At 33.4% G+C, this 72,089-nt stretch overlaps 3 protein-coding genes, 1 long non-coding RNA gene and 1 pseudogene across 5 annotated transcripts; 4 read left to right on the plus strand and 1 right to left on the minus strand.

Moving 5' to 3' along the window:
• The first annotated feature begins 1,063 nt into the window (after positions 1–1,063).
• LOC126706681 (abscisic acid 8'-hydroxylase 4) lies at positions 1,064–4,100 on the plus strand. Its single transcript, XM_050406214.1, has 9 exons — positions 1,064–1,376; positions 1,473–1,794; positions 2,099–2,248; positions 2,346–2,594; positions 2,814–2,903; positions 2,999–3,077; positions 3,178–3,284; positions 3,394–3,512; positions 3,774–4,100. The coding sequence occupies exons 1-9, from the start codon at positions 1,177–1,179 to the stop codon at positions 3,877–3,879; spliced, it is 1,422 nt and encodes a 473-aa protein (XP_050262171.1). The 5' UTR covers positions 1,064–1,176; the 3' UTR covers positions 3,880–4,100.
• A 1,683-nt stretch (positions 4,101–5,783) lies between these two features.
• LOC126706642 (uncharacterized) lies at positions 5,784–15,728 on the minus strand. 2 transcript variants are annotated; one of them, XR_007648676.1, is made up of 3 exons: positions 15,593–15,728; positions 8,244–8,299; positions 5,784–6,558 (listed from the first exon to the last, which is right to left on the minus strand). It is a non-coding gene; the product is annotated as an uncharacterized LOC126706642 (long non-coding RNA). The 2 variants fall into 2 exon arrangements; XR_007648675.1 differs by having other exon boundaries at positions 5,784–6,358; positions 6,447–8,299; positions 15,437–15,715.
• Positions 15,729–27,021: 11,293 nt separating this feature from the next.
• Positions 27,022–38,203, plus strand: LOC126705578 (ceramide synthase LOH2). Its single transcript, XM_050404651.1, has 6 exons — positions 27,022–27,495; positions 31,485–31,696; positions 32,609–32,764; positions 36,908–37,093; positions 37,183–37,361; positions 37,830–38,203. The coding sequence occupies exons 1-6, from the start codon at positions 27,382–27,384 to the stop codon at positions 37,847–37,849; spliced, it is 867 nt and encodes a 288-aa protein (XP_050260608.1). The 5' UTR covers positions 27,022–27,381; the 3' UTR covers positions 37,850–38,203.
• A 2,233-nt stretch (positions 38,204–40,436) lies between these two features.
• On the plus strand, positions 40,437–44,433 carry LOC126706068 (alpha-amylase-like). Its single transcript, XM_050405328.1, has 4 exons — positions 40,437–40,942; positions 41,063–41,192; positions 42,367–43,181; positions 43,930–44,433. The coding sequence occupies exons 1-4, from the start codon at positions 40,859–40,861 to the stop codon at positions 44,200–44,202; spliced, it is 1,302 nt and encodes a 433-aa protein (XP_050261285.1). The 5' UTR covers positions 40,437–40,858; the 3' UTR covers positions 44,203–44,433.
• A 12,979-nt stretch (positions 44,434–57,412) lies between these two features.
• LOC126705011 (alpha-amylase-like) lies at positions 57,413–61,945 on the plus strand (annotated as a pseudogene).
• The last annotated feature ends 10,144 nt before the right edge of the window (positions 61,946–72,089 follow it).

Below are 72,089 nucleotides of genomic sequence, written 5' to 3' on the forward strand. Positions count from 1 at the left end.
GTCTTATGCATGGTAAAGGATGTGATTGATGTCACATCAATAATATAATAATAAATTTAAAAAAAATTATTATTCTTTTGTTGTATATTTAAAAATTGTCATATCATTTTGAAGACTTTATGGTAAAATTCATAATATTTATAGCATCTCATGTTCACATTATTCATTTTATTTTGTTTTATAAGTCATGTTTTGACCGTTATGAATCAGCTAAGCAAAAAATGACAATCTTTCAATCATCAAATCAATTTTTCAAGCTAATTATTAGCTGATACACTTTCTCTTAATTCTATGAGAACCATCAATACATCACTAAATTCTAAACTGCAAGGCAGTAAAATGAAATATCTACATCACATATATACAAAATACCACAAAATATTTGTATGTTCTCATTGCTCATCGAATTTGATAATGTTAAATAATTGCAGTAACTTGAATTTGAGAATCATAAAATAAGTAGATGACCTAAGATTTCATAGGTAAATGAAGTATGTTGTATGGTATCTCATGGAGCTGCTCCATGAGAGCCCCCTCTCATAGCACATGGAACCCACAAACATATGTAAGTCTCAAATAATGTGAAAGAGTGGCTTCATAAAGCCCTGCTATAAGATAATTTTCACCATAGATGGAGAGTCCAAATTCTTTCCTCCATGCTATTGCTCTATGTTCACACTATATTTTTCTTTTTAGAGACCCTAAAAGTTTGTGTTAGAGAAAATATACACATTTACAATCGTAAATTCTGTTGTGTAAAAAAGTATTCCAAGTTGTGAAAAATGTGTGGTTTGTTTTAGCCAAAATAGTTTATGTTAACATCTCGTAACACTCTTTCTATTTTACTTTCTCATCTAAAATGTGCGGCGTGCCATAAAGTTGATAACCCAAACAATCGCACTCACATGCACATCTAATATCTAATGCTGATTTAAGCTATAACCCATCATAAAACTTGGCGTAACTTCCAGTAAAATCTGATTTTACTACTTCCACATTTCCCTCCCACTCTATAAAAGCTCTAACAGACCCCCTTCCCTCTCATTGATTTCATTCCAGTTAGTAATACTCTCTCAAAACTCTTTCATTCAAAAAGCAATACTACTGCAAGACCAAGCCAGAAATTTAAACACCCCCCCCCCCCTCCCCCAAAACACACACAAGTGCTACATTTGTATGGAGACTATTTCTATTGTAATATACATATGTATCTTTCTCTCTACTCTTTTCTCTTATCCTCTCATAAAGAAACAAAAAAGGAAGCATGAACGACTAGTTAAGCTTCCTCCAGGCTCAATGGGGTGGCCTTTAATAGGAGAAACCCTCCAACTCTACTCTCAAGACCCTAAAGTCTTCTTTACTGCTAAGCAGAAAAGGTCCTTAAAAGTCTCTAAAATCTTATACATATTCTTCAGTTCCCTTGCATGGACTTAATTCAACTTAATGTTGCTCTCCCTTTTTTGGTTGTTTAGATATGGAGAAATATTCAAGAGCCACATACTTGGCTGCCCTTGTGTGATGCTGGCTAGTCCTGAGGCTGCTCGGTTTGTGTTAGTGTCTCATGCTCATTTGTTCAGGCCTACGTACCCCAAAAGCAAAGAGAAAATGATTGGCCCTTCAGCACTCTTTTTTCACCAAGGAAGCTATCACAGTCACCTTAGGAAGCTAGTTCAAAGTTCATTATCCCCCGAGACAATCCGGAAACTGGCTCCTGATATCGAAGCCATTGCCATTTCTGCTTTGGATTCATGGGCAAGTGGACAAGTCGTTAATTCCTTTCATGAGATGAAAAAGGTTCGTGTAGTGATCATGTTGATTAGACTGCTTTTAAAATTTTTAAGACATGTTTCTAATGTGAACCTTAAGATGTTTTATTTTGGCTTATCTGCAATTGTGCATGTATATATATAATTTTAATCAGCTTGAAGTATTGATTTTTTTTATTGTCTTAATCCTAAACTTTTTATTGGATGGGATTTCTATAGTATCTTGCTTTTACTGATGAGCTCCTCATAATTTCCTTATCAATGGGTCCTCCACTTCTTTTTGGATCATGTTTTTCTAATGTTATATGGATCTTCTTGATCTTCTTTCACAGTTCTCTTTTGATGTGGGCATTCTTTCCATTTTTGGTCGTTTGGATGATAAATATAGAGAAAAGCTGAAGGAGAACTATTGCATAGTGGATAAGGGATATAATTCTTTTCCAACAAACATTCCGGGTACTCCATATGCCAAAGCACTCGAGGTAAGCAACATTCTAAACTTATTTATTCCTAATAGTCTTATAGAGGTTTCTTAATCTAACTCTTTTTGCCCCTACTGCTTTACTTTATGTATTCAAGGCAAGGAAAAGGCTTAGTGAGATAGTGAGTGAGATAATTTGTGAAAGAGAAGAGAAAAAATTACTGGACAAGGATCTCTTGGGTTATTTGATGAACTTCAAAGATGAAAGGGGCCAAGTTTTAACTAAGGATCAAATTGCTGATAACATTATTGGAGTACTATTTGCAGCTCAGGACACAACAGCTAGTCTCCTAACATGGATTCTCAAATACCTTCATGATGACCGGATACTTCTTGAAGCTGTAAAGGTATGAATTCCATAAAAAATTCTTCACACTAATTGCAAATCTTAACATCTTAAAATTGGAAAAGACGAGAAAGTATTTTATGTGCCCACTTGACGAAACGGACCTCTCAAAAACTACCTATAGGACCTACATACTAATGAGAGGCCCATCACCCACTGAGGGGGCCTATGATATAATTTTTGGGAAAGGACAGTAACTTAAAATAATTTGTAACTGCAGGCAGAGCAAAAGACTATATATGAAGTGAATGATGGAGGGAAGAGGCCCTTGACATGGTCTCAGACCAGGAATATGCCACTTACATACAGGGTATATGTTGCTTTCACTTCTACGTATAGCCTCTTAGAAAACAATTTTAAGAGAAAATGACTTATGTGAGCAACTGGGTATGGTTGAACTTTCAGGTTATACTAGAGTCCTTCAGGATGGCAAGCATCATATCGTTTACCTTTAGGGAAGCAGTGGTTGATGTAGAGTACAAAGGTTAGAATTCAAACTAGTAAAATTTAATTTCTATCTTTAATTAGAGTCAATTTTCAAGGCTTTCTTTCTTACAGGCTTACTTCAATATTTCCTTGTACAGGATATCTCATACCAAAGGGTTGGAAGGTGATGCCATTGTTCAGGAACATTCATCACAATCCAGAATTTTTCCCGGATCCTCAAAATTTCGATCCATCTAGATTTAAGGTAGGTAGTGTAGCAAAGAAGGGACTCAGTATTAGTCAAATACAGTATTTTTTTTTTTTTTTTTTTATGATTTTAGTTTCTAACTGTATCTGTTTTTGGATGGATGAAGGTTGCCCCAAAACCCAATACTTTCATGCCATTTGGCAAAGGAGAGCACTCTTGTCCCGGCAATGAGCTTGCCAAGCTAGAGACACTCATTCTGATCCACCATTTACTCACCAAGTTCAAGTATGATATGCAAAAGATGATTGAATTTTAACACAAGATAATTCATAATCAAACACTCCTACATTTGTAGCATGAAATTTTTACTCAAATACATACTCTACAAACAACATACACAAGTAAAAAATATATAGTACATGTGTATGTATTTGAAGTAAATGAAGTAGCAGTATGTACTTGAGCCTAGAGTGGTGCATGTTTTTTGAGTGCCAAATAATTTGAAAACCCTCTTTTGTTGGTTTTTGATTGAATTTTTGTTTGCAGGTGGGAAGTGGTAGGATCTCAAAATGGGATTCAGTATGGCCCATTCCCAGTTCCTCAGCATGGACTCCCAGCCAAATTTTGGAAAGAATCCAAACATGATGTGTGATAAATGTGTTGCCTTCTATAGCTTCCATTTTTCACCCACCTAATCCAACCCAAACCTCCTGTTTTTTAATGGGGTTTCTTTCTTATATGTAATCCATATGAGATATCTTATCCCTTTTATTTATTGTAGCACATCTGATAATTGGTTGCTTGATATTTGACTATATATGTAATAAAATAGAGAAATTGAATGGGGAGCTTACTCCCCAGTGATTTATGTTCTCTAATGTTTCTTTATTATTTGTAATTTTAGAACATGTTCAACTCAAGATTTGGCATTGTTAAATACAGAATATTTCAAAAAAAGCAATTACAGACTAATGTGACAATTAATATAATTAATGTTAATTTGTTAGGGTGATTTATTCTGCAAAAATCTTTATGTTAGACTCACAGATGTGGTCACGAAAAATCCACGTGTTATCAATTTGATTGGCTGACTAAAAACAGAGTTGCCCTGGGCTGGAAGGCACTCAAACTCACAAGGGCACAAAACTAGTTAATGTTGGCTGAGTGAGGGACCCTCTGGGGTGTGGGTTTCTGAAGCCACTGAGTTTTTGGCGGTGGCGGCTAACTTGTTGTGAGGCTAGCTTGACATAATGGCAATGTGTGAGTAATAAATAATAACTAACCCGAGTATACTAACTCAACGCTTTTGTCTGGATGATTCCAACCAATATGCTCAAAGTGTTTGAATCCTTTTGGGAGACCAAAAAAGGAGATAGAAAAATGGAATCCAGAAATATGGAAATTTGCTGGCATTAATGAAGAGCAAATATTTGCAAAAGAGTGAAAAAATTAGTTGAATTCAACAAGATTCTGTGAAACTTATTATGAAACAATGTTGGAATGTTTAGTAAGAGGAAATAAAGAAAGCACATAAATAAGTATTATAAGTTTATGGTTTCATAATATGTGGCTTGAAAATGCTAGATAAAATATTACAAAGTTTTCTTGTGATCATTTAAAAATCTGGGTTCAAGTCTCTTTAGGAGCTTCTACATTGTCTTCAGCATTTTCTCTTACTCAGTTTACTATTAAGTTGTGTAATCAAACCAAGTTAAGCCATGTCAAAAACTGCTCAAGCTAGGCTTGATAAACTTGAATAAATAACTAGTCTTGAACTTAAATAGAAATTTAAGTAGTTAGGTCAAAATTGAATAAATGTTAGTTTTGTGATGGCTTTTGATTATTATGATAATCTAGTTGAGAGAAGGAGAGATTTGAAATACACTAAAAATAAATTTGAAGTCTAGAAAGTTCGATTGTACAACATATATAAATATATATGTATATAGCCCGCTATAACGTAAGTTGGAAGAATATAACTCATTTAAAAAAGAACAAATTAACTAAACAATGCAAATAAAGAGTAATTGAGATAAAAAGAGTAAATAGAAATATACTTTTGTAAAAATTGAGAGAGATAGAGAAATAACTAAAGTTATTGATTATATGAAATCTGGAAAGAATAAATAAATAAAAAGGGGCAACAACTTAAGAGAAAAATGTTAGGTGTCAAAAACTCAAAATATCTTTTTGGCTAACAAGTATACTACTTCTAAGAAGAGAATCAATCAATAGTAGTTTCAGACAAAACATAAACAATCCACTATTCCCTCGTAAGCAATTAAGTCAATCTTGAGGTGTCAAACCAACTTCCTATACCCATTCCCATTTGTTCAAATATAATATGGAATCATCTGGAAAATATTTACAGCAATAGTCAAGGTTGGTATTTCTCGTAGGTTCCACATGAATGGAGAAAACAATATATATTATATATGAATAAAACTAAAAAATTAGGAACTAAAACTAACACACATAGTTTTGAAAAGTGACAATTTTCAATATCTTCAAGCACATAGATATATACAGATAAAGTGGAAAATTGCATGAGACTGTTATATATAGGGAAATGATAATCAAATTAACAGAAAAATGTATAAGACTACAATATCAATTGTGCCCTTGTGGCACAAGGTACTAAGCAATTAAGAGACACTCTGTTTTGGAAAAATCAAAGGGGAATTGACACCAGATAGTATTACATAGCAATGAAAAATAAGTAAAAACTGAATACGTTCATGAGAAGCTAACAGTAGCACCCATCAGGGAAAATGAATGCACCAATAAATAACTGATTTGATTGCAATACAAAAGTGCCAAAAGGACAACCATTAAAAGGCCAGGCAGGTCGAAAAGGACTTGATTATCAGGAATGGTTGTAAGAGATACAGCAGCACATATAGGAATAGCAAAAACGAATTCAAGCATCCTATACCAGAAATTGAAATTCAAAATTCATTGTCACTATGATACGTATTTGGCATCATCTCAATATTATTAGAAAATACAAATCACAAATAGCACCACCACTGTACATTCACATGGCACGATGAACATCATGGCTATAAGTCTATGATATCATCACTCAACTCCCACCCTTATATGTGGATATGGTTTCTTCTGGGTTGATCCTAATTAACCCCACCATTATGATCAGAAACCACCCTAAAACATCACCATTTTCATCCAAAGAAAAGACAAAGGAAAAATAGAAGTTACCAGTATAACTTGCACTTGGAGCAATATCTATAAACTGGTATAAACTTTTGCGCTTGCATTTTAATAAAAATCATTGATGTGTATGAAATCCTATGGCATGATGTCATTAGTCCTGATACAGAATAATCAAGAATCAGAGTAATAAATGATAGTGATGTTAAAAGATAACCACTGAATGATGCTGACAATATGACTAACTCCCCTGCTAATCACGTACCTACAGAGCAGCCACACATTACATATCTTGCTATCCCATTTTTAGGGATTAATTGAATCATTTAAGCTCAAAACAACTTACACATTTTATGTCATTATCATGTATTAAAAGGAAATATCATCTTTCTAAAAATATGGTATGACCATATAGATTTTTATAGACAAATAAAACAATATATCATGACACAGGCTTGTCATTGATCTATAACAAATCACTGCATCCCTGTTTATCATGATGTTATGTCCATTCTAAACTCATCTCAGACATCACCTCGAAAAGGGGTTTGCATTTTCAAGAAAGACAAACCATAATCGATATTTAACCTCAATAATTATATGTGATCTCAAAGCTTTGAGCACCAAAACACAATTTAGAAAAAAATTTGAGTAACAAATGTTTCCATCTATAGAACAATGCTTGTCATTGGTCTGTACCTTTATCACCACACCCATGATCCTCATGAGATCATGTCCTTTCCCTACCACAGTCAGATATTATCTTCTAGACAATATGCTCTTCATACAGCTTTAGGATGAGTTTTTTATTAGTCTCTGAAACGTTATTGTCTTAATATTGCAAAACTATGTGTCATTATATCCATGCGGAGAACATCATCAAGCTTAAGTTGTAGGGTAGGACTATGGCAGACGTGTATAGAATATATGGTTCATATACGTGTATTGAAATATATGGTGCATGTAAAAGATGTATCCAATATCTGGTCATATAAAAGATGACAGACACAATAGCAGACTTCTTGGTAAAGACCACAAGTAAAATTCTTTAACAAGTTCAAAATTTTTACATTGAAAATGAAATCATGAAGTCAATGCTTGGAATTGGGACCAAGGATACATGTTATTACTGTAAAGCATGTTCAGAATGATGCATTTACAGAAATAGAGGTTCACTTCAGGGTGACCACTTCCCTATGCTTCCAATAAAATCATGCCAGTCTTTACCTAAAAGTGACAGACGGCCACCCTGCACTAATTCAAATTCATCAGAGGCCCCAGGGTGTGGGGTAGGGCTGGTTTAATTTTAAACTGCTCAACTCCAAGACCATCTAGCCCTCTCTGTCATCCACCATTATCACAAAAGCAGCCCTAGTGCAATGTTTCAGATGATGTGCTTGACATCGTGACCAGGTGCAACATTTCTGAAATAGAGGTTGTTTTTTCATTTTTTTAATTTATCTTTCTAGCATGTAATTATGTAACTGCAATTAAGCAGTAATGGTGTTCTTTCATAAGGTGTTTGTATACGCACGCAAATAATTTCTCACCAGACAGTATCTGAACCACAATTAGTACAAATGGCTATAGTTTCTGTTGTGGACAGCATTTATATAATGGGAAGGCAGATATACCCTAAGTAACCTACTCAGGGATAAGATATTTATTCTCATATTCATGTAAGCACAGTTTTACTCCAATGAAGTGATAAGAGTTTAAGTGAGAATTGTAGCTCTTGTGGGATAAATGAACTGTATCACCCTAATCAAAGACCTTGACCTAGTTGTGAAACAGCCAACAATTTTTTGAACTGCAATATTTCAATGGTGATTTGAAATCCCTTACCAATGTTTGTTTTTCATTACCATCCCCTGCAGTTGCAGCCACAATCGCTGTCATGACTGCAACAATGAGCATACTCATCGTTAGTGAAGATAATCATCTATTTAGAACACATTTGGGATAATAAGACATGGAAAACAAGTGTCCAGCAAAGAGGGAAAAAAAGGGGGGGGGGGACACGGAAAACAAGCTTGTATACTTGTGCATGTGCTGAAAGAGGAGAATCCACGCAAGAAATGGAAGAGAAAATACTGAAACAAGTAGCTCTCAATGGTGGAGTCAGGTTTTTCCTTAAGAAGGAATGATCATTTTATTCTTTGTTACAAATAGAAAGTTTTGAACCCAGAGCATCAATTAATTAAAAATACTCAAGCAAAATTATACAATGCAGAAAATCCACCAACCGTACACAAATAAACATCCAAATTTCAATAACTCAAATTTTGATTCTTTGCTAAAAGATTCATAATAATACGAGAACTTTCAAAGGCGTAATACTACCAAAATATCATAATACACATGAACAGACTATATCATACAGTCCATTTTTCTAAGGTTTCCCCAGTAAAAACCAAGAAGAAGAAAATTAAGTCAGAGAGATTTTAGCAATGGGTACATTAACCTCTCCAAATATATATATGAGGTTCTATACTCTAGTATAATTCCATGAAGTACTGAGAAGCAAGTAGAAAGGTTTGCACTCTCAACTTGATTTTTCACTCTCAGAGAATGCCTCATCATCAACTGCTAACACTTGCTCTAATGCATCAATGTCTCTCTCACAACAAGCACCACTTCTCTTACTCTCAAATATGTCATATTTAATGCCAGCTAGGCTTGATAACATGAATTACATTCTCTGGAAGCATCAAATTACTACAATTTTATGAGCGTATTCCTTACTTGGTTATGTTGATGGATCACTCTACTGTCCAAATTAGTTAAGCAAAGATGGCAGAGGGCACAAAACAAGTGAAAAAGGTCCTTCTTGTAGTCGATGGATAGCTTGAGGTCAGGCATTACTAGAGAGAAGATTTACTTCAATTTCAAGAACTAACATCTTGAACCTTAAAATTGATTTTCACAATATAAAGAAGGATGATGATTAAATTGCCTCATATCTCAAATGCATAAAAGAGGCAGGAGGCAAGCTTGCAACTGTGTCAATTCAAATCGATGATGAGGAACACTTACATATAGTGCTAAAAGGTCTACCAAAGGAACTATTATTATTATTATTATTGTTAAGCTCCCACTTCGAGAAAGTGGTCATAGTTTGTGTTGGCAGTTTATTGTTCTTGATTGGTGTTACATGTGTAAGAGGTGTGGGCAGTCGGTGGATCATCTTCTTCTTCATTGCCCTATAGCTTTTGAGATGTGGTCCTTGGGTTGTGTTTGTTTGGACTTCAGTGGGTTATGCCTCTTAAGGTAATTGAGTTGTTTGAGTCTTGGTAAATTCAGGCAACATCGTAATATATATTTTTGGAGACTTGTGCTACATTGTTTGATGTGGTGTATTTGGAGCGAAATGAATGCTAGATGCTTTGAGGGATGCGAACAGTCATTGCTAGAGATTAAGTCCTTTTTCTTACATACTTTCCTTGATTGGAGTATAGCTTTTTCGCATTTTTCGTGTTTTTCCCTTCCTGTTTTGCTTGATCATTGTAATTTTGGTTCTTGATTTTCGCCCCCATAGTATATCCCCAATGTACTCAGGTTGGCTATATTTTTTTTAATTAATAAAATTTTTCGTTATCTATCCAAAAAAAAAAAAAAAGGAATGGAGAGTTTGATGTCCATTCATTCTATGATAACCTAAGGAGCTCCTGCGCCAAACCCTTTTTGTGGAAGATTATTTGATGTGTGAAGGCCCTACGGGCCACAATAGGTCTCTTTCTCTGTATGGAACTTCGGCATGGGGGACAATTCTCACTCTCACGTGTGATAACCTAATAAAACAAGGTTACATGCTAGTTGGGTGGTGTTGTATGTGTCACTGGGGCAAAGAGATGGTGGATCATCTTTTGTTACATTGTACTACTGCATCGATTTGTGAAGCTTTGTCCTTAGATCTTTTGGGATTCAACGAGTTCTACAGGAAATGGTTATTAATCTATTGTTTGAATGGAAAAATTGGTTTGGCAAGCTCTCATCAAATATCTGGAATCTAGTTTTGTTATGCTTGATGTGGACAATCTTGAAGGAACAAAACTGTCGTACATTTGGGGCTGCAGAAAGTACAGGGAATCAATTTTTAGCTACGTTTACTAGTTCCTTATTTAATTAGTATCATGTTTGGGGCCTTACTTCTAGTAACTCCATTCTGGAATTTATAGAGTCGGTGTGTTTCTGTACATAGATTTGTTTTTCTGTAATTCTTCAGACTTATTTATGTCTTTTGTACTTGAAATTGTCTTTTGTAATAAAAATTATACCTGCCTATAAAAAATAAAAAATAAAAGTTTGTGAAGGGAAATACTTGCCTTTTTGCTCAGCCATGAGAATCATAAACGAGACCATAACACTAAAAGATCTACACATTTTGCTGCTTTCAGAAGAGCAATCAATCAAGAACATCAAAGATTATAGCAAAAGATCAACATATAATGGCTATGAATGTCATATGACCATATCTGGAAACAAAGGCACACAAAGCTCCTTTACTCTTAAGCATTCAAGATCCAATTATAACAGGGGATGTGGAAGAAACAACAGCAACACAGTCAACCAATTTTTATTAAGGAGACAAGTTCACTCTGATCAACAGAGGCCAATATGCCAGATCTATGGTGAGGCAAGGCATGTAACATTGGATTGCTACCATTGTATGGACTATTCCAACCAAGGGAAGCAGCCACAAGGAAAGTTAGCTGCTAGAGCACGCTGGACACAACCTGCACAACAGAGAGCTTCCTGAATTTCTGATACTGGTGCCACAGATCACCTGACATCAGACCTTGCAAACCTTTCTTTTCCAAAAAAATTTAGAGGCGTTGAAAAGGTATCAGTAAGTAATGGCTAAGATTAACCAATAACCCATGTAGGTAATGCCCAACTTAAGACACACTATCATTGTTTCAAGCTGATAAACATATTGAGAGTCCCCAAGATTACTTCCAATTTAGTCAGTGCATCATTTGTGTAAAGATAATAATTTCTCTTGTTATTTCAGTGGTATTAAGCTTCTGATTCAAGACCTACCTACAGGGGGGCTTCTCTACAAAGGCAAAAGTGAAAATGGTCTTTATCCAATTCGCACTGCTCTCTCTAGTTTAGTTTCCACATATAAGCCCCTGATGTCTACTTCAGTTAAGACTAAAGTTTCACACCCTTATTCATCAAAAAGAAGAAAAGTTCCACACTCTGTGACATGTTCAAGCAGGACACCCACATGATGTTGTTCGAAATCAAATTTTCTCAACACCTTTGTTTATCTACCACAAAAAAATATCTCTCTTTGTAGATACTGTATTCATGGCAAAATGACACAATTTCCTTTTGATAAATCTAGCTTCAAATCTACTTTTCCCATAAAACTTATCCACATTGATGTTTGGGGTCAAGGTCGCATCAATAAATGGATATAGATACTATGTTTTGTTTGTGAATGATTACACTCGATTTTCTTGGTTTCTTTTTCTCAAACACAAGTATGCAGTACTGTCGACCTTTATAAATATTTTTATTTATCAAAAAAAAAAAAAAAAAACACAATGGAAAGCCAGTTATCAACCAAAATTCAATACCTCATAGCAGATTGGGGAGTAGAATATACCAATAATGAGTTCCAAAACTTCGTTCCTCTAATGATATCATACATCAACTGTATGTCCTCACACAACCCAACAAAGCAGGGTTGCTAAGAGAAAAGATAGGCACATAGTCAAGACTGCACTTACACTCATCTCAAAAGCTTCTATCCCATTGTGTTACCGGTCTTATGTCTTTTCTCATCTGTCTTTCTCATTAAGAAATTGCCCACATGAACTTTGAACCATTTTTCTCCAGGGGAAAATTTATTCCATACTAAACCAAATGACTTCTCCCATAAGACTCTTGCCTATGCAACTTATCCATAACTTCAACCTCACAACAAATATAAACTTCAGCCTCACACAACATATTATGTCTTTCTTGGCTATGCACTTCACTCAAAGGGTTACATATGTCTTAATCCTTCTGTCAACCGTGTCTATATTTCAAGGCATGTTATCTTTGATGAGTCACTTACTCTTTTCCTTTTGCTCAAAAATCCCTCTCTCCTTCTCCGCAAACAACTTCCTGGCCTCCAGGCATTTCCAACAGTTATCCACATTATTTCTCCATCCCTGCACTTTACCCTCACTTCTTGGTCCAGCTCCTACCACTGCTACCTCTGCAAATCAATTTGCAGCTCAGTGTGCACCTTTTCTTTTTTTTTTCTGCCTATAATTTCCAGCTTAAATTAACCTTTTTCCACCTTCAACTCTTTCTCACAAGCCTTATCATCCCAGCCATCTGCCTCAGTTCTCTCTGATATATCAAATTCAAGCAATTCTCATCCAATGCAAACATGGTCAGGGATTTCCAAATGCAAACTTTGCTACAAGACTGTCTGCACTAATTAACTCACTACAGAACCCCCTACCTTTGCAATGGTGTCAAAGATTCCTCAATGAAAACAGGCAATGAAAAATGAGTTCAATGCTCGTCAATGACAGCTAACTTGGACTCTGGTCCTTTGACCTATTAATAAAAAAAATGTTGGATCCCAGGTTTACAAACTCAAATGTAATCCTGATGGAAGAATAGCTTGTTACAAGGCCATGTTAGTGGCCAAAAGTTTTCATCAATAATAGGAACTTGATTCTGAAGAGATTTTCCATCCCATAGTAAAACTTGCCATGGTTCAACTCATACTTTCCCTTGCAGTCCAGTTTAAGTGGTCTTCTTGCCAATTAGATCTCAGCAATGTCTTCTTACATGGCATTCTGAAAGAAGAGGTATATATAGCACAACCTCCTGGCTTTCTTGATGCTACACACCCAAATCATGTTTGTCAATTGCACAAGTCTATCTATGGTCTTAAACAGGCTCCCAAGCTTGGTTTGAATGCTTTACCTCCCATCTTTTACAATTGGGGGCTTCATGCCTCTAGTGCAATTCCTTCTCTCTTCATTTATCATCATCACTCTTCCATTGCCTTACTCCTCCTTTATGTTGATGATATTATCCTTACAAGCAATAGTTCTTCTTTCCCTCACAATTTTATTCATAATTTGGGGTCTGTCTTTGAGCTTAAAGACCTCGGTCCTCTTCACTATTTCCTTGGTCTTCAAATCCAATACACTGCCTTCAGGTTGTTCATTCATTAGACCAAATATGACACTGACCTTCTTTGACATTACATATTTGACTCTAAAGCTTGTAAAGCCCCTTGCATTATCTGATCCTACCTTATATATTCTCCCATTGGTGCTCTGCAAATATCTAACATTCACCCAAGCTGATATTACCTTAGTGGTCAACCAAGTTTGTCAATGTATGCAGTCACAAACTGACCTTCATCTCATTGCTACTAAATGTATGCTTTGATACATGAGAGTTTCTCTTGGCTTTGGTGTGAAGTTCACTCCTAGTCCCCTTCATCTTTCTGCTTTTACTAATGCAGATTGGGCTGGTGATCCCAATGATTACATTCTACCTATGGTTTCATTGAATTTTTGGGCTCCAACCTCATTTCTTGTTCCTCAATGAAAAAGGCTATATTCACCCCGCTCATTAACTGAGGCTGAATATTGATCATTGGCCTTCTCTGTAACTGAACTATGCTCATGCTTCTTAAGGATTTGGGTGTCGTTCTCCCTCATGTGTCATGCATCTAGTGTGACAATGTCACAGCACTTGCTTTAGCTTCTAACCCCGTCTTTCATGCTAAACAAAGCACATAGAAGTTGATTACCATTTTGTTCAATAGAGAGTTTGTGAAGACCGAGAAGTGAGATTTGTCTCTAGTTCATACCAACTTGCTGATAATCATACTATAGGCCTCCCTACTTCTCAATTTCTCCATCTCCATGCCAAACTCCAAGCCCATTAGTTTGAGGGCGGATGATAGCAGACATAATTGGCAGGCTAGCTCACCACATCAGTTATTTCCAACTCGACACAGTATTCCAGCTCAGCTCAGCTCAAACAGATTAGCATCCATTTTGGTTCACTTTTTTTTTTTTTCTTTCTTTCCCTGTAATGAGGTTCGCTCTCTGCAGAAACAGCAACACTTCAAACTCTTATTTTTTCATAGTTGCATAATTAATTGTTTTCAAGCTTTTCTTCCAACCCCCACTCTCAATTAGAGAGAGGTAAAGAAAGAACCCTACAAGACATTGTATACATTCCTGGGAAGCTTGAGAGAATTTGTATTAACTGAGTACCATACATTCGCAACACATCAAATTCTAGGAACCATGAATTATGACTGGACCGCCTCATAAGAATAGTAGATTTCTTTGAACCTTATCACAAACAAGAATAACTGAAAAGGCTCTTATTTTATTGAAAATTTTGCTCAATATGCTAGGCAAACTATCGCCTCTATAAGAGTTACCAAAAACTATGATTTGATTTTATGTAATTCGCTACTTTCTACCCAAAAAAAAAAATATATATATATATATGTAAGCACCCAGTCAAAGATGAGAAAAAGGCATCTATCACTGCTCAAGTTTTGACAATCAATCAACAGTTTGGCACACATCTTTTTGGCATGGGTTTGCAGAACATACCTAACTTATGAATTCTATTTGCTCCTTGCCTCTTAACCAAGAAGCATAGCAGCATTCTCAACAAGATGGTTTCCTACACTTCTTTAGCAAACAAAAGCTCAACATGGCAAGTCATTGTACAAAATGTGGATAAAACCGAAAATACTCACCATTTTTTTTTTTTTTTGAAATTCTTAAGACTAATTCACTTAATTAAAGAAACCATTCATACCAATTGGACACCTAAAATTGATATATATATTATATAACCTCTCTTTTTTCCCTTTATAAACATAGAATTTTATTTTATATAACTACAACTACAATTCCCTTATTTTCAAAAATAAAAAATAAAAAAATTTACTAAGTTCTTTATACTCAATTTTGTTCATTCTATTAACTAATGATTTTCAAACACACGAGCATTCTTGCACAACGAACTAGAAGACTCACCTTTTTTATGATAAATTGGTTAAACGGCACGAACTGTAATCACGATCAAGAAAATTGTGGTCCATTTGTAACAGTTCAAAGATTCTTATTGAATTCCAGAAATTCAAACCAGTTAGCGTGTATTAGTGAATAGGTAAAGCACGTTTAGCCACTTACAGTTCTGGAGCTTTATTCGCTGACCATCGGAACCGTATACGCCAAGCTTTGCGCACACACAGATTCCTCATTGCCTCAACGGCATCGTCAACGCATTGTTTGATCCCGTTTTTTCAAACATATCCCGACGTCTACGGTACGTCGTTTACGAACAAATAAACAAAAATTGCCCTAAACAACTGGAAACACATGTTTTATTTATTAAAAAAAAAAAAAAAAAAAGCTTCTGACTTTAGTTGCTCTCCTAATTTTATTATTAAATTTCATATTTAGCCAAAAAAATGAAAAGAGAGAAAAAATTATATAATACTAAACTTATAGGGAATATTGTGTCCTCAATATTTTTGATAACAAATCTTATTCTTAAATGACAAGTTGTTACTAATAGATAAAAAATGTAATGTCAATAGTGAGCCCAGGTTAAAACTAGTAACAAACTTGTCATCGAGAATTTGTTATAAAATATTTTGGACGTATGATCACTCTAAACCTGTATTCTTTTTTCTTTTTCTTTTTCTTTTTAGAAACACTCTAAACTCATTTATGTATTGCTCCGGTTAACAACTAGTTACTCTTGTTATCCATTGACTTATGACAAATATTGATGAAGGAAAAAGTTTGGCCATTTTACTTTGACTTATTATATGGTAATTAAAGAGATTATCTATGTGAAGTTTTAGTCACAATATATATATATATATATATATATTTGTGAGTCATGTAACTTATTTAAATACTACACATTAATAGTCTTACAATTTGTCGTGTAAATTATTGGAAAAAATAGTTTTAAACAAGTTTGGAGCTAAACTTTGTCCGTTGATGAAAGGAAGAATGTGAGACTTTGATTTTTGTTATGCTTGAGATATGTACACAAATTAATGAAACATGTTCAAATTTGCGGCAAAATGTTGCTAGTATAACATTCAGTTGGGTAATTATAATAGAAATTAAATTCTATAAAGATGTGATGTAAAATTCGAGTTTTACATCCTCTAATCCAAATTTGTCATATCATCATTTCACATACTAAAGAATAGGCACAGCTACACCCAATCAATTTTAATACTCATTTGAAAATCTAACCCAACTGAGAATTTATTGAGATGTTATTAGACATGGTACGATATATTGAATTTTAAGTAAAAAATTGATATCACAATTTCTTATTAGATGGTGTAAAACATGAGTTTTACACCTCTATTTTTACCAAATTCGAACTCATTATAAAATATCATAAATACATACTGTAGGGACACGTTTTGCAGCTCAAGTCCAAAATGCATGGGATCTTGGCCCAGTGAGCCTAGTACAATAAATTTGTAGAGAGTGGGTCGAAAAACTAGGTATTAATGAATTGAACAACGGCTAGAATGGATTTAGATAACGATCAAGCAAAAACAAGAAACACTGATCTTAATCAATTCTCTGTCCGAGGAGGTAAGTCTTCATATAAATCAATTAAACGAGTTACAAATATAACTTTGATGGCTACAGTGTTCTCTCTCTATTTTTCTGATCCTCTCTTTATGGAAGGTCTCTTACATTATATAGCTCCCTTTGGACCATCTTAATCCTACACTTGTTGGTCATTTGAGCCCTTATTTGAGTATATGTCCCATCAAACACCCTCTTTAGCATTCTGTGAGTTGTGGTAGCCAATGGAACACTGTTTAGAGGTCTTCTCCACATAATTAAATGTAGCCAAAAAAGTAGCTGCAATGCATTTAATGCTGTGGTAGCAGCTTTCCCTTAGATATTTTTGGATTCCCCTCCTCGTATGTTCATGATGCACATCCTTATCACTAGAGCTTCTTGGAAGGTCCCCTTGACTATCGGGACATGCATTTGAGCTGTATCTAGCATATGCGATGAGTTATTCCTCCTCGGACCGCCCCTCCCATTTGTATCTCACTCATTAGATTCTAAGACCCATCCAACACCATTCGTTTGTTCTCGGATTACAATGCTCTCGGCCAAGGCCCAAAACCTAATATACAATTTGGGCCCTTAACCCTACACATACTCTTTTCAAGTCACATAATAACAAATTCCACTAATTAAATTAATGATATAAACCATTATTTATGTGAGAAAATAGTACACATTTATATTACTTCCAAAATATTCTATAATTTTCTCATGACTGTTTCCGGTTAAAAGTAATTCATGAATTATATTCCCTCTTCAAGATCTCTGGAGAATCAGGTTATAATTCTCCTATACTATACTGGTTTCCTCTAGATCTAACAAGGTTTTCTTATTGTTTTCATGCAGTAGCATTCTTATTGTTTTCATGCAGTAGCATTACTAACAATTTCCCTTTGTCACTTATTTCCATTTTTTTATAAGTATTTCCACATTTTTGCTTTTACCACAGCAGCTTTTTAAAAAGAAATTCTCAAAGAAACTATTTTTTTATTATCAAAATGTCATAGCCTCATAGGCTCACAGCTTTGCAAGAGCCTTCATTCTTTTTTTGAATTAAAAAAAAAAAAAGTTTTTGATATGGGGCTCATCGATCTCACGCCCTATGGCAGACTGGCAGTAACGTATGATATAACACGTATACTGTACAAGCCATGTTAGAACCATCAGCTAAACTGCTCATATCTAGGTATTGAGACAAAAAACCTTACCATCAAATGCCGCCTCCATTCCTAAATGAGATAAGATTCATTGATTCAAGATTGCTTTTTAGGCTCACATACGTAAGACTTGAGATTTTTAAATGCCAGACGTCCTGATCATTATTATGGCAAGATACGAAATTGGCCAGAATGAATGACGTAACTCCTCTATGTAACTCTGGACTCTAGTCTCTATTGCGATTTGAGACACACTCAGGGACCACCTACAAAACAAAATCTCATTTGTTTTTTAATTTCTTCTCTCTCTCTCTCTCTCTCTCTCTCTCTCTCTCTCTCCATCTCTCTCTCTCTCTCTCTCTCTCTCTCTCGTATCAACTAAACCACTCATTGTTTGTTTGGTTGAAAATTTTGTGCAAACATAATTTTTTCATATTTTTTGGTATTTGGTAACATTAAAAAAAAAAAATCATTTATAATCAACATAAAAGTATGACTTATTTTTAGAGGTTGTTTTTCACTATTTTTTTTTTAAAAACAATTATATCTCACAATAGGCTAAATGAGAAAAATTAAAAGATTTTTTTTCAACTCATTTAATGTTACTACCAAACATAAGAAAATAAGATAATTTTATAGAAAAAAAAAAGTTAAAAAATGACTCATTTTCTAAAAAATATTATCATTAAAATAAATAGAACTACTGTCAAAGTTTTTTCCTTTTTTTCCTCTCTCAAGCTATCCAAACAAATGTCCGAGCGAGGATAATAAATGAAGATTTAGGGTGAAGTATAGGGCGCCAATTCTGAAAAATGGAGAAATATATTTTCATGTAGTAACATATTATGAGTTCATTTGATTAGGCATTTTGGGAGTTTAAAAGAGTGTTTTTAAATATATTTCTCATAACTTTTTTACAAATGCTCATTTTAAACTCAAAACACAGTTTTCCAACGGTTTATACGAATACACCTTATAAGAAAAATGATATGGCTTTTACGCCCAAAAATCCATTCTTTTCCATTTTGGACCTATTGAGCTTACCATACTAATTAAGGTGCTAAACTCATGTTGGACCAAGAATGAAATTCAATTCCAGCCTCGGACATGTCAATATCAATATCTATATTCTATATATATAAATATATATATATATATATATATATAACATTATAAAAGTTGATTTTGTTGTTAATTTCCTTTCAATGTCCTAATATATTGTCACGTAAAATTTTGAAAATCCGTACTTTTCGCATAATTAATTTGAGTATTTCCAATGATTCCACGACACAACCTTGGAATTAATGTTATGACAAATATGAGGAGCATGAGCTTATGAAAACTTGTATGGATAATATGATACATGACCTATCGTACACATTTGAAGAATCTCAATATATAACACACATGCAAAAGGCAATTCAATGAAGCCACTAGCTGTTGAGAATTCCATCTATAATAATGAGAGAACACCACAAGCCCTACTGTCTCCAACAGTGATCCAACGAGTACTGGAAACTGGAAAGCAAAAAAGAGCAAATGACATAGAGATGGAGCTAGAAAAATATCCCATGTTTCATGCACCGCTAAAGAAATAAAATGCAATCAGTGACAAGTGAGTAGATGACAGCATTCTTGGGCTACCCCAAGCCAAACAAAAAAAGAAGACAAGTGGAACCCTCAAAACTGTCCCTTTCACCAATATGTGGATCATGCTAAAAAGATTGTCCCGTGCCCTCCAAAGGATTTTTCATAGAAGAATATAATTAAAGATGTGATCCTCGATCGAACGCAAGGTTAGCCTAGGAGGTCTAAACGTTCACGATTTCAGTTAAAAACAAGTGAGTGTGAATACGGTTTGTGTTAGACTGTTATCATGGTGGAGAAATTATACAGTACTTATGGTAGACCACGTCATTTGTCCACAATTTTAAACACGTTGGAGTTTTTTACTGGAATGTTAGACCACATCACTTATCTACCATGAAAACCTTATAATTTCTCGTATGGTAGACTGTTAGTGTGTATAATAAGCATTGCTTATTAACAAAATCACACTGTCCTACCGATTAAGCAATATGCCAGCCATGCCTTTTTGGACACTACCAATGCTGTCACATTCACTAATCAACAAGGCTATATTAAGTACTGCGCACAAATCATCATATACAGCATACTGGCCCATTTTATCCAGCAGCTATGTTGAATGGCATTCATATCCGAAGAGCACTAGTTGACTGATGCATGAGTATAATGCATAACAGGGATGATGATGAAATGGTACGAGAGAGTGACATTAAACAATGCCAACCAAGCCTAAGGGTAGAATTTACATGTCATATGATTATTATAGCTAACTCCATATTTGGCAAGTTTGTTATAGTATTTGAAAATTGGAGAGAAAATTAGTAAGTGGCACATGCACGTGCTAAATTTTAATTATGCAAAAAGATTGCTACTTTCATTTTCTAGAAAGAGAAAGATTCCAAAGAAAGAGAATGAATTCACATCTCAATCTACACTCAAATATAAAATTCTTAAATTATATTAACAAGCTATCTATTTACAATGCATGCAGAGAAAAGCAGGAACCTATTGATTAAATTTTGCATTTCACCTAGAACTTGTTCATAAACCAATTTGATAACAATTGGTCATAGATGGTAGAAATATATAAAAAGCTTCATATATAGTGCGAAAGTGATTGCGAAACATCAAAGCTTGCTATCTAATGGTCCGTTTAGATTGAGGGAGAGGGAGGGGGAGTAGAGTAGAGTAGAGCAAATTTAACATAAAATTTGCTTATTTTTAGCTAACTCTACTCTATTCCCCCTCCTTCCCCCTTCCATCTAAACAAGCCATAAATGAAACACAAAGTTTTATCAATAGTTTCACATTTTTCTATGCTTCACTAATGCCTAGTGCCCATAATAATAATAAAATAAATAAATAAATAAGAAGGAGATGGACATGAGTTTCAAATTGAAACAATTTAATAAGTTTTGGACAATAATTGACAATATTAAAATCCCATGACCTAATATGAAGCATCAAACATGGTCTAAATCATTGGCCTTTTTATTTGATTTCCCATGTACCTTAATAGGCCTTAATTTATGACTTACAGAGTCTAATAATTATCCTTTTGATAGTGATACATTTTATGTGTTTAATATGTGTGATATCTCTCTCTCTCGAAAATAATTTAATAGACCTTAAGAGTAATGCTTTCTCCTTTACATGAATGGTAAATCTTATCAAGAATTTAATTAATGAAACCTTCTATCATGTGAGAGAATAGGGTATTATTCTCATAAACAATTACTCATATCTTAATGTGAGCACACAACTGAGTAAAACCTTTATATTATGAAAGAGATTTTATGTATGTTCCGAATGTAAGAGATACCTTCTAAAATTATAATCCTTATCCAATAAGACATTAAACTAAGTGACCCCAATTAACTATATGATTAATAATTAATTATTATTTGTAACGGTTACATGCGACAGCATTCTCACGTGAGGTAGACCTCACAAAGCATAAAAGAAATGTTGCATGCAAGGTGAACCTTATACCCAGGGGTGGAGGGAGGGGGGGCGGGGGGCGAGAGGGGGCCGGTGTCCCCTCTGAACTTTCAAATTTTTTTACTTATAATATTATAATGACAAAATGCCTTATTTCCCCCCCCCCCCCCCTTCCCCTTGACACAAAAGAAAAAAAAAATCAATTCATGATACCTTTTCTCAGTAAACTTTTCCTCCTACTACAATTCTAATATATAAAACCAATGTGTCCCATTTAATAATGATTAAAAAAAAAAAAATCTCTACATTGAATAGGATGAGAGTCTGAACACACTACACAGTAGCTTGATGGACTTTTAAAAACAAAAATGTACAACTATAATATAATACAATGGGTCCCACTTGGTAATCATATACTATATAATAAAAGTTGGGTATAGAAACTGTAGTTGCGCTAAGTGGCTGTACTAAATTGCAGAAATTTTTTTAGAATTTTAAAAAAATTAATTTTTTTTGTACTTATCTTCTTCTCCTATAATTTCTAAATTGATAAAAATCTTAATTTGTTTACAATCCAAACTCTTCATCTAATCCTTTTATTATTATAATTTATAAGTTGATAAGAAATTTTTATTTGATTACAATTCAAACTCTTCATCTAATCCTTTTTTTTTTATTTAAATTACATTAATACATGAAAAAAAAAAAAAAACACTCTCAAAGTGATAGAGAAAACAAACAAGTTTATTCTTTATTGTTTTTCTAAATTTATATCCTAATTTATAATTTGTGTTAATTTCATAATTTTAAAATATGAATAATTTTGATTATATTCTTTATATTTAATGTAAATTATCGTTTATAGGTTTTTGGTTGTGTTATATTCTTCCAAAAAAAAGAAATAAAATAAAATAAAAGAGTTTATATAAATTTGGCAACAGAGCGAAATAGATAAGGCTAAGAAATGTTTACTAATAATAATTTTATTAGTAACTTTTTTTAAAATGATTTAAAAAAAATGAATAGAGAGATAATTTATTAACATGATTTAAACTCTTCTAAAACTTTTTTAAGGGTTGGTTTAAAAAAATTGCAAAGTAATTTTCTAATTATTAACTACTATGCGCTAACTTCTAACTACCAAAACCCACAATTGAAATACTAATCCGTATGAGTCTATGAGATACCATTTCCAAAAATTAATATCTTAGCTATTAATTATTAACCTCTTTTCTATAATATATGTTAAATTCAACTACACCACCTCTTTTCTATAATATATGTTAAATTCAAATCATTTTTCATGCATATTCACACGCTACACAAAGGAATTATAATAAGAATTAACTAGACAGGGGTAAGACTACACCACCTCTTTTTTACAATAAATATTAAATTTAGATCATTTTTCATGCATATACACACACATGTAGCATGCAACACACAAGACTTAAACTTTAAGTTTAAACTTAAACTTGGTATGGTGAAGGTCACTTGAGTTTCAGTGCCTTCTTCCATGCTTTCAAGGACAAAAAATAAATTCTCATGTGAGTCTCTCTCTACTTCAAATTTTTAAATGTCTAATAATTTAGATTGTTCTTAATTATTGAATTGAAGTTTCACTTAAACATTATTTCAATTATTGTTTCGAATAGTTTTTAATTATTAAATTCAAGGGTTTTCGATTTAAATATATATGATTAATTGAGCCTTAAAGTTCAATGTATTATTGAAAATCATTATATATATATATATATATATTTTAGGTATCTCTACCATCTTCCATTCAATTATATATATATGCATATTATGATACCTTAGTATCACACAACATGCATTCATTATATAACTTAAAAGTAAAATATTCATTTATTTTTATTATTTATTTTAAGTAAATTAATAAAAATAATAATTTTTCTAGATAGGGAAAAGACTACACCACCTTTTTTCTACAATATATGTTAAATTCAGATCATTTTTCATGCATATTCACAACCTACACGAAGGAATTATAATAAGAATTAGTTAGATAGAAGCAAGATTACACCCCCTCTTTTCTACAATATATGTTAAATTCAGATCATTTTTCATACATATTCACACGCTACACAAAGGAATTATAATAAGAATTAATTAGACAGGGGTAAGACTACACCACCTCTTTTCTACAATAAATATAAAATTTAGATCATTTTTCATGCATATACACACATGTAGCATGCAATGCACCATGCAATGCATAAGACTTAAACTTTAAGTTTAAACTTAAACTTGGTAGGGTGAAACTCACTCGAATTTCAATGCCTTCTTCCATGCTTTCAAGGACAAAAATTAAATTCTCATGTGAGTCTCTCTCTACTTCAAATTTTTAAATGTTTAATAATTTAGATTGTTCTTAATTATTGAATTGAGGTTTCACTTAAACATTATTTAAATTATTGTTTCAAATAGTTTTTAATTATTAAATTCAAGGGTTTTCCATTTAAATATATGTGATTAATTGAGCCTTAAAGTTCAATGTTTTATTGAAAATCATTATATATATATATATATATATTAGGTACCTCTACCATCTTCCATTCAATTATATATATATATATATATATGCGTGTGTGCATATTATGATACCTTAGTTTTACACAACATGCATTCATTATGTAACTTAAAAGTAAAATATTCATTTATTTTTATTATTTATTTTAAGTAAATTAATAAAAAAATAATTTTTCTAGACAAGGATAAGACTACACCACATCTTTTCTACAATATATGTTAAATTCAAATCATTTTTCATGCATATTCACACGCTGCACGAAGGAATTATAATAAGAATTAGCTAGATAGAGATAAGACTACACTATCTCTTTTCTATAATATATGTTAAATTCAAATCATTTTTCATGCATATTCACACGCTACACAAAGGAATTATAATAAGAATTAACTAGACAGGGGTAAGACTACACCACCTCTTTTCTACAATAAATATTAAATTTAGATCATTTTTCATGCATATATACACACATGTAGCATGCAACGCACAAGACTTAAACTTGGTAGGTTGAAACTCACTCGAGTTTCGGTGCCTTCTTCCATGCTTTTAAGGACAAAAATTAAATTCTCGTGTGAGTCTCTCTACACTTTGAATTTTTAAATGTTTAATACTCCCTCCGTCCCACTTTGTTTGTCCTGTTTGGAAAGTCAAACTTTTTAAGGGAATATCATTTATTGTTTTTTCTACTTTTTAAAAATGTATAAGTTTCCAAAACTACCCTTAAATAAATTTATCAAAAAATTGAATTATTAATAAAATAGGGGTATAATAGGAACATTAGTAAATTAATGACTTTTATTTTTAGAAACAGGACAATATTTTGGGACATCTCAAAATGGAATACAGGACAAACAAAGTGGGACGGAGGGAGTAATTTAGATTGTTCTTAATTATTGAATTGAGGTTTCACTTAAATATTATTTCAATTATTGTTTCGGATAGTTTTTAATTATTAAATTCAAGAGTTTTCCATTTAAATATATGTGATTAATTGAACCTTAAAGTTAAATGTATTATTCAAAATCATATTTTTTTTTATATATATTTTTAGGTACCTCTACCATCTTCCATTCTGTGGGGGTAAAATTCGCCAGTCAACGTTGGGCCATAGTACTTGTACTAAGTCCAACCACAATAAGAAGCAAAGACACGGGCAGAGGACCCCCCAGCCCAATCACGTTGGGCCGGGCTTGCTTAGGGGCGTCCGAGGAGGAGTACCTCCTCGGACGCACCAAATGGGAGTCCAATTCACACCCTTTACATGGAGAAAGGTCATCCAAAATCATGGAAGAAAGCAGAACGTTCCCGGGGGGGGGGGGGGCAACCACAACTGCCGCATTAAATGCAAGGAAGCTACTTTTCCAGCCGCATTAATGTGGAAAGGACAGGAGAACAAAATTATCTTGGCCAATGCAACTCACAGAAAAGAAGGAGGATGTCCTATGGGACAGACACTCAAGTAGAGACCCAGATGATTAACAAGTGTAGGGTCATTATCGTAGGAAGGATGCTATATAAGAGAAGAAAATCCCCATGGCCAGGGGATCGCAAGAGGGAGAAAAGAAAAGGAGAGAAAAAGAGAAAAGGAGTTGGAGGAACAAAGCATAAGATACAGCCCCACGGACTGTTATCCCAAGAAGCTTAGAGGAATATTCCCACGTCCAAATGGTTGCATGGCTTGTTCATAACTATGTGCACTCTGTCAAGACCTAGTTCTATAACCTACTCTCTACAAATTCATTGTTGAGGGACTTTTGGACCAGAATCGCTTGCCTGTTGTGCCTGAGCCCCAAAAACAGCCCCTACACATTCAATTATATATATATATATATATATAAATGCATATTATAATACCTTAATTTCACATAACATGCATTCATTATGTAACTTAAAAGTAAAATATTCATTTATTTTTATTATTTATTTTAAGTAAATTAATAAAAAAATTATTTACATATAAATTTTGATTAAACCGTGCATCGCACGGGTATAATGCTAGTGATTAAAAAAAAATGTTTCATATTCATTAGTTTACTCATTAGTGACTTTGGCATTGATCTTACTAGTTGCAACAGCTACTGTTGAAATAGCTTTTTCGGCAATGAACATAATTAAAAATCTATTACGTAATCAAATAGGAGATTAATAGATGAATGATTGCTTATTCACATATATTGAGAAAAATATATTCAAGATTATTGAGTGTAAAGAAATCATGCAGCGGTTTCAAAATATGAAAAAATATCAAGGGCAATTGAGTAAAATAAGTTAGGTGTAAAAAAATAAATTAAAGTTTACATTTTATGTTAGATTCTGTATGACAATTACATTATAATATAGTAGTTTATTTATTTTGTTATTAATATTGATTAATTTTTTTAGATTAATTTTTTTCTTTCAATCTTATCTTTTAATCTTGCCTCCCCGACCTAAATTCCTGGTCCCGCCACTGCTCATACCCGAAAAAAAAATTGCATACAACTATTACACATAGAATCAAGATTGTGATTAATAAATTAGACATGGTAAAATATAGACACATCTCCTTATTTGAACGTGTCTAGTGCTCTTATACATAATACCACGCCAAACCCGCATTTCATGACTAACCCTCACTAAAGCACTGAACTCATCACAATGGTGTGACACATTCTGCTAAATTCATACTACAAATTACACGTAATTTTTAACACGGATTCAGTGCCCTGGAATATTAGCCGCAAGCTTTACCCCCTTGACCAAAAAAGGAAAAAACAAGAGTGCGCATTACGCAGAGCTCTTATTATTGTCCGCTAACTAATTGATCAGAACATATATAATAAATAAAGCAAGATCTCATCCTCGACCTCCCTAATTTCCCTTGCCACCCTTTCTCTTCTCTCTCTCTTCTCTCTCTCTCTCTCTCTCTCTCTAACTGAGCGAGCAAAAAAATATCTTCATAATCTTTCTCTGTGAAAAATTAGGGCCAAGCTTTAGATCTCGGAGACTATAGAAATGGCGGTCAATCGCATCCGATTCTTGCATTGCGGTCGCTGATTTTCGGTTGCCGGAATCGGAGTTGGCAGCGATTGATTTCGCCGGTTGATGCTTCTCTGTGACATTCTTGTTCGGACTCTCACATGGACTCGATCTGGAGCAATGGCGTCGAGCCTGTTTCTTCTTTCCTCGTCGCTATCTACTTTGCTATCGGCTTCCTCGCCGCCAGGTTCTTCCTCGACAAATTCGTCTTCCGCGTAAGCTTCTTGCTCTGTGTTTCGGCTCTAGAGCAATTATTCTTTGTAGCTTTTCGTTTTACTTTGCAATTCTTCGAATTCTTGATTCTTGTTTGTTATGGTTTACTTTTAGAAATGAGCTTGTTTGCTGAGAAAATTGTGGAGGAAAAGTAGCATTTGGACTTTATTTGTAGTGTGATTCTTTTGTACATTTCTTTTTAGGTTACAGCTATTTTAGATGTATGATCTTTAATATTAGAATTGTTTCTTGGATTCAATCAGCAAAGAATGAGAGCATTTAGTTGCTAAATCTTATTTGAATGCATGATTATAAGGATGTAAGTGCTGCTCAAGGATTTTCAGAATTTGTGAATAAAGAATGTTGTAAGGACTAAGGAATAGAGGGGAAAAGATTCTAATGCTCCGTTTGTTTCAATGGAAAACCTTGTGTTTAGTGTTTTCCACTAATTTTTTTTTGGGAAAACAACTCTATCTCACAGCAAGCTAAATAAGGGAAATTAGGAGATTTTTTTCAACTCAATTAAGGTTGCTACCAATCATAGGAAAATGAGGTAGTTTTATAGAAAATACTTTTTGGAAAATGACTCATTTTTTAGAAAACATTATTTCCGAAACAAACAAAGCGTAAATTATAACTGCAAATAGTTGAAGTGAGAGGGATTGATGATAGGGTGGTATTTTGTATATTTATTCTAATGATGAAAATACTGTGTTGTCAGTTACAGCTTAATTTTCTCTATTATCATCGATTAGGATTGAGCTTGACACGGCCTTTGTCATTCGATTAGGAGACAAGTATGCACTTAGGAGTTCCAATCATTGCTTAATTTTGTTTATTTTTCATTATATTTGTAGGTTTGAATTATGTGGTGAATGGTTTATTTAGCTTGATTGATGATGTGCTGGGCAAGAGTCTCGCTGTGGAAGGTTTTTTTTCCTGAACAACTGGGGGGGAAGGGGATTCAGCCATTGAGCTACAAGGCTCTTGGCCTAACTGTGGAAATTTTAGCTGCCATTCATTTAAAGGAATGGCTCTTTACTTTAGTCATTAGGTAGGCCAGCTCTTACGCTAGGCCACTTAGGCAATTTAATAAGGCCCTATGATTTTGGTTCTATAGTATATTATTATACTTAGAGGTCAAGCCTTGGTGCCACCCAAAGCAACAAGTCGTGGGTTTAGGACTGGGAATCAACCTCTCCAAAGTAAAAACATGGGGGGTAAGGCTGCTAGTTACCTACTAAAAGTGGGAGTTTTGTGCATTGGTATGACCTTTTTACTGCATTTTTATGCTTATTACAACCTAAATGGGTTCTAGTTAGCTCAACTAATAAAGTCTATTGTCATCGAATAAGACTTGGGTTTGAATCATGAGCGATCATCATGGATCGGATATCATCATGGATCGGATATTATAGGTTTCAAATCATACCGTGTCTATATTTATATAACCCTAAAGTAAAGTAGATCTCATATTTAGCTAAAAATGAAGAAATCAATATACCGTTTTTTGCTCTCAGTCTCTCTGTCATTTTAAAGAAGACTATATCATTTACCAATAAAAATGTCTTTCCGTCTTTTTCTATTTCGTAAAAAAGTATAATTTGTAGTAAAATACATATAATTTATAGAAAGAAGCAATTTGATAATAATGTTGATTATGAGACAACACAATCTGCAAAAAAAAAATATATATATATATATATATATTTTTTTCTTATATATAATAGATTAAGCTATTTCTTCATTTCAGAGCAGAACCAGTAGGTTTCAAATATATGATTAATTTCAAGATTTTTTCATTGACAACTCAATAGTTAAGGGAGGGGATTTATACCCTAGATGTTATTATTGGAAATACTAGGAAATGTCAACTAGTTGAGCTATAAGGCTCTTGGCGTTTAATTTCAAGAAATTTAAATTATTAAACGATGATAGTTTATAAAAATATTGCCTGTCTTAAATGTTTTCTCAAACTTGATATTTGTTTTCATATTTATGGTGCAGATTTATTTTTAGAACGGTAGAACTATTGGTTTAAAAAGTAGTTATATAAATAGAACTAAATACTCTAATTGACGTATTGAATTATGTAAAATGACTAGTTTCTTTTCTAAATGCATGCATTGCTATAAAAAATCTATAGATGTATGTTATAGTTACTTTTGCAAAAAGAAAGTTTTTATATTTAAAATGATGAAATCTACAGATGTATGTTATGATTTGTTTTTTTTTACCTATCCAAAAAAAAAAAAAAAAATCATAGCATTCTATAGAATTTTCTTATACATAACTGTAATACCTATGGTCAAAATGAAGTGTATGCGTATATGGTTCAATCAAAATATATCCAAAATACAAAGACCAAAAAGCACAAGAATGGTAAATTAGCCTTGTTTATGTCTTTAATATGTCAAATAAAAAATTGTTTGTGTAGGAAGAATGTTATATGTATAATAAATCAATGGTCCATACCATTTCCTTCAAGATCCAGTGGTTAATATTAATGGTATATTTTCTAGGAAAAAAAAAAAAACAACTCTCCTAGGCATGCTTTTTGCTTCTTCAAAAAAGTACCAAAAATAATATCTTCATCAAATGAGTTTTGCTTCAGCCAAGCAAAATGCTTAGAATTGGGGGTTTCGAGTTTTGAGCTTTATGCACGCATAGGTACACTTTTAATATTGCTTTTTTTTTTTTTCCTTTTTTTTTTCTTTTTTTTAATAACAACATTGCTGTTGTTGATTAAACTGGGAGGTATTGAAGACTTGAAATTGTTATTACAGCTAATCAGGAAAGGAAAAAAGAAAAAGAATTTTCTCTGCTATGTGTTTGCTTGATTTGCATATGAATGATTGTCAAAGAAATAGAACAATAGTAAATAAATAGAATGAAAGGAGCGTAGTAACTTGTGGAGAGAATGGTCTACTGTGCTCAATTTAAAGAATGGAAAACCGACATGCAAAAAAAAAAAAAAAAAAGAATTGACCATGATTGAAGTACAAAAGGAATGCAATGTCAATAAAAAATGGATACTTGGGATTGAGCAAGCATGTCAAGAAGGAAAATTTGCCCAGCTATGGAAAGAAATATTATCACATTAACTAAAGGAGAAATTTTGTTGCTATGGCGATTATACACATCAAAGAAAGAGTTGACTTTCCTTCCCCTTGAACTTTGGGGGTTATATGCGCTGTAACGATAGAGTAGTAGAGCTACCAGTATTACATGCTCCCTTTATTGGCAAAATTTTTGCATTATGATGTAATTCAGTGCTTCAGTTGTTGCATTGGAAATCTTCTGAGAGTTCAGCTTGCAACATGAGTGTTCTGTTGCTGAAATTTTGCATTACATGCCCTGTAATGTATTATTTGAATGTTTCAAGTTCTTTTATGTTTGAATACCTTGCCAAGTCACCTTCTGTAAAGTGTTAATATGTGTTCTCAAACCAATGTGTTTTTGAATTTTCACAAAATACAAACCACATACTTTCTCTCTCTGGCTGTTTTCCCATGTTTTCCACATATACTATGTTAAAAGATATCTTTGTTCATGTGCATGCATGGATCTGTTGATGTGATACAAATTATTTTGTGTCATGTTTCTTCATTTCACTTTTCTTAAATGGCAGTGACGAATTTCATCAGAACTTTCTTTTTTATCTTTCTGATAAAACAATAGCTCTGCTGTCAACAATTTGGGGTATATTTGGATTAAAACACAGTATTCATTTAAGCTTTCCACTCTTGTGAGAAATGATGTTACTCAATGAAGCTCATGCTCATAGTAAACTTCTGTGCTTATTACTATACCTAAAAGCAAAACTCATGCTGAGATAGTTAATCGTTATTGGAAATATCTGATGCTCTTTCTAAGTATCAATCTTGCATGCTTTGTTGTTACAAGAAAAAGAAAATGAATAGGACAAGACATTTTAAACACTATGTTTCATTAGTATTATTTGAATAATTCTTTATATATTTTCTTCCAGAAATTGTCCATCTGGTTGTTGAGGTATAATGGAGCTGTTCCACTAAAGATTGATGATGCAACACGGTCAAAGATTGTAAAATGCTCAGAGTCAATGTGGAAGCTAGCATACTATGCTACTGTTGAAGCATGTGTTCTCAAAATAACACACAGCGAACCATGGTTCAGGGATACTAAAGAATACTTTAGAGGCTGGCCAAATCAAGAGTTTACGTGAGTAATTCACATGCTTGGCTTCATTTTCTTACTAGGTTTCTTGTAAGTTTCTTCATAATTTGTTTAAATGTGTAAAATGAAAGAAAAACATTGGCTACTAGCATGCTGGTATATACCCTTATCTCCAAAACTATACTATGGCATTGCACAAGAGGCTTCCCTTTCGCCTTTTATTGTATAATCACAAGAAAATAGAGCCAAGCAGGTCCTCCAGAGAGACGTAAATAATTAAAAAAAACCTAAATATTCTTGCTACTTTTTTAGAATGGCTAGAGGCAGCTAGAGGCATATATGTCATAGCATTGAATGGATGATGACCAAGCTGTGGATATGATATAAGAAACCACTTTTTTTCTGTCTTTTTGCTCTGAAATATTTTTCTGTGGTACCATACACAGACTAGACAAGATGGAAGATTTTTCCATTCTTTTCTTGCAGAGCAGAATGTCTAATTATTTTTTTATTTTTTTGGGGCATAGCCATCTGCTTATTAATTACTGCATGGTTTTTGTTAGCTTTCGTTTCTATTCTGAATGCATATGATTGGTAATGATATTGCTCTCTTTAGACAGCATGCCAGTTTTACTTTTTGACATACATAATTATGGAGAGATGTCTTTCTCTCTCTCTCTCTCTCTCTCTTTATTTATTTATTTATTTATTTATTTATTTATTTTTTTTTGGGGGGGGGGGGGGGGGGGGGGGTGGGGCCTGGGGGGCTGGGGGGGTAGGGGATTTGGATTGGCTCTGGTTATTTGGTTGGTTTGCAATGGATATGGGCTTTCAACAACTTGAATATTTATTTATTTTTTTTCTCTAGGATAGGATAGTTCTAAACTTATTTGAGTTATACCATCAAAATGAATTGGTATAAATTGTCTAAAATGACCATTTTATTTATCATTTCAGGCTTCCCCTAAAGCTTTACTATATGTGCCAATGTGGATTCTACACCTACAGCATTGCTGCGCTCCTTACATGGGAGACTCGAAGGAAGGATTTCTCTGTGATGATGTCCCATCATGTAATTACTGTTGCCCTGATTGGATGCTCATATATTACAAGGTATTATTTCTGTTTTGTCTCTAAGTACAATCATTCAGCAAGTCACATTAAATAGTTTTTTTGTGTTTTTTTTTTTTTTAAAGTAATACTTTTTTTTTTTGAAATGAGGAAAGCTGATGTACACAGGATGAATACTCGTGTGTGGATCTCTTGTAGTGTTCTGCCCCTTTGTTGGCATAGAGCTGTCTTGATTTCTAGTAATTTTTCTGTGGCACAAGTCTAGCCAGCTGTGCCTGTAAATGTGTTCTGGATTATTTTTCTTACACATTTAGTTTTTAATTATTTCGTGACAAATTACTTCTCAAAAGGTTCAAAGGAGGAAAGTCCTTAAGAATTGATATTTTAAACAATTAAGTTTTGGTTCATTTTGAGATGGGAGTTTAATTATAATTTTTTTATATATAAAAAAAAAAAAAAAAAAATTAGAGTTTAATGTGAAACCACTCAAACAATAGGAGAAATTATGTAATTTACCAAAGTTTTTTAATAAAGTGTAACCACTTCGTGCTAGAAGAGTGTAGCCACTTGGGGTAGAGAGAAGTGAAGACAATCACTTGGCGTAACCATAGATTCTAGGACCCAATTTTTTTTTTAAGCATATGATATGAGTGCTTGAATTAAGGAATGATAGCAATGGCATACAATTATTGAGATGTTTTAAAGTCAGAGGTTTTTTGCGGATCAGCTTTATTGTTCTCAACTCCAAACATATAAATAATATTCGTAGTTTGCATATGTTAGTTAACCTTTAAATTTCTTCATTCATCAATTGTGGACATTTGGCAAGTAAAAATGAAGAGAACTCCGACCGTTTAGCAATCAAAAACATTTTCCTGCCCATTACAAAGATAAAACTAAAAATTGGCTGCCATGATTAGATATATGATATTGATAAGAGTTGCAGCCTTCTGATTTAACTTGGATACATTTTCATAACTGGTGTGGGGATTTATTTTGTCAGTTTTGACCGCTTATTCACTAGGAAAAAGTAGCGCCCTCAGGGAAGAGAAAGACCTGAATCTATTACTATATTCCTGACCTTAGCAAGTCAAGAGGCAGTCCTACTAGAGGTCAGATTGAAGACTTCGTTCAGTTAGCTACTTACCTCAGGTTTATCTATCAATTAGTTAGGGTCTTATCAAATTCTGTGCATGGCATGGGTTGACTGCTAGTCTCCCAAGAAACTTAACGCTCAATGTACAAGCTTCAAGCACATTATCCTATCACTTCTAGCATGTTCATGTTTACACGGAGAGTGCATTTCAATTTCTACTTTCAAACCCTCAAAAAACTTCGGCTTGTAGCCCAGGTGATGTGGAAATATTAGTTTTTTTGAAAATTTTCAGCTAATCAATTTTTATATTAAAAAAATCAAATATTTAAATTTAGTGTTTTAAAATGGTTTCAAATAATGTAATGTAAGTAAAAAGATGCCATTTTGATTTTTTTATGAAAAAAAAATCCTTTTTTATGTTGCAACACATGGCAAGTAAAATGACTTTCTTTTCATAATCTTATAAAAGAACTTTAATTTTGCGATATTTGGCAGGCAGAACCTTAAGGCCATGGTTAGATTCACTCACTAACACTCTTGCTGAGGCAGTTAGCCCATCATTTTTCATTGCAATTGTCTGTCATTCTGTTCTCTATTGTGACAGACCAGCCAAGTATGCCGATTCTTACATATCTGTTTATCCATGTTCTTGGAATTTCATCATTTATTACAGTTTTTATTGTGACGTTGTTAGTTAGTTTTTGTTTGCTGTTTTAGGCAATATAGCAGCTTGGCAGTGCTATGCATTATAAAGAACATTCATGCTTACCTTCTTAAAATTTCTGGGATATATTGATTGTTATATAGAACTGTTCGTGGTAATATTTATATTTACTATTTGTTTACTGTTTCTTCTTGGCACCATTTTCGCTGCTAATCTTATGTTAATACAATACAATATCACATTAAGGAACTTATCAAAAAAAATATATCACATTAGGGAAGGCACTCTTGTGCCTGAGCTAAACTAAAACCATATGTTATTGAGGATTCTCCAGTTGGATCTTTTCAGTGCATAGGTCTACCCTAACAAACTGTAGTTTAAGAGAACTCTTAAAAAGCAAGTATCTCAGCCCTTGTGAGTTATGTACCACTTTTAGCTTTGTTGGTTTTTGTGCTAGAGTTTCTAGTAAGCAATGTTTAGTAAACTTAATGTAGAAATATCCAGCTGGCTTCTTTGGTAGCTCTAGAGGTCTTAGGCAAGGCAATCCTTTGTCTCCCCTTCTTTTTCTTTTGATCATGGAGGTCTTAAGTCGTATCATGAAGAAAACTGAGGAAGGTGGTTTCATTCAGGGTTTTCATGTGGGTTCTATTAATTCTACTGGTATCTGTGTTTCTCATCTTTTATTTGCTGATGATACCATTCTTTTCTATGATGCCTCTAGAGAGCAGATTTTATCTATTAGGCTAGCTTTGACTTGTTTTCAAGCTTTTGCTGGTCTGAAGGTGAACGTGGGGAAAAGTGAAATTGTCCCGGTTGGGGAGGTGCATAACATCCAGTCTTTGGCTAATATCCTTCAGTGTAGAGTGGGCAGTTTGCCTATGACTTACTTGGGTATGCCGTTGGGAACTCTGTATAAAACGCCCTCCATTTGGAATCCGATCCTAGAGAGGATGGAAAAGAAGCTTTCAGGTTGGAAGCGGCTTTATTTGTCAAAGGGTGGTAGACTCACCTTGCTGAGGAGTACCCTTTCAAGCCTTCCGACTTATTACCTTTCCCTTTTCACTATCCCCAAAGCTGTGGCAACTAGATTGGAACGCATTCAAAGGAACTTCTTGTGGGGTTCATCAGTTGAGTGTTTCAAATATCCCTTGGTGGCTTGGGAAAAGGTTTGCTTACCTCGCGAGATGGGTGGTTTAGGAATTCGGAAATTGGTGCCTTTTAATCAGGCCCTTTTAGGGAAATGGCTTTGGAGGTATGATCATGAAACCTCTCATCTGTGGTGTCGGGTCATAGCCATGAAATATGGGGAGGGAAAAGGGGGTTGGTGCACTAGAACTTGTAGTAGGGCACATGGATGTGGGTTATGGCAGGGTATTAGTGAAGGGTGGGAAACTTTTGCTAATCGTTTTTCTATTGTGGTGGGGGATGGATCTCGTACTCTTTTTTGGCATGATAAATGGACTGGGGATGTCCCTCTTAAAAGTCTTTATCCTCAGTTATTTCTGTGTTCAGCTAATAAGGAGGCTTGTATTTCTGATGTGTTAAGCCCTTCAGTGGGTGATAATGACAGAGTGTGGAGTTTAAGATTTCAGAGGGAATTCAATGATTGGGAGTTGGCGGCCTCCTACTCTCTTCTTCATTTCATCCAAACCCGAATCCCTAGGGGTGGAGGGTGTGACAGGCTTTGTTGGGATCTTAATGGCAGTGGGAAGTTTGATGCTCGGTCTTTCTATCATAAGATTCGTAATGCAGCTCCCTCCACCTTCCCTTGGAAGGGTATTTGGAAAGTTAAGGTTCCTAAAAAGGTGGCTTTTTTTATGTGGACAGCAGCTCATGGTCAGATTCTAACATTGGATAACCTTATGCTTCGTGGTTGCCCTATGGTGAATCGATGTTATTTGTGTTGTTGTAATGCGAAATCTGTGGATCACTTGTTACTTTTTTGTCGATAACTCATTTTTTGTGGATGCATATGCTCCAGTTGTTTGGAATCGATTGGGTCATGCCAGGTTCAGTTGAGGACTTATTATTCTGTTGGTTTCATTGGCTTGGGAAGCATAGTTTTGATATATGGGATTTGGTCCCAGGCTGTTTAATGTGGACTATTTGGTCTGAACGGAATCGGCGGGCCTTTGAGGATGAGGAGAAAACTGTGGTTCAGTTATTAGAGTTTTGCCAGAGGACCCTCTTTGATTGGTCTCGTTGTTGGGGTTTCTCAGATTGTTCTACCCTTACGGATTTTATTTCTTCTATTAGAATAGTTTAGGGGCTGCTTTTTGTCTTGCTGTTTCGTTTTTCCTTTGTTCACTACCATGAACTCTTTGTGTCTCTCTTGCTTTTCTTTTATTAATAATATTCTCTTCTTACTTATCAAAAAAAAAAGAAATATCCAGCAAGAGAACAGGTACTAATTTTCCATTTATAGGCTTTTCCGGATTGGCTCAATCACCCTTGCCCTGCATGATGCAAGTGATGTATTCATGGAAGCTGCTAAAGTTTTTAAATATTCTGAGAAGGAGCTTGGAGCAAGTGTGTTCTTTGGATTCTTTGCCATTTCTTGGCTCATTCTGCGGCTAATATTCTTTCCTTTTTGGGTTATAAATGCAACAAGGTTTGCCCTCATGGTAAATGATTTTATTTCACCACATTTGGCTTTGATACTCCTTTGACTTATCCGTTCTTACTATTGCCATTTCCCAGCTATGATCTCATTAAGTTCTTGGATCTATCAAAGGCCTATCATACGTTGCTGTACTATGCTTTCAATACAATGTTGCTGATGCTACTTGTGTTTCACATATACTGGTGGGTACTTATATGTGCAATGGTCTGGAGACTGTTGAAAAATAGAGGAAAAGTGGGAGAAGATATAAGATCTGGTAAGCTTTTCACTGCTTTCATATTATCATTCAAAAAATTATTCCGTTACATCTGGAATCTACTATAAATCTGTGTGTGTGTGATCTGAAATGGATGGATTTGTATATATGTAGAACCCATAAAAAATGAAGCTTCCTTTCTACAAGTCTTATTTGTTACATCGAGGAGACTCATTGCATAATGTTCTCATGTTTGTACAACAATATCAATTTGGCATATTAAATGAATTGGAATGGGAGCAATGGCTTGCCTGCATCCTGCAAAGCAGTTTTCTTTACTATTCTCGTTACCTTTAGGTGGTGATATGCTGATATCTCTTCCATTTTCGCATTACAAAGCATATGCAGTTTAGGGATGAGCAACATTATATCCATTTTGTATTATTTTCTTTTGTAGTCTAAAGTAGCTGTTTTATTTTTATTTTTTTAAATTTAGAGCTGAAGATTTATTATCTCTATTTAATACAGATTCAGAGGATGATGAATAGTTGGAAGATTTTGTACAAGTCATACGTTCTCACTGATGATGTAGCCCCCTGGGAATTACTTTTGACAAGTTTGTAGAGGTTTCACTATGATCTCAATTGTTTGCCATCTATTGTACCAAAATTGGAGGGGGTTGGGAACTTTTTGATTTCTAAATTTTTCCTCTTATTCTTGGGGTAGAGATAAGGAGGTGGAAGACCATTAATCTCCTTTTTGATATCTTTTTGGTGTATAAATGATAGGTGATTCCTGTATAATTGTTTCTCTGGATAATATTTTGTTTGGATTAGCCCTAAAACAGATAAATGAAGAAGTTGAAAAAGAAAAAGAAAAAAAAAAGACTTTTCTTTTTCCTAGTCTTTGGTCTTGCCATCCTTCCTATATTTTATATGAGCATTTAACTGATAAAAGAATATCCCGGCTTGGATTATGTACTACCAACTATGATAATTCTACAACCTTTTTGAATGTGGCCTGACTCCCTCATTCCCATGTGAACAGCAAATTAAAATTACGCTTCTGCCTTTCTATTTTGTTGGTTTAACTGGATTTTTACTATATGCAAGCTGATCCCTAATCTGACTGTTGAACTATTATCAGTAATATGGATTTGTTTTTTTATTATATGCAACCTGATCCTGCTGTGGCCGAAGAACTAGCATGATCATGATGGGTAGTTTTCCCCAGAAGACTTCATATTGTGTGGACCGCACAACTTCCAATGATCTTTGTTGTCCATAAGGAAAAAAGATAAATGATTTTGCTGCTGCTGTAGTACCAACTACAGCCCAGTCGATTGTGGCAATGTTGATTCAAACTATCCACCCTTCGATTTCCTGGAAGGGATCTATACGGAGTAATTTGCCTGCATAAACTGCAGTGCTGGAAGGTAAGCAAGGACCAAAGCTGCTTCTGGCGTCGGCTAAATAAGGAGACTTATACAGTATGCTGAGGTAACTACAGCCCTAAGGTTTTTTTTTTTGGTCTGGTCGATTTGAGATAGCAAATTAAGGGAATTTGGGGCCTATCAACCCGGTTATATATATATATATAAAAGAGAGTCAAATTTATTACTCACAGCAATACAAAAAATGGAGGATAATGGTGCATTGTGAAGAGCGGCTCAAAAATACTCACAAAAGGGAAGACATCAGTTAAAAATAATTCTTTCCCTATTTTCATCTCAATTCAATAAGAATAAAATGAGGAGATGATGAAGGAGAAATAAGTATCTTGTGTACCAACTACATGCAATATTTCCCATATGGATTGGTGCAACTGCAAGTAAACTGAATCCATTTGAAGTGTTTTGTTCAATACTTTGATTCCCCAGTCATGGCTATGGCACTTCTCTCCTCTCCAACTCGAGATTCAACAAAGATCTGTACATCTCAACTAGATCCTATGGAATCCTAAGATTGCCATAACTTCACCTCACCTCACATGCTTGTCAACCTAAATGCCACCTAGATTGCCAGCATCAATGAGACAACCCTTAATTTACCCTTATCGACAACTAGCAGGTTCACAATCAGCAATGGTTGGAATTCCTTCAAAAATGATTTGATCGAGTTGGTTGGTAGCTTGCTGTTAAAACCAAGTTCACAATCAACTTATGATCACATCCTTATTCCACAATACTCCATATCTAGTATGTGCTAATTCTTAAATCGAAAAATTTTGCGAGTCAGTGTCAGACCCACGGTAGCCTCCCTAACACTAAACAAAGAGCGTGTCCCACAATTTCTACTTCATTACTTTTTTTCTTTTTTTTTTGAACTAAATTTCTACTTCATTACTTGATACTCCTATAAAGCCCAGTCCACAAAACCTTATCCTCTCTCGCTCTCTCTCTCTCTCTCTATTAACCACTTTCCAAAGATATTATATATAAAGTTGGATCTAAAAAGGATGATGGTGCTAAATGAAAATTGTCAATGTTCGAAGAGATCTCTTCTAAACACCAATACTAACACCACCCCCCCCCCCCCCCCCCAAATGATAAATAGATTTGTTCTTCACATGTCAGTACATGTCAATCTTGAGTTTTTTTTTTTTTTTTTTTAATAGGCAAATTACAACTTATCCACATGTGATTTGACCGAAATTTAAGTTACATACCTGTAGTTTACAATTTGACATTTTTTACCCACTTGAGATTAGTTAAGTTAGAGTTCAATAACCCACTTCTGTTAGAAACATGGCTAAACAGGGAATTTTATTCCACTTCTATGTCTCTCTCCTCCAAAAATACAACAAACATAAAAATTCATGATCAAATAAGATAAAAAAGAATCTAGCGAAACATTTACATCGTGAGATTTCAAATTAGAGGTGAGTAACTTAAATTTTGGTCAAACCTCCGATAGGTCAAGTGTCAAATTTTAAATTACAGATAAGCAATTTAAATTTTGATCAAACAACAAGTGAGTAAGTTGTAATTTACCTCCTCCTTTTTTTTCTTTTCTTTTTTTAATAAGCCCGAAGACTTATAATTAGGTAATAAAGGAAAAACTGATAACAAGACAAAATCGTTAAAAAAAAAAAAGTTCAATAAAAGAAATAAAATAAAAAAGATATTTTAGCCCTGTCAGACAACCGCATGACCACCCCAACCAGTGTTCGCTGACTGAGAACGATCATCTACCGCCGCATTAAACCACAGATCATAAGGCTGTTAATCTTCTATAAAGCCCACAGTCCACAAAAGTTTACCCTCTCTCTCTCTCTTTATTAACGATGATGGTCTCATGAAATTGTTTCCAACTTGTTCTTGATGTTCCCCAATCACCGTGGGAAGAGAAAGTTCTAAAATGTTAGGCAATTTGCAATTTTGAGGATTCCACTCACAAAGGCCATCACATGTTGGACATTTTTAGCCAATCATATAGGTCAATGCAGTACAAGTCAAGACCCAAATGATTAACCTAGCTTAGCTTTATTGCCTTCGAGTTCCTTTAAAGAATCATTAAACTCAAAAAACAAGCAAATTTGACTTAGCAACAGGGAAGATGGGAAACAAAATTTCTCTCTACTATCTCTTGCTCTTTATTGCTCTCATTCCAAACTTCACAGCTTCTCAAATTCTATTTCAGGTATGCACGAAACACTATGATAGAATAATGTATAATTGACCCTCTTCTTCTCTTTTTTGTTGCTAATCAGCTATACTAATCATAAAAATATATGAATTTGTTGGGCTTTTGGTGGACCAGGGGTTCAACTGGGAGTCATGGAAGAAGGAAGGAGGATGGTACAACTTCCTAAGAAACTCAGTTCCTGAACTGGCTACTTCTGGAATTACTCATGTTTGGCTCCCTCAACCTGCTCACTCTATTTCTGACGGTATACCTTTACCAAAAATCATTATATATAAAAAGTTTATAATCTCCACCAAATTTTATTGGTTTTTTCTTTTTTTTTTTTTCCTTTTCATGATAAATTTATTTGAATTTGGTGTTCCAAGCTTTCAACTTTTTTATGGTTTCCCTTCATTCTAGCTGAGCTAAAATGCCTTGTGTTGGTTATTTGAGTTCTTTTATCTGTCTTTTTTGCGAGTAAATAGATTTAAAGCAAAATCATATCTATTGCAGTGTATCTATCAATCTATGTGATCAAATGATTATGGCCTCTAGGGGTGTCTCATTTGTAAGATTTGCAAACTAGAACATTTATGTTACAATTGTCCCCCAAAATGAAGGAAGTTGGCTCTTAATGGAATTCTTCTGAGGCTTATTCATCTCATACTATGTAAAGACTTCAATCAAATAGCTAGAGACAGAGCTACCTAGTGTCCAGTGGGGGCTATTGCAACCACTGTAATTTGAAGAAGGAATAAAAAATTGTGTTGGATTAAAATTGTAGAATTTTTTTGATATTATTTGGAATTGCACCGATTAAGATAAGAATAAGTGGGGTCAATGTAAAATTTAAAGACATTTCACCATAAGAAGAAAAGAATATATGGACCCCCCCCCCCCCCCCCCTCCTCCCTTTTCCCTTTTAGAATCTGAAATATTGGTTAATTAGTTTTAAAGATTAAGGTTATATTTAGATGATATTGAAGTTAAATGGAGAACAAAAACATTATCACTTTTATTGAAATAGAAAAAGTTGCTGAATTTTTAAAAACTTGTTCCATTAATTCAAATTTATCTTCAAACCGGTTTGGAGGAAAATTGTTCCAACCCACTACATGGTCACATGTACTTCTAGGAAACATGCTTGCCAAGTTGCTCAAAGGTTCTATTGAGCTTCCCCCAGCTACTTATGTTTTTTAATTTAGAATTCAGTACTAAACATGTTTGAAATTTTGAACTGGAAGGTGATCAATGGTTTAGAAAACAGGTTTTGAGAATGAAAACTAAAAACAAATTTTTTTGTGGGTTTGAAAACAGAAAACAGTTTTTGGCAACCAAACAGGCTCTCATAGTCTTTACTCTTTAGAAGTAACAAGTATAGCAAGTAGAGCATATGGAAACTTTGCTAAAATTGTTTCCTTGCTTTGTCTCTAGTCTAGGCCCTCAAGGGTACTTGCCTGGAAGGCTCTATGATCTTAATGCATCAAAATATGGAAACCAAGATGAACTGAAGAGACTGACAAAAGCCTTCCATGACAAGGGGATCCATTGCATAGCGGACATAGTCATAAACCACAGATGTGCAGAGAAGAAAGATAGTAGAGGAATTTGGTCTGTTTTTGAAGGAGGGACTCCAGATGATCGCCTTGACTGGGGTCCATCTTTCATTTGCAGTGATGATACTCGTTATTGTGATGGCAATGGAAATCCTGACACTGGTGGTGGTTTTGATGGTGCTCCAGATATCGACCACACAAACCTACGGGTCCAAAGAGAGCTATCAGATTGGATGAACTGGCTAAAGACTGAAATCGGGTTTGATGGGTGGAGATTTGATTTTGCCAGAGGATATTCCCCAGCTTTTACTAAGAAGTATATGGCAAATACTAAGCCAAATTTTGCAGTAGGTGAAATATGGAACACTCTTGCTTATGGAAGTGATGGAAAACCAGTGCACAACCAGGATGGTCATCGACGCGAGATTGCGAGATGGATACAAACTGCTGGAGGATTTGTTACAGCTTTTGATTTTACAACTAAAGGGATACTTCAAACTGCAATTCAAGGAGAGCTGTGGCGGTTGAAAGACTCCAATGGAGGCCCTCCAGGTGTGATTGGCTTGAAGCCAGGAAATGCTGTAACGTTCATAGATAATCATGATACAGGTTCCACACAGAAGATATGGCCATTCCCATCAGATAAAGTCATGCAGGGATATGTCTACATTCTTACTCATCCAGGGATTCCATCAATTGTAAGTTAATTTTTTGCTCATTTACTTTTTCTCTCAACAGATGTTTTGTTTTTTCATGTTATTTTCATATGGTGTTCCTAGATGAACAAAAAGTAGATCCAGGAAATTGTCTGGAATTCAAAAAATAGCCTTTAGTGCAGAAATCTGCAAGTAAATTGATAACAATCTGCTCAAGTTTCCAAAATTTGACTAACACTTCACTTGAAAAAGCATACTGTATTTACTTATTTTCTGAAAGTTGGTAAATGTACACTTGTATCTTTTAAAAAAAGAGGAGGGGGGGGGGGGGGGGGGGGGGGGGATTAAGGCTTTAAAAAGCTATATATAAGCAAATAAAGGCTCAATGTCAGTTGGCCTGATTGTGTGAAATTCATTTGAATATGCAGCTGTTATATTGACATACACTAACATGCTGTGTTAATCTATTCAAGGATGCAAAAGAAAAAAATTATCAGTTGTAGCATAGGATCTTGTTACATAGCTGCACATTGTTTTGGCAACTTTTTCTGCAAACAAAAGATAATTGCAAAAACTGTTCTTTTACTACTGAAAAGGTTCTGATGGACTTTGGAGCATGCAAATTACTATTAGCAGATACAATTTCCATTGATGTCTAATTATTGACATCAAGACAAGTTAATCCAAATTGACAAGCTATTATTTAATGGTATTGATACTAATGATTATTGACAAATAAATGTTCTTCATTCTTTCTTTGAATTAATGTGAATAATTTATTTCGTGACAGTTTTATGATCACTTCTTTGACTGGGGCCTCAAAGAGGGGATCTCTATACTCATTGCAATTCGATTCAGAAATGGGATCAAGCCCACAAGTTCCGTGCGAATTCTAGCCTCTGATGCAGATCTCTATGTGGCAGCTATAGACGAGAAGATCATTGCTAAGATTGGTCCAAGATATGAGGTTGGGAACCTGGTCCCTCCAACCTTCCAACTTGCTACTTCCGGAAATGACTATGCTGTGTGGGAGAAAAAAACTAAGGGGAATGATGATAATTAATAAAAATGAAAAGGAATGACAAAAGGTCATTATGATAAATTAGCCTTTGCTTTGGAACCTTTGAAATTTAATATGCTATGTTATTATTGATGAAAGTTAAGCATAGTGAGAACTTTCATGTTCATGCTATCCAGTTTGCTTCTAAAGTATAAGGCTTGCGTAGGCCGGTTACGGACTCAAGGACATTGCCTCAGACCCCACTTGAAAGTTTCTAAGATTCAATTTGATCCATATACCACACACTGGATATGTTCCTTAAAAAATATCTGTTATAATGTTTTTTCTATAAATTAGAATTGAGTCCTGGAAACCAAGGTTGTAACAACAATGAAGTATATGATAAAATTGAGAAAATTAAGGTTTGATATGCCTTGCCCATTTTTTTACTGACAGACTTTCATATAGGTAACCTCTACAAGGAAATCTAGCTTCAATAGCCCAACCAGATGTGACATTGTTCAAGAATAAAATGGTTCACGGTTAAGATTTTCTTTCCTGAATCCAATAATGTTCAAAGTTTTCAAAGGTTCAGGGCTGGTTTGGTAATATTGTTTTAGTAACGTTGTTTGTATTTTTTAGAAGTACGTGTAGGTGAAAAAATGTGGAAATATGTTTAATGTTGTTTAAACACTGAAAACTATTATTCTAGTTACACTACCAAACAATCCCTGTCTTTCTAAAAACACCTGTTTTTGTTTCCAGTTTTAATTTCGTTGGCAGCTCATGAATCATGAAGCTGCTCTGCATGGACTTTGATCATCTTTCTATTACTGTATTACATCACTGTATTCGTACAAAAAAAGTACTTCTTTTACAAGCTTTAATTTTTTAGAGGTCAGTTTACTACAAAAGGTGTCAATCCGATTCTGGAATCATTTATTTTACAGGTAGAAACTAAAATTATTCTCTACTCTCCTGGTAATGGCATCAGAGATTCTTGTCCATTAGGATCCAGTAAAACTCACAAAAGGGACACATGGTTAATTTGAATCACTAATTAAAGTTTTGGTTATTGGAAAAATATTCTTTGTGACAAGTAGCAGCATCAGCGTATCACAATCAGAAACTAAGTTTCTATGAAAACTTGGATGACACAAAGACAATGGTCACTTGCGGTTTAGATGTCGGAGAATCTATGTACAAACTACAAACTCTGTCCCGCACTTGCTTGCTTTGTATGGAATTACCAGTGGCCACCAATGGCAAAGTGGACACTGACTGATCAACTAGGCCACCATTATATATTTCCTGTGAAGTGGAATTCTGAACCGGACCCAACCTGGCAGCATCATATATATATATATATATATAACTCATATAATGTATGAGAAGGTTTAATACATAAGATAATTTTATCCTTTTTATATTTATTTTTTGCCTAAATATGAAATTTGATAATTACAATTTTTTTTTGGTAAAATTGATAATTACAATTACTAATAGACATTTATTATAATTAACTTTTTATATAAAACTGTATATTCTAATATTAAACATTTAATATGATTGTATATATATCTTGCCATTACACAATTAAGATATCATTTTGATAAATATAAAAATCTTTATTATTATTTCACATCATATAATAAAATATTATTATACTGAATAATAATATTTATGGATTTGTTTTTTGTAATTCGATAATTGAGAGTGAGGTGATTTGAATCCTAGATATCTCTATTGAAAACATCAAGATGTCAACTAGTTAAACTACAAGACTTTTAAGTCTTAACATAGATAAAAACTAAATTTTTAACATGCAACGATCTCTATTAATTTCACAGGTAAGAATAATGTATAGTTTCTTAGATAGGTTTCTGATGATGCAGAAAATTGTCAGTTGGACTCCTCGTCAATATAGATGGATGGCGTTAAGTCAGCAACTGTGAAATCCTACAAAAGGGATAAATATACTTTGAGTACACCGGTGTGATGCGTGCCAAAGAGACTTCGACGTGCTAGTTAGTAAGATCAAAGCTCAATTGATCACAGAAATTGCTATGTGGCTAGAGAGTTGTTATGCATATCTTGCATACCTTTGTTATGATTCCTTGTGTCTTTTTATAGGTCTTAGGATGGGAGTAAATGCCTCTCTTTATGATTATGGATTCGTTGGTAATGAATACTGGAGCATTATAGAATTCAATGATCTTTTGTTAGTTGGTTCATCCGTTACACTTTTACTTGTTTATAATGTGAACCGTTACCCGTGTCATCTATGGAGAGCTCTTTTAATGTTGGCTATCCTCATCCATATGATAGACGAGGCAGGTTTATCTCTTCTTTTGTTGTCTCATAGATGAATTTGATTTCTCTTCTTCAGTTTCCTATTTAAATTTAAACACAAGTACATAAACTTAATTGTTCTTGAAAATATAACACTATTTATGCTATATGTTTTTTAATTTAATTGGAGAACTTAATGTATTATACCTAAATTTAATCCTAATTTTACAAGCAAGCGGAGATTTTTTTTTTTTTTTTTTTTTTTTTTCGTTTAAAAAAAATTGAAACAAATCTCTCTTCCCTTCAAATGCAAGACTATAAATGCAAGATAGACTTGGGCCAAGTCCATCCGGCCCAACCCATTCAAAACTACCGTCCATTACTGAGCTGGCAATTGACCTTTTCACGCTCTTGAAATTTCAACTCACACGGTGTTTTTTGCTTCTGAGAACAACCCTCTCAAAGTCTTATATGTTCACACTGCTGTTAAAAAGAATTTTGTTTGGTATGTTAAAAGTTAAAACACAAAAGACTTGGTCAACTCTTAATGCTTTTGCTTTGTCTTTGTGTGCTTCGCTGGCTGACTCTGGAGTCCGATGTACTGCGTAGCGTAGTTTACACAACTACAGCTAAGCTAATACGAATGCAACACTGTACACGTGTATAATATGATCATATTGCAGCTTTGTTTATATAATGATTTTTTTATTATACTTTATTGTTTCTGGAATTGTTCAAATTGATTCCAAAAAAGAATTCAAAGATTTTATTATATTAATTTCCCATCATGATGTACTAGAATATAGGATATATTATATTACATTAACAATCTTGACATTCATTTTTATTTGTTATGTTATATTCTATACTAGAGCATAATTCTCTAAATCTAGTACCTTGTGGTTTCTTTCTCAAAAAAAAGTACCTTGTGGTTTAGTGGCACTATTCAGCCTTTCCATGCAGAAGATATAACTTCAAATTTTCTTTCTCCAATTATTATTATTGTGTATCAAATAAATATGAATTTTATCATATTTAGATATGTTAAAAATTTTAGTACTATAGTAAAACGAAAGTGTAATTTTTCAGCACTTGTTCCTTATATATCACTATATTGTCATCTAAGATTCTTCTTTCTTTTTTTTTCTTTTTTTTTTTTTCTTTTTTTGTGTGTGTGTGTTTGATAGAGGTCATATAAGCTTTAAACTCACCTTTTCATGTGAGCATTTTAATTTTCTAAGCTATAAATGCTAAAATGTTACTAAAAATATATTAAAATTTATATATATCACGAATTCTATTGGACCAAAGCAACCTAACATTGAAAAAATTGATTAAATATGTTTGTTACTTTTTAAATAATTTCTAATTAAATTAAGTTTAGTTATATTATATTATGTATATACATATATATATATATATAGATAAAATATATCATGTAATTTAGCTTTTTATTTATTAGTCATAGAATTGACTCCTCTTCAACTAAATAATAATAAGGTAAGACTTAGTTACAGATCCTTCAGTGTTGCAACTTAGGGTTTAATTGTTATTGAGAGAGTTAATAATTTTTATGTTGTATTGTTCAATGTAGCCTATGTTTAAATTTAATTGAAAACCTGAAAGTACAATAGTTAAGGGATAATATCAAGCACCCATATTCAAAGCACAGCAGTAATATAGAAGCATAAACAATTATAAAATAGTTGATAAGGAAGAGAATTGCAAAATAGATATAGTCAAAAATAGATTAAAACAGGGTATGGAATATGAAAACTGAAACAAATAAAATCTTACTTGAAAATACTTCTGTCTTTGATTAAAACTGAAAACTTCTGTCTTTCTTACAAGCTTTGAAAATAAACACTGTCTGAAGAGTTACAAGATTACAAAGTAAAATCTATAAAGAGTTACAAGATTGTCTGTCTGGAAAGGTAAGGCTACAAGATTATCTGTCTGAAGGAAAGGTTACAAGATTACAAAAAGATAAAGTAAAGTACAAAAGTCTTTCGGAGAGGGAAAAGGAAAGCTAAAAGTCTTTCTAAAGATTGGACCTTGGAACTGGACCTTAATTCTGGACCTTAGAACTGGACCTGTCTTCTGTCTTCGAAGTCTGTCTATTTATAGATAAAGTGAACCATGATAAGTCTTCAAAAGTAACTTGAGTTAAGTAAAGTGGACTCAAGTTAATCTGTCGGTAGAATCTTGAACAGTAAAAGTCTATCTTGAACAGTAATAGTCTGTCTGCTCTAATACCATTGACTACCCAGGAGTAAGCACAGCAGTAATATAGAAGCATAAACAATGATAAAATAGTTGATAAAGAAGAGAATAACAAAATAGATATAGTCAAAATAGATTAAAACAGGGTATGGAATATGAAAACTGAAACAAATAAAATCTTACTTGAAAATACTTCTGTCTTTAATTTATCCCTTTTTAGTGACAGACGAAAGAATTAAAACTAATATATTGGAAAAAGATATATTCTTTAAATTCATTGTACCACCTGTCCTGAAAGAAATACACTCTTCCAAAAAGGTTATTATTTCAACAGATATCAACGATAGAGGAATCTATAGAACTGAAAGAAGTTTGTCATCTTTAAAGACAGAAATGCTACTTGTTAATCAATTAACAGAAAATGACAAAAAAGAATATAAACAAGACAGAAAGACAGAAATATGTTTTTATTCTCCTTGTTTTTGTTCTCCTTTCTTACATAAAGTCCAATCTACAGAAGAATTCATAGAAGACGGAAATATAAATACAATCTTTTGTAATCAATATGCATGGACTAATAGTATATGGACTGATAGATGGCAATTTGAGACTATTGCCCCCACACAAAATATAGATGGTAAAATTATTATTTCTTTTAATAATAATGACAGATATATTGATAGACTAATAGAAGTACTAAATGACAAATGTACACCCTTTATAGCATTTTTAAATATTCATATAACAGATATTTTAATAAAAGAAGCCTTGACAAACCTCTGGGTTGCACCGCTGGTGCCTTGCCCTTGTCTTTCTGAGAGAATCTTTTACTCATGGTAGTCTGCAATTGGGTTTTTGGAAAAGGATTATATTTGGAACAAATAAAAACTTCTTTTGAAATTCTTCTGTCAATGTCTTTCTGTGAAATTCTTTTGAAATATTCAATAAAAACATTTATAAAACAAACAAAGTACATAAACTTAATTGTTCTTGAAAATATAACACTATTTATGCTATATGTTTTTTAATTTAATTGGAGAACTTAATGTATTATACCTAAATTTAATCCTAATTTTACAAGCAAGCGGAGATTTTTTTTTTTTTTTTTTTTTTTTCGTTTAAAAAAAAAATTGAAACAAATCTCTCTTCCCTTCAAATGCAAGACTATAAATGCAAGATAGACTTGGGCCAAGTCCATCCGGCCCAACCCATTCAAAACTACCGTCCATTACTGAGCTGGCAATTGACCTTTTCACGCTTTTGAAATTTCAACTCACACGGTGTTTTTTGCTTCTGAGAACAACCCTCTCAAAGTCTTATATGTTCACACTGCTGTTAAAAAGAATTTTGTTTGGTATGTTAAAAGTTAAAACACAAAAGACTTGGTCAACTCTTAATGCTTTCGCTTTGTCTTTGTGTGCTTCGCTGGCTGACTCTGGAGTCCGATGTACTGCGTAGCGTAGTTTACACAACTACAGCTAAGCTAATACGAATGCAACACTGTACACGTGTATAATATGATCATATTGCAGCTTTGTTTATATAATGATTTTTTTATTATACTTTATTGTTTCTAGAATTGTTCAAATTGATTCCAAAAAAGAATTCAAAGATTTTATTATATTAATTTCCCATCATGATGTACTAGAATATAGGATATATTATATTACATTAACAATCTTGACATTCATTTTTATTTGTTATGTTATATTCTATACTAGAGCATAATTCTCTAAATCTAGTACCTTGTGGTTTCTTTCTCAAAAAAAAGTACCTTGTGGTTTAGTGGCACTATTCAGCCTTTCCATGCAGAAGATATAACTTCAAATTTTCTTTCTCCAAGTATTATTATTGTGTATCAAATAAATATGAATTTTATCATATTTAGATATGTTAAAAATTTTAGTACTATAGTAAAACGAAAGTGTAATTTTTCAGCACTTGTTCCTTATATATCACTATATTGTCATCTAAGATTCTTCTTTCTTTTTTTTTTCTTTTTTTTTTTTTTTTTTTTTTGTGTGTGTGTGTGTTTGATAGAGGTCATATAAGCTTTAAACTCACCTTTTCATGTGAGCATTTTAATTTTCTAAGCTATAAATGCTAAAATGTTACTAAAAATATATTAAAATTTATATATATCACGAATTCTATTGGACCAAAGCAACCTAACATTGAAAAAATTGATTAAATATGTTTGTTACTTTTTAAATAATTTCTAATTAAATTAAGTTTAGTTATATTATATTATGTATATACATATATATATATATAGATAAAATATATCATGTAATTTAGCTTTTTATTTATTAGTCATAGAATTGACTCCTCTTCAACTAAATAATAATAAGGTAAGACTTAGTTACAGATCCTTCAGTGTTGCAACTTAGGGTTTAATTGTTATTGAGAGAGTTAATAATTTTTATGTTGTATTGTTTAATGTAGCCTATGTTTAAATTTAATTGAAAACCTGAAAGTACAATAGTTAAGGGATAATATCAAGCACCCATATTCAAACACTTTCACCCCTAACTAGGGCTGTAAATAAACCAAGGTGTTTATGAACAACCTGAGTTCAGCTTGGGAAAAGGCATGCTTATGTGTGTTTGTTTAGAAAACAAGTTATAAGTTTAGACTCGATTATTAAACGAGCAAAGTTCAAACATAATAATATATTTGTGAACAAGCTCATAAGCATGAAGGCTTGATTTAATTATATATAATATTATATTTGAATATGTATATTTGTCAAAAAAAATATAATTATATATACTTAAAATTGAATTCTATGATTTTGACAATAGGTTCATATGATCTTAAATTATTGTTTGTAACTTATTGATGATATAAGTAGTTTATTTGTAGTAAAAATTCATAGAATTATAAAGAAATAAAATATTTTAGTCATGGTTTCACAATATATAGGAAAAGAATAAACTAATCAAGTAGCTCGTGAATAATCTCTAGCTAGTTCAACAAGAAAATGAGTCAAGTTTAAATAGAAAATCTAGTTTGGTGATGAGCTTAAGCTCAGCTCATGTTCAGAAAAAAAAAAAAGAAAAATTAAATGAACAAGTTTGAACTTTTAATAATTGGCTCGGCTCGGCTCAGCTCATTTACAACCCTATCCCTAACTTCCTTCCTGTCAATACATTGTTTTAGAAATTGATTGTCTCCTTCAACCTAGCTTAACAAATGATTTAGTTGTTTTACTCCAATTTTTCTTAATCAGTTTATATACCTGGGGATTGAAGCCAATTTATTTATTTTATTTTTAAAAACCATCAACAACTTAACGAAAAGAATTTGCACTGTCAATTAAACTATTGTAAAAATTATTATATCTATAACATTACGCATTTACAATTCTACATATTTTTACAAATTATATTATAATCATTTGTAGTGGGGCGTTTGTTTACTTTAAAAAGATAAACTAATCAAAAAATGAAAAAAAAAAAAAACAAAAACAAAAACAAAACAAAAAATAAAGTGATACACGACAATATTATGTTATTGTTATTTAAAGGAATGATTAATGTGATAATTTTCTTCAAACATCAAGGAATGAGAGTGTTAGTTCCCTTAATTTTGGAGGTGGAATGTCATAATTCCTCCAAAACCTCAAGTGAGGTTTTTCATAATTTATTCTAAATTCAAGCATATGGCTACATTGAATATGATTGTTTTTGAAAAGATAGTACTATTTTTAGTCCATAAAGCTCCTTAAAAAGCAATATTTTTACAACAATTTTATAACAAAGTCTAAGTAACAAGTTGTTAATGGTTGGTAAAAAAAAAGGGTATTAGTTGTGGATTTATTTTCTTATTTACTCTTTTAAGAGTCTATTTGGAAACAATTTATTTAGCTGAAATTGAAATTTTTTTGCTGAAAGTAACATAAAAAAAATTAAAAAAAAAAAAAAACTAAAAGCTAGCTGAATAGTACAATAGAACCTATGAATAGTACCAAAAAGTGTAATATGACTTATAAATAGTAGTAAAAATAAGTTAAAAACTCTAATAAGTTTCAACTTTCATCACTTCCCAAACACACTCTATATAATTTTGTTAATCAATGAACACATATATCCTTTAATTAACTCTAAAAGTCAGAAAAAAAAAATCACATGTATATATTAAAATTATATTTTATCATGTAAAAAATAATTTTTTATTTAAATTTTCCTTTATTTTATTATTTATGTTGATTAAAATCTTTCAAAATAATTATACTCCAATAAAAACTGTAGGAGATTTTGTCTCCATTTTATTACATAATAGTAATAATACTATAAAGAGTAAAGACAGGAGAGTTATGGAAACGGCATAGCCGTTAAAGCTGCGATGTACTTTTGCTTCCCAAAATTGTTACTATTTCTGTCTTGAAGCCTCAAGTCTGTAAGAAGCTGCTGCCTTTTGGCGAAGAGGAAGGAAACTTCCAGAGAGTCCAGAGACTGACGAAGTCCCAAGTTCCAACTCTCAAATCTCATCAAAAGCCAAAAACCCAATGTCTACAAGTCCGCGTGTACCCCACAAATACACATCCCCAAATTATATAACCGCCACGTCAACCAAAATACTACTCTTTTAACTCTGAAGTCACCCGAAGCAGTGTCGGAGACTAACATAACATAAGGAATCCTCTTAAGTCACCCTTTTTGTCTATATTCATGTAACGTGGTCCTTAAAATAAAAAAATAAAAAAAAAATATCCGTAGTACTGTAGCAAATGTTTTATAAAAAATATCATTTTGATACATTAAAAATTTACTTTATTATTTTATCACATTATTTTATAATATCTTATTTATCAGACGGTTTATCATTTAATTTTATACATTAAAATAATATTTACTACACATTAAAATAATATATTACCTCCTCCCCATTATCAACAACAACCGTAACAACATCAACGCCAATCAACAATAGCAACAACATCAATAGCAACAACACTAACAAATTCCAAATCCAAAAACCTCAACAACCAAAAAAAAAAAAAAAAAAACCTCAACCAACCAACAAACTAGAGACAAAAAAATGCCGACCCAAAACCTCGACCCACAACCCACACACTGCCGATCCAAAACGCTGACCCAAAACCCACATCGAAACCCATCCCAAATCTCACACCCACAACCCGATTAAGAGAGATCTAAAGGTTGGTGGTGAGGGTTGTGGGTGTCGGTGACGAGGGCTGGAGCATGAGGTGGCAAGATCAGCGGCGAGTTGTGGAGAATGATGTGGCGAGATCAGCGGCAAGGACTGGCGAGATCGGTAGCGAGGACTGGAGAGTGATCTTGAGCAACTTTCTTGAGCAGGGAGGAGAGGGAAGAGATAGAGAGTGACAGAGAGAGAAGAAATGAGATAGAGTCGATGGAGAGAGAGATATCTGTGGAAGAGGAGAGAGAAAAACGCAATAAAATAATAATATTTGATTTTACAATTGTTGTTTGTATTGTCTCATATTTGAGATGGTACTGTAGCAATGTGACATAATTTTTGAGATTTAGAACATCCGATAATACTCTGTTTTGTGTTTGGTGTGCCAAATGTGCCAAATATTTGGCATTTGGCACATCTGTTATGGATGCTCTAAGAGTTTCAATATATGACATTCACTTAAAATGATAACTCTTTATCATCAGATCAAGATATCAATCGATTTTTTATATTGGCAAGAATTGAACCCAAAATCTCTTATTCAACCATCAGACTTTTTACAAGTTACCGGTTGAGCTATCTTATCTTTACTTAATCGGTCCCACCACAGAAAATGTACCCCAAAAAAAGTAATACTACATTCATAATCTATTTTATAATATTTTTCCAAACCATTAATGTTGCTTTAGTATTTTTCAAATAATTATTGATAAATAAAAATGTGATGTTAGTGATGAGCAAAGACAGAGCTACATGTATGAGTAGGGGCCATGCCCCCACCCCCCATTTTAAAAATATTTTAATACTATATATAAATATTTAACGTTTTAATTATTAGCCTACAAAAATGAGACTTGGCCCCCCCAAATACTTGAGCTAGTGCAATAATTCTCTTTAAAAAATTGTCCAATTGGTCTAGTGTTATAAAGAATGTTTTTTTTTTCTTTCTCACATTCATTTTTTATTGTAAAATGTGTTCTTGTGTCTATTAAAATTTTGAATCATTCATATCTTTGAATACTTATTAGTTCAATTGAAAAAATTTTACTCACTTTGGTTGATAATTTGATAACTTATATTTAAAATAAAAATTTTAAGGATTTATTATGGAGGATACTAAGTGTGGGGTCAAAGAATTTGGCAACCCTAGCCCACTTTATACTAAGCCCAAGGCCCACGCCAAGGAGGAAGAAATGCCCGAGGACGAACGAAGAAAGTCCAAATTGCCAAGAAACATCGCCGAGGACAATCCTGTTCTCGGCCAACCGAGATCATAGAAGGGAAGAGCGGCACGCCATCAAAGGCAGCCTCCCAGAACATCCTAAGAAAAAGGACAAGTACAATGGGTCAGCCATGGGAGCATGGTGAAAGGGCAATTCAAGAAGAAACTGTCACCTTCGCATTAAATGCCCACAACTAACGTTCTGGCCGCATTAATGAGAAAACGACCCCTGAACAGTGCTGCCTTGGTTGCTGCAATTCACAGAAGGCTTGGGAAGGCGGTTGATGGGACAAGCACTCGAGTAGTGACCTGCATGATCAACAAATGGAGGGCCAAGATCAACTGAAAGGGGATATATAATGTAAGAAATCCTCCAAGAAAAGGAGGAGAGTGAGAAATAGAGAATACGGTAGCAATTTGTATCATCTTTGAAACCTTTATAACCAAGCACTGAAGAAATAATAAGAACAACAAGCTCCTTAGATGAGGGCCGAGGACAGAATTTCACACTTTAGTCCACGTCCTTGTTATTCATTCCACTCATAACCATGCCTAGTTGTTGTAACCCTCACTAAGGCCTAGTTTTTAAACTCATTCTCTATAAATTTATTGTATTGGGCTAGTTGGGCCTGAGTCCACTCATTTAATAGAAGAAATACTCAAACCCAGTCCCTACACTAAGATATATGTGTGTATAGATATTTGTGTTTGTGTATGTTTATGGAAGTTTGTATAAGCTAATAATTTTGGAGGTGGAATGTCATTCCTCCAAAACCTCAAGTGAGGTTTTTCATAATTTATTCTAAATTCAAGCATAAGGCTACATTGAATATGATTGTTTTTGAAAAGATAGTACTATTTTTAGTCCATAAAGCTCCTTAAAAAGCGATATTTTCACAACAATTTTATAACAAAGTTTAAGTGACAAGTTGTTAATGGTTGGTCAAAAAAATGGTATTAGTTGTGGATTTATTTTCTTATTTACTCTTTTAAGGGTCTATTTGGAAACAACTTATTTAATTGAAATTGCAATTTTTTTGCTGAAAGCAATATAGAAAAAGTTAAAAGCTAACTGAATAGTACAATGAAACTTATGAATAGTACCAAAAAGTGCAATGTAACTCATAAATAGTAGTAAAAATAAGCTAAGAACTCTAATAAGTTTCAACTTTCATCACTTCCCGAACACACTCTAAGTAATTTTGTTAATCAATGAACACATATATCCTTTAACTAACACTAAAAGTCAGAAAAGAAAAAAAAAAAATCACATGTATATATTAAAATTATATTTTATCATGTAAAAAAATAATTTTTTTATTTAAAATTTCCGTTATTTTATTATTTATGTTAATTAAAATATTTCAAAATAATTATACTCCAATAAAAAGTGTAGGAGATTTTGTCTCCATTTTATTACATAATAGTAAGGCTATAAAGAGTAAAGACATCCTTCCACACAGTCCAGAGACTGACGAAAGTCCCAAGTCCCAACTCTCAAATCTCATCAAAAGCCAAAAACCCAATGTCTTCAAGTCCGCTTGTACCCCACAAATACACGTCCCCAAATTATATAACCACCATGTTGAGCTAACTTGTCCGTACTTAATCGGTCCCACCACAGAAAATGTACCAAAAAAAAAAAAAAAAAAGTAATGCTACATTCACATTCTAGTTTATAATATTTTTCCAAACTATTAATGTTGCTTTATCATTTTTTAAATAATTATCGATAAATAAAAATGTAATGTTAGTGGTAAGCAAGGACGGAGCTACGTGTATGAGTAGGGGCCATCCCCCCCCCCCCAATTTTAAAAATATTTTAGTAATATATATAAATATTTAACGTTTTAATTATTAGCCTACAAAAATGAGACTAGGCCCCCCAAATATTTGAGCTAGTCCAATGATTCTCAAAAAAAATTGTCCAATTGGTCTAGTGTTATAAAGAATTTTTTTTTTTTTCTTTCTCACATTCTTTTTTATTGTAAAATGTGTTCTTGTGTTTATTAAAGTTTTGAATCATTTATATCTTTGAATACTTCATTAGTTCAATAGAAAATTTTTTACTCACTTTGGTTGATAATTTGGTAACTTATATTACAAATAAAAATTTTAAAGATTCACTACGGAGGATACTAAGATATATGTGTGTATAGATATTTGTGTTTGTGCATGTTTATGGAAGTTTCTATAAGCTAATAAATTAGTATCATAAGTTGGCCCCCTCAAATAAAAATTTCTGGCTACGTCCCTGGTGGTGAGCTTAGATTAAAACCAGTAAGAATTTGTCACATCAATAATTTATAAAAATATTATAAAATAGTCATTAATATTCCTATTATAAAAAAATAAAAATAAAAAGTTTAATGGAATCCTGACAGTGGTGGTGGTGCTCCAGATATTGACCACACAAACCTACGGGTCCAATGAGAGCTATTAGATTGGATGAACTGGCTAAAGACTGAAGTATATGGCTAATGCTAAGCCAAATTTTGCAGTAGGTGAAATATGGAACACTCTTGCTTATGGAAGTGATGGAAAACCAGTGTACAACCGGGATGGTCATCTTGTGAAATGGATACAAGCTGCTGGAGGATGTGTTACAGCTTTTGATTTTACGACTAAAGAGATACTTCAAACTGCAATTCCAGGAATGATTGGCTTGAGGCTAGGAAATGCTGTAACGTTCATAGATAATCATGATACAGGTTTCACACAGAACCTTTGGCCATTCCCACCAGATAAAGTCATCCAGGGATATGTCTATATTCTTACTCATCTAGGGATCCCATCAATTGTAAGTTCTTTTTTACTCTTTTTACTTTTTCTCTCACCAGATGTTTTGTTTTTTTCATGTTATTTTCATATGGTGCTACTGCTCCTAGATGAACAAAAAGTAGATCCACGAAATTGTTTGGAATTCAAAAAATAGCCTTTAGTGCAGAAATCTGTTAGTACTTAATTGATAACTATCTCTTCAAGTTTCCAAAATTTGACTAAAACATCACTGGAAAAAGCATACTGTATTTACTTATTTGCTGAAATTCAGTTGAGTATTCAGTTGTTATACTGACACACTAAACTCCTATGTGTTAATCCATTCAAGGATGCAAATGAAAAAAATTATCAGTTGTAGTATAGGATCTTGTTACATAGCTGCACATTGTTTTGAAAACTATTTCTGCAAAAAAAAATAAATATTTGCAAAAACTGCTCTTTACTACTAAAAAGGTTCTGATGGATTTTGGAGCATGCTAAATTGCTAATTACTATTAGCAGATCCAATTTCCATTGATACCTAATTATTGACACCAAGATAATTTAATCCAAATTGACAAGTTATTCTTTAATGCTATTGATACTACTGATTATTAACAAATAAATGTTCTTCTCTCTTTGTTTGAATTACTGTGATCTTGTATTTTGTGACAGTTTTATCATCACTTCTTTGACTGGGGTCTCAAAGAGGGGAACTCTATACTCATTGCAATTCGATCAAGAAATGGGATCAAGCCCACAAGTTTTGTGCAAATTCTAACCTTTGATGCAGATCTCTATGTTGAGTTACACGTGTGAGTGAAGTCCCACATTGAATAAAGATGAGAAGAATAAATAGTTAATATAATATAATTAAGCACATACCCTTAGGATTAAAGTGTGTCTCTTATATTATATCAATTATTCAAATACCCAAGGTGTTTATCTCCCCAACAAGTGGTATCAGAGCTAAAATTAGAGTTGAAGCGATGCCTGGAGAAGAAGACAAGGCTTCAGGAATTGAGAAGTTTGATAGAATAGACTTTGGGTATTGGAGGATGTAGATTGAAGATTATCTCTATGGGAAGAAATTGCATCCCACTCTTTTGGGGAAGAAACCTGAAACTATGAGGGATGAAGACTGAAACTTTCTTGATAGACAGGTACTGGGAGTTATTCGATTAACTCTGCCAAGATCAGTTGCACACAATGTTGTAAAGGAAAAGACTACAGTGGATCTAATGAAGGCTTTGTCTGGCATGTATGAAAAGTCATTGGCTAACAACAAGGTGCTTCTGATGAAGAAGTTGTTTAATCTGAAGAAGGTAGAAGGCACTCCTGTAGCGCAGCATCTAAATGAGTTCAATACGATCACAAATCAATTATCCTCAGTGGAAATTCAATTTGATGATGAAGTTCGAGTAATCGTGCATTGATTCTTTTAGCTTCTTTACCAAATAATTGGAAAGCCATGAGAATGGCAATGAGTAATTTTGCAGAAAAAAAACAAACTTAAATATGATGATATTTGAGATTTGATTGTAAGTGAAGAGATTCGCAAGAGAGGTGTGAATATAGACAATGTACAACAAGATCAAGCTTTTGTCACGGAGAACAAGAGTAGAGGTAGAAGTAGAGGTGGAAGTAAAGGACCTAATAATCGAAAATTCAATGGTAGGTCACAATCAAGAAATAGATCTTAGTTTAAGGAAACTAGAGAATGCTTCTATTTTGAGAAAAATGGTCACATAAGAAGAGATTGTTGACATTGGAATAAAGAACAAACTGAAGTCAAAGATAAAAAGAATGATAGTGAGAAAAATACTACAGCTGTTGTGAAAAGCAAAAGTGTGAGCACGTTGCTAATAATGATGTTGAGTGGGTTGTTGATTCGACAGCTTTTCATCATGTTATCCCTAAGAAAGGGTTGTTTACCACGTACAAAGTAGGAACCTTTGGTACAGTGAAGATGGGTAATTCCAGTTACTCAAAAATTGTGGGAATTGATGATGTGTGCATTGAAACCAATGTTGGTAGCACTATGACGTTGAAGGATGTGCGACAGGTTCCAAATTTAAAGATGAATGTGTTTTCTACATTGGTTATGGATCAAGCAGGTTATTATAACTACCTTGGTAATGGAAGATGGAAACTTACTAACGGTTCATTGGTTGTTGCAAGAGGATATACATGATGCGGTATGTACAGAACTTATGTGAAGACCTGTAAGAAGAAGTCCAATAAGATTAAAGATTTTGAGAAGACTCCACAGATGAGAGTTGGGATTAATGGTGTTGATACCAAAAGGGTGAAATTCTCATTACCTAATAGTGTTGCAAAAGAGGAAGTGGTAGGTGATGAAAAATATGAAAATGCTTAGGCTACATGGGATGATGATGAAGTGAAAGACCTTGGAGGTCTTAAGAAAGGGGAACGATATCTTCCACTAGAGATTGATGAACCTCACGAGAAAAGGACTACTGGAGAACATCAAATCGTTAGCTTCAAGAATAATTGGGCTTCTAATGAGGGGGAGCCAAAGGATTGGATTAAGGAAATGCAAGATGAGATTTAATTCTTTGAGAGTGAAAAGTATTGACGTTGATAAGGTGTTCTTAGTGCTTGTGAAGATAATGAAGAAGGTCAAGCTTGGAGTTGGCTTGACCAACATGAATTCTAACTAAAGAGTTGGAATTGAAGATCTCCTTACTTGATGGGCTAGAGAGGGAGATTTTTGGGAGGTGCATGGCACCTAATAAAAGTCCAGCCCATGTAGGATTTGTGCTCAAGATAATGAGCTTGCCATGCAAGCATTGATGGAATTCTTTTTCAATTAGAAATAGGTGAACGTGGTTGACAAGTCCTAGAATCCTACTCCAAATGTAAGTAGGAGTTGTGTTTTATAATTAATACTTATTAGAATCCTAACTCAAGTCATGTTAGGAATTCATATTATGCTGGGAAAAGAAATCTAAGGACTGAAGCTTTTTGTGAATAAAAAGCATGTGGGTGTGCTACATATTGAAGAGAAAGAAAAGAAAGAGGAAGTTGCAAAAAGAGAAAAGAGAGAGCGGCCAAGAGGGAGCCGCTTAGAAAAAAAAAAAAGATAGCCAAGAGAGAGTTATGCGTGGAGAAGAAAATAGAAAGGAGAGTGCAAAGTGTTGCCGCCTTTGAGAGATAATTTGTGTGTGTGAAAGCAAAGAAAAACAAAAGAGATTTTTCTTTAACTATGAGACATACACAAGAATTATTGTAATTGAATTGATAATAATGAAATTATTTGGAGTTTGTCTCGTGGTTTTCCCTTCAAGGAGAAAGAGTTTTCCACATAAATATTTGTGTTCTTTTGTGTAATTGTTATTTTGGATTGTTAATATTTGTGGTAATATTATTCAGGACCCAACAAGTGGTATCAAAGCCAATAGTTGTGTGGGGCAAAGGTGGCAAGGTTATCGAGATTCCTTTCACAGTTGGAGCGGGAACGGGATGTGTGTACTTGAAGCCTTTTCACAAATGGAGTAGGACAAGTCCCTTTCGCAATTGGAGCGGGGATGGTATATTGCACCAAACAAGCTCATAAAGCCCACACAAACGATCTTGGAAAATGCTCAACAAATGAGCATTATTGCTAGTGGTGCTAGACAACGATGAGGTGCAAAGTTCCCATAGAGGATAAAAGACGTGTGAAGTTGACATGTGGAGGCCCATGGATGATGCACTAGTGAAGGGAATGGCCCATTAGGCAAGGAGAAGTTTGTAGGACTTGTTCATGGCCCACGGAGAAGTCTTGAAGCCTACAAATAGGCAGAGACTCACATGTAAGGGGGAGATTGTTGGGTTATACGTGTGAGTGAAGTCCCATATTGAATAAAGATGAGAAGAATGAGTAGTTAATATAACATAATTAAGCACATACTCATTGGACTTAGACTTTTTGAGTTAAAGTATATCTCTATATGTTATATTAATTATTTAAGAAAACTCCCTTCCAACGTGTTTATCTCCCCAACACTCTATGTAGCTACTATAGATGAGAAGATCATCGCCAAGATTGGTCCAAGATATGAGGTTGGGAACCTCCCTCCAACCTTCCAACTTGCTACTTCCGGAAATGACTATGCTATGTGAGAGAAAAAAGCTTAGGAGAATCATGATCATTAATAAAAATGAAAAAGAATAACCAAAGGTCATTATGATGAATTACCTTTGCTTTGTTTAATTCAATTTGGAACCTTTGTAATTATATATGCTATGTTATTACTGATAAAAGTTAAGCATAAAGAGAACTTTCATTCTATCCAGTTTGCTTCTAAAGTATAAGGTTTGCGTAGGCCGGTTAGGGACTCGAGGACATTGGCTCAGACCCCACTTGAAAGTTTATAAGATTCAATCTGATCCATATACCACACACTGGATATGTTTCTTATAAAATCTTTGTGAACAAAGATTTTTCTATAAATTAATTAGAATTGGCTCCTGCAAACCATGGTTGTAACAACAATGAAGTATATGATAAATTTGAGAAAATTAAGGTTTGATACGCCATGGCCATTTTGTTACTGACAGACTTGCATATGGGTAACCTCTATACAAGGAAATCTGGCTTCAGTAGCCCAACCAGATGTCACATTGCTCAAGTTATAAAACTATTTTTAACCATGAAATGGTTCATGGTTAAGATTTTATTTCTTAAATCCAATCATGTACAAAGTTTTTAAAGGTTGAGGCCCGTTTGGTAACGATATTTAAACAACGGAAACTAGGGGTGTTTGCAATACGGTGTGGTGCGGGTTTGGGCCATTTTTAGCACCTCACTTTGCGGTGCGGTTGTGATTTTGGCTAAACCGCACCGCACCTCATTTTTGCAGTCACGTGTGTGATGCAGTGCAGTTTGATTTGGTGCGGTTTAAAGTTTAGTCAAAATCATAACTGCACCGCACCTCATTTTTGAGGTCACATGTGCGGTGCGGTATATAAAATACAATTTGAATGGTTTGAAACTGATATATTTTTCAAATTTTGGACTTTTTTTGCACAGTCTAAGATTGATTTTTCCCTTTGTTTTGGGCCATGTTTTAAACTATTGAATTAATTTTTCTTTATTTTGGATTAGCTTTCCTAATCAACACTTGGGCCATTTTTAGCACCTCACTTTGCGGTGCGGTTGTGATTTTGGCTAAACCGCACCGCACCTCATTTTTGCAGTCACGTGTGTGATGCAGTGCAGTTTGATTTGGTGCGGTTTAAAGTTTAGTCAAAATCATAACTGCACCGCACCTCATTTTTGAGGTCACATGTGCGGTGCGGTATATAAAATACAATTTGAATGGTTTGAAACTGATATATTTTTCAAATTTTGGACTTTTTTTGCACAGTCTAAGATTGATTTTTCCCTTTGTTTTGGGCCATGTTTTAAACTATTGAATTAATTTTTCTTTATTTTGGATTAGCTTTCCTAATCAACACTTGGGCCATTTTTAGCACCTCACTTTGCGGTGCGGTTGTGATTTTGGCTAAACCGCACCGCACCTCATTTTTGCAGTCACGTGTGTGATGCAGTGCAGTTTGATTTGGTGCGGTTTAAAGTTTAGTCAAAATCATAACTGCACCGCACCTCATTTTTGAGGTCACATGTGCGGTGCGGTATATAAAATACAATTTGAATGGTTTGAAACTGATATATTTTTCAAATTTTGGACTTTTTCTGTACAGTCTAAGATTGATTTTTCCCTTTATTTTGGGCCATGTTTTAAACTATTGAATTAATTTTTCTTTATTTTGGATTAGCTTTCCTAATCAACACTTGGTGAGGTTGTTAAACTTTTTTTTTTTGAAAACTAGGGTTATTAAACTATTAATAATATATTTAATATTAAAAAAATAAATATATTAATATATAAATAGGGTGCAATGCGATGCGATTTGTGCAATTTTCTTATTATAAAACCACAAATTGCACTGCATCATGCGGTGTAGTGTATTGTTACTTGTGGTGCGGTTATGCGCCATTTTACGAGCGGCTTTAATACGATTTTTGCGGTTTAGTGAACGCCCCTAACGAAAACTATTGTTTAAACACTACAACACATATTTTTACACATTTTTCCACTCACATATATTTTCACAAATCTTAAAACAACTTTGCAAAAAATCTCCTATAAAACTTAAAACACGTATTTCTTCGGCAGCTCATGAATCATGATACTGCTCTGTATGGACTTTGACCATCTTTCTAGTTTCTACTAATCATTGTATTCGTACAATAAGTACTTCTTTTACAAGCTTTAATCTTTTAGAGGTCATTTTAATACAAAAGGTGTCAATCCCGATTCTGGAAACATTATTTAATTTACAGCTAGAGACTAAAATTATTCTCTACTCTAGCTATGGCATCAGCGATTCTTGCCCATTAGGATCTAGTAAAACTTACAAAGAGACAGTTAATTAATTTTAAATCACTAATTAAAGTGTTGGTTTTTGAAAAAAATATTCTTTCTTGTGACTAGAAGTTTCTGTGGAAAACGTGTATGACACAAAGACAATGGTCGCTTGCGGCTTAAATGTCGGAGAATCTATGGACAAACTCTGTTCCGCACTTGCTTGCTTTTGTATGGAATTACCAGTGACCACCAATGGCAAAGTGGACAGCGACTGATCAACTAGGCCACCATTATATATTTCCTGTGAAGTGGAATTCTGAACCCAACCCAACCTGGCAGCATTATATATATATTTATATATATATATAATAATAAAATAAAGTAATGTGTAATTTATAAGAAAGTTTAGTGTTTAACTTAAGCATTTTACTAACGGTCCTCCAGAGCGCACAAAATAGTAAAGCATTTTTAAATATTTTTTAAGAAAAAATGATTAATTTTTTTCACAATTTTTTTAATTTTTCATAAAATATTTTTAAAATATATGTCTTAAGAGCATACATTAACCGAACTCTTAACATAAAATGATTTTTACCCTTTTAATTTTTTTTTCTTCTTAAATATAAAATTAGGGCCCTCTTCATTTTATTTTGAAATGGACAAAAATCATTCCACGATTAAGATATTATTTTGATAAATATAAAAATGTTTATTATTTCATGTTGTATAATAAAATATTATTATACTTAATAAAAATAATAATTGATTTTAAGATTTATATATTTGTTTTTGATAATTCAATTGATAGTTGGAAGTGTGGTGATTTAAACTCTAGATATCTCTATTAGAAACATCAAGAAATGTTAACTAATTGAACTACAAGGTTTTTAGAATAGATAAAAGTTAAATCTTTAACATACAATAATTTCTATTAATTTCATGAGTAAAACTTGGGTATAATTTCTTAGATAGTTTCCTATTTAAATTTAAACACATAAGTACATAAACTTAACTGCTCTTTCTTTTTTTTAGATGAACATCTTAACTGTTCTTGAATCTTAAAAAAAAAAAAACACTATTTAATATTTATGCTATATTGATCAATGCAATCATGTTTTTGAATTTAATTGAAGAACTTAGTGTATTATACTTAAATTCAAGAAAAATGTTACATTCACAATATTTTCACAACAAATTTAGATAGCAGGTTATTACTTATTTTACTTTCTTGCTCACCCAATAACAAACTGTAATAACACGCTACCTAAGATTTGTTGTGAAAGTGTTATGAAAATATTATTTACTAGCATTTCTCTAAATTTAATCCTAATTTTACAAGCAAGCAAAGAAGTTCTTTACTGAGTTGGGCCATGGGTCAGGCGGACCTGAGTCCATCCGGCCCAACCCATTCAAAGCTGCCGTCCATTTTACCGACCTTTGACCCTTTGGAAATGTCAACTCTCTCGGTGTATTTTTTTTCTTTCTAGAACAACTCTCTGAGTCTTATATGTTCACACCGCTTTCTATAAATTAATTTTTTTTTGTTTGGTATGTTAATTCTAATACATTGGCCAACTCTTATATTCTCTTATTAATGCTTTGTCTTTGTGTGCTTTGCTGGCTGACTTTTTGAGTCCGATGTTTTGTGTAGTGTAGTTTACACAACTACAGCTAATTTTAATTACTACAAATGCGACACTGCACACAACGTGTATAATATGATCGTATTGCAGCTTTGTTTATTTGTTTTTATATTGATTTTTTTTTTATTGTTTCTGGAATTGTCCAAATTGATTCCAAAAAAGAATTCAAAGATTTTATTATATTAATTTCCCATCATTGTTTCCAAAACCACATAAGTGTATGATAATTCATTCATAAAAAATAAGTGTATAATAATTCCATGCTTTTATTGGAGTCGTATATTATGTGTGAATACGAAGATTGTTTATTACTGACAAATCTAGTAAAGTGCAAAATGAATATACTATATTTTATTAAAAGGTTTTGCTTTATCCAGAGTATTGGAAGCAATAGGACGTCTTGCTCTTTTTTATTATCAATTTAACATTCCATATGTAAAGTTTCTGACAAATTAAATCATCTGGCAATACTCTTTTATTAAAATTTAATCGATTCAATCACATGAATCATGAATTCATGATGTATAATTACATTTTTTTATATTAAAAAAAAAAAACCACTTTTGTTTTAGAAGAAAGAAAAAAACCCACATGATGTACTTGAATATAGAATATATGACGTTAACAATCTTTACAATCATTTTATTTGTTACGTTATATTCTATACTAGAACATAATTATCTAAACCAAGTACCTTGTGGTTGGTTTAGTCAGGGACAGAGTAAAACAAAAACAAACAAACAAAACTCTAAATAAAAATTTATAGTATTAACAAATTATCAACCAAGACCAACACAAAAAATTATTATTTTTAAATATATTAAGGTTGCGTTTGGTTCAATGTTAATCGAATTCCGAGTGTAAAATGAATGTAGGGGAAAATGAATTCCCGTAAGGAAATTAAAATCCGGATGTTTGGGTGTGCAATGGAAAATAGTCCGGAAAACAATTTCTAGTGTTTGGTAACATTCTGAAAATGCTATTTTTCTACAAATTTTTCACATTTTCTCAGCTATTTTCTCAGCTTCCAAACAAATTTATAATAGAAAATTGCAAGATATAAACTTTTTAAAGAAACAAAAATCAAAATAAAACCATTAAACTTTCAAACTCGGTCAAACAAAGAGGGGGAGGAAGAAAGAGTGAGAGATTGAGGGAAAGAGAGTGGTAGATCGAGAGAGGTTGAAATCGGGTCAAGGCTCTGATCTATGTTTGGCATTGACGATGAGCTTCAGGGCAACGAGAATGAGATGACAAGGCTCCGATCTGTGTTTGGCAGTGACTTTTCAATCCATAAAATTGATTTGAAGGTATGGGTTGGTTCGAACGAGGGATGGGTCGATGGAGGTGGGTTGGTGAGGACGAGGATAAGGGATGGGTCGATGAGGATAAGGGATGGATCGATGAGGATGAGGGATGGGTCAACGAAGGACGAGGACAAGGGATAGGTCGGCGGAGTGGCTTGCATGTGACGGCGGGGCCGTGTGTCGAAGGGTGGTTCTGGGCATCCACGACGAGAATGGGTTTGAACAAGGACGGCAATCTGATCGGCGAAGATGTGCTTGGGTTCTTTAGGTGGAGTGTGCTTGAGCTCTCTCTCTTCGGGTGTGTATTTTCTAAAGTGTGGGTCGATGGACTGTGGGTCGTCGGACTGGAGCTCGGTCTATGGAAACTCACTGTTTGGTATGTCTTGCTTTGTGGAGCTCAGTCACAGCTGAGCTTGGAGAGTGTTTGTGAAGGGTGCATGTGAGAAGCTTGAGAGAGTGTGTTAGGAGTGTAATTGATTTGAAGGTAAAATAAAACCTGAAATGGTTTTACGAGCCAAGTGGGTTATTTTACGGTCAACGCAGAAATTGATTTCCGTTTGACCGAATTTTCTGTGTTTACCAAACACACTAAGGGGTGTAAAATGGTTTCCTGAAATCCTTTTCAGCCAAAACAAATGCACCTTAAGATGCATTTATCTACAAACAAAGACAAAAGACACAAAATGCCATTGGTTTTTATTTTGTTAATTTTTTTTTTTTTTTAATAAAATTGGTTATGTTTTGGGCCGAGGATTTACATAAGGAAGATACAAGTTCAAATTTTCTTTCTCCACTTATTATTGTTATGATGTGTATGTATCAAATAAATATAAATTTTACAATATACAGATATATATAAAAAATTAGTACTATAGTAAAACAAAAATTAATTTTTCTGCACTTACTCGTATATCAGTATACTGTCATATAAGCTTTTAACTCACTTTTTCATGTCAGCATTAAATTTTCTAAGCTATAATTGCTAAAATGTTACTAGAATCAAATTTAAAAATATATATATCATCTAATTTTTTATAGGAAAATAATTATAAGTATATATCATCTAATTTAGCTTTTATTAATTTATTAGCCATAGATTTGCCTCCTCTTCAACAAATAATAATAAGGTAAAATTTAGTTACAGTTTTTTATATTGTATTGATCAATGTAACCTATGCTTAAATTTAATTGAAAAACTTAACTGCAACAATTAAGGGATAATATCAAGTGCCCATATTCAGACACTTCCACCCCTAACTTCCTTCCTACCAACACATTGTTTTTGAAATTGATAGTCTCCTTTAACGGTAACGGCAAGGGTGTCAATTTGGGTTAGCATTTTGGGTTCGTGTCATATCGAGATAGGGGTATTTGACTAAATGACTCAACCCAAACCCAACTCATTTAATAATCGCGTCATGATCCTTTAACCCTAACCTGACCTATTGGCGGGTGGACCTGACCCAACCCACTTGACACATTTAATAAACGAGTCATGTTGGGTTAACACGAATGTAACATAACCCATTTCAACCTGCATAATATTAAATATAACATCCATCTAGAAATATTTTTTTTTACATCCCAGAAGTAGCGCATACACTTCAAGTCTTCAAGCCACATTTAAAATAATATAGTTCAACAAAAATATAACATTCATCTAGAAATAAATTCTTTACACTCTAAAAGAAATGCAAACAGTTCAACTCAAATCAAGTAGCATCATAAAAAACAGCCAAGAATTTGTCAATCTTTTCTCCCTTACTCCACTCATCAACAATAAGACAATTCTTATAAATAGAGTAAGTCAATTCTAAGTGACAGAAAGCACACCAGTAGCAAAGAGCATTCTCAATCATAAGAAAGGTAGAATTCCACATCCAAAGACATTTGATTCATCAACAACTTGACAAAAGTAATTTGTACCATCAATTAAACTGTTGTAAAAATTATTGTATCTATAACCATGTTTTAAAAATCGAAACGGTTAAAGAATCTAAAGAGTGATGGGTCTCGAATTTTACTAGCTCTTGATTGGTTTTTACTGGACCAATTTAGGATCTAGTTCCCCATTGAATAGGTTGAACTGGCCTATTTGGTCTAGTATTAAAAATAGTGTCTATAACATTACTCATTTACACTTCTACATATTTTTACAAATTCAATTATATTGGTCATTTGTAGTGGAGCATTTGTTTATTTTAAAAAGATAAACTTATCAAAAATATGGAAAAAAGAAAAGAAAGATAAAGGACAAGTGCTACGTCCAAACATTTTTATAATATTTTCACGCTAAATCCTAAATGGTAAATTATTACTGGTTCTAATTTATATTCACCACTTGAATTATTTTTTTGCCCACTGTAATAACTGGTAAAAACTTATCACTTAAGATTTGTTTAAAAATATTATAGACCTAACATTTCTCAAAAACAAAGTGATACACGAGAATATACTGTAATTGTTATTTAACGGAATGATTAATGTGATGATTTCTTCAAACCTCAAATAATAAGTGTGTTAGCTCCCTTAAAAAGCTAAGAGCACAACATTTTTATAATAAAGTGTATGTAGCAAGATGTTAATGATAGATTAAAAAAAATGGTGCTAATTGTGAATTTATTTTCTTATTTTACTCTTTTAATTTATTTTGTTAATTAATGGATACATGCCATGATGAATCTTTTAATTGACACTAGGCCTGAAAAAAAAAATCGCATGTATATATTTAAATTATATTTTATTGTAACAAATAAATTTTTATTTAAAATTTCCTTTATTTTATTATTTATGTTATTTTATTTCCTGTATACATCGCATGATTATACTCCACTAGGAGTTTTTCTGTTTTTGTCTCCATTTGACTGCTACTAAAGACAGAGAATGGTAGAAAACAGTATTGCCGTGAAAAGCTTTTATGTACTTTTGCTTCCCAATGTTGTTACTATTTCTGTCGCGTAGTCTCCACTCTGTAGAAGCTGCTACCTTTTGCTAAGAGGAAGGAAACTTCCACAGTCCACGGTGAAGTCCTAACTCCTAACTCTACAATCTCCTCAAAAGCCAATAAACGCAGTTTCAAAAAGTCCGCGTGTACCCCCACAAAATACACACCTCCCCGTTATATATAACCGCCATGTCAACACCAATGCTACTCACTATCTTACGTCACCCTTTTTGTCTATATATCATCGTAACGTCGCTTCTCTGTATTTATGGGTCCCTCCCACCACAGAAAATGTACCCAACAAAAAAAAAAAAAAAAAAAAAAAAATCAATGTTTAAACCATCCCATTCCCAATGGACCATCCCTAAACTGATTCAAATAGCTAAAATTATAAATTTGATGTTGAGTGTATTGTAAAATGAGAATGTAAAATAAATAAAGCAAATACTCTAGTATATCATGTATCCTTCTGGATATATGATTTTTATTTTAAACATTGAACTATAACTAGTTTTAGCATAACTCTAATATTTGATTAAGGGAATCGTTAATGAATGCGTTTAAAAATTATTTTAAAAAACCTTTTATGAAAAAAAAAAATATTAATTAATTATTTTAACGACTTTACAACTTTGTATAATCCTCGTGTAAATAGTATAAAAGTTTTCTAAACTCATTTACTAACAATTGGCCAAGTAACAGACCCTTTGATTAATCAAGGGCACAAGACAAGAGGGGGATCCTCTTGGAACCCTTTTTTCTTTTTCTTTTTTTGAAACTGATCCTCTTGGAACAAGCATTGCTCTCAAATAAATAAATAAAGGTACTTTCCCATGGGCAAAACGACACATATCATAAAACTCAAATTAGGTCAGAGAATTACAATATAAATTTGATAAAAAAAAAATCAAGTTAACCATTAAAAACTAAAATACTTGAGATAAACAAAGTCATTTTTTTTTTTGGAGAACAGGGTAGAATAATAATATATTATAAACAGCCAACGTAGTCTGAGTATTGGCTAAACGCCTTAAACAGTACATGTCAACAGTATCAGATAACAAAAAATTACAAGAAATTGGGTCAAGGCTCCAATCTGTGTTTGGCGTTGACGATGAGCTTCAGCGACGACGAGAATGAGATGACAAGGTTCCGATCTGTGTTTGGCGGTGACTTTTCAATCCATAAAACTTGATTTGAAGGTATGGGTTGGTTCGAACGAGGGATGGGTCGATGGAGGTGGGTTGGTGAGGACGAGGATGAGGGATGGGTCGGTGAGGATGAGGGATGGGTCAACGAAGGACGAGGACAAGGGATAGGTCGACGGAGTGGCTTGCATGCGACAGCGGGGCCGTGTGTTGAGGGGTGGTTCTGGGCATCCACGACGAGAATTGGTTTGAACAAGGACGGCAATCTGATCGGCGAAGATGTGCTTGGGTTCTTTAGGTGGAGTGTGCTTGAGCTCTCTCTCTTCAGGTGTGTATTTTTTGGAGTGTGGGTCGGTGGACTGTGGGTCGTCGGACTAGAGCTCGGTCTATGGAAACTCACTGTTTGGTGCGTCTTGCTCTGTGGAGCTCGGTCACAACTGAGCTTGGAGAGTGTTTGTGAAGGGTGCGTGTGAGAAGCTTGAGAGAGTGTGTGAGGAGTGTAATTGATTTGAAGGTAAAATAAAACTTGAAATGGTTTTACGAGCCAAGTGGGTTATTTTATGGTCAACGCAGAAATTGATTTCCGTTTGACCGAATTTTCTGTGTTTACCAAACACACTAAGGAGTGTAAAATGGTTTCCTGAAACCATTTTCAACCAAAACAAATGCACCCTAAGATGCATTTATCTACAAACAAAGACAAAAGACACAAAATGCCATTGGTTTTTATTTTGTTAATATTTTTTATTTTTTGTTTAATAAAATTGGTTATGTTTTGGGCCGAGGATTTACATAAGGAAGATACAAGTTCAAATTTTCTTTCTCCACTTATTATTGTTATGATGTGTATGTATCAAATAAATAT

Source organism: Quercus robur, chromosome 11, assembly GCF_932294415.1.
Source record: "Quercus robur chromosome 11, dhQueRobu3.1, whole genome shotgun sequence".
In the NCBI taxonomy this organism is placed as follows: domain Eukaryota; kingdom Viridiplantae; phylum Streptophyta; class Magnoliopsida; order Fagales; family Fagaceae; genus Quercus; species Quercus robur.

What these genes read in the sequence shown, in the direction of transcription:
- LOC126706681 (XM_050406214.1), top strand. Translation starts at nt 1,177, where the DNA reads ATGGAGACTATTTCTATTGTAATATACATATGTATCTTTCTCTCTACT. An exon ending in TACTTCTTGAAGCTGTAAAG is followed by an intron (nt 2,595 to 2,813) that starts GTATGAATTCCA and finishes TTGTAACTGCAG; the next exon opens with GCAGAGCAAAAGACTATATA. An exon ending in GGTTGATGTAGAGTACAAAG is followed by an intron (nt 3,078 to 3,177) that starts GTTAGAATTCAA and finishes TTCCTTGTACAG; the next exon opens with GATATCTCATACCAAAGGGT.
- LOC126705578 (XM_050404651.1), top strand. Translation starts at nt 27,382, where the DNA reads ATGGACTCGATCTGGAGCAATGGCGTCGAGCCTGTTTCTTCTTTCCTC. An exon ending in TGGCCAAATCAAGAGTTTAC is followed by an intron (nt 31,697 to 32,608) that starts GTGAGTAATTCA and finishes TTATCATTTCAG; the next exon opens with GCTTCCCCTAAAGCTTTACT. An exon ending in TGGGTTATAAATGCAACAAG is followed by an intron (nt 37,094 to 37,182) that starts GTTTGCCCTCAT and finishes GCCATTTCCCAG; the next exon opens with CTATGATCTCATTAAGTTCT.
- LOC126706068 (XM_050405328.1), top strand. Translation starts at nt 40,859, where the DNA reads ATGGGAAACAAAATTTCTCTCTACTATCTCTTGCTCTTTATTGCTCTC. An exon ending in CTTCTCAAATTCTATTTCAG is followed by an intron (nt 40,943 to 41,062) that starts GTATGCACGAAA and finishes TTGGTGGACCAG; the next exon opens with GGGTTCAACTGGGAGTCATG. An exon ending in ATCCAGGGATTCCATCAATT is followed by an intron (nt 43,182 to 43,929) that starts GTAAGTTAATTT and finishes ATTTCGTGACAG; the next exon opens with TTTTATGATCACTTCTTTGA.